This window comes from Coffea arabica, chromosome 4e, assembly GCF_036785885.1.
Source record: "Coffea arabica cultivar ET-39 chromosome 4e, Coffea Arabica ET-39 HiFi, whole genome shotgun sequence".
Lineage (NCBI taxonomy): Eukaryota > Viridiplantae > Streptophyta > Magnoliopsida > Gentianales > Rubiaceae > Coffea > Coffea arabica.
Window position 1 is genome coordinate 4,480,398 of NC_092317.1, and position 67,597 is coordinate 4,547,994.

Consider the following 67,597-nt stretch of genomic DNA (forward strand, 5'->3'; position numbering starts at 1 on the left):
ATTTAATGAAAGTGCTTTGGAACTTCCAAAGCCTGAATTTCTAAATTTGCTAAACTTTGCTAAACTTCCAAAGTCTGAAATGCAAATTTAAATTTCTAAATTTTTAATAGGAACTTCCAAACTCTGAAGTTTTGTTAATGCAAATTTAATGGAGCATTTTTCTAAATTTAATATATACCAGCCATTTGTTTTTTGTAACCAAAGGTAGGATCAACTTTATTGCTAAACATCAAAGTTTAATAAGTAATGCCGTTGGAACATCCATTATGAAAGCTTCAATTGTTGTTTACAACAGTAGGAACTTGCTAAACATTAAATTTGCAGTGCTTTGGAAGCATTTTTCTAACCAGAACTTTTTTCCATTAAGAACATAAATACAACAAATGCCGTGCATTGCGTTGAAGCAGAATCAGCGTAAATCAGATGTGCCATCAAATGGAAAATGCAAACTGCCATAGAAACAACTTCTCTATTCCTTTGCGGTCTTGGATTGTGGAATAAAAAGCAATATCTGGCCATTTTTTAGATCATGATCAATAACAAAACGGTTCCAGTTTTGATCAAAACATCTGCCGGTCATACCAACATGAAAATATTTATGACTATTTGTAAGAGTTATAGTCGTCGTACTATCTTCATTTAGCCTTAGATTCGCAAATTCTGGCAGATCCTATAAATGTATGAAAAAAAATTGTGATAAGTAAATACACATATGTACAAAAGAAAGAGAGTTAATAAGGTTAGAGAATGCAAAACTATACCAGCTTGTACTTGTACTTTGATAGATAAAATTGATAGAAGCAATTGAATGTAGTCCAGTCATGTTTTAGGAATGGATTCATAGATGAGACAATACGATGGAGAACTGATTCTGAGGTTTCATGATTTGTTTATAAAGTAACAAAAGAAACCATATCAGCCATAATAAATACCGTCTAAGCAAAAAATATATATATAATGGTAGTAATAAATACCGGATTCTAGGACCTCATGAATTGTCCTTAGTCCTTGTAAGGAAGTAATGGTAGTAAAACAATCATTTCATCATGGCTGTTGCTCGTCTTCTCAGCGAATTTTCGTCTTTGGAGGCCAGAGAAGCTTGAAATACACAAAGTGAAATTCAATAAGACACTTCACACTAAAAATGACATTACTTGTTTTGTATATAAGAATGACATTAATTGTTTTGTATATAAGAAGTCATTTTGTTTTAGACACATTAACAATTATGATATACCCAATATTTTTATAGGTTATTATACAAACGTCATAAAAAGAAAACCAAGACCTAAATTGTGGAACTGATTATAAATTAATTACTGTGGAAAGTATATTTAAACTATTAATCTAATCTAGGATGAACACAAAAAAATGAAAAAGTAATGTGCAAAAAAAAGGTGGTCAAAGAATTGAACTTATTTCAGAAATAATGAACCAAATAAAGAATCAATCTTAGGAAAGCTGTATGGTCTCGTCTTACATTAATTTCAACTTTGTTCTCTATATGATTTCTTGATTCTTTACCCCAAAGTCTTTTTCTCCCATCAAGAATGCTTCAGAAATTATATGATCAATACATACCTAGCTATTACAGAATGGCAACAAACTGAAATGGCAACAACCTAGCTATTACAAAATTTCTGTGCTTGAGTCCTCTAACAACTATAACTACATAATACACATTAACTAAAAAACATCCAATGAAACTGCACTCATAATCAAACGACAATGCCTAACATAGGACAGCAGATTCCTTCCTCTTTACTGCTTAGCCACATGAGCAGTCAGTTCAGCATTCTGCAGCAAAAAATCAGAAGCATTCAAAATCATTCAAAATAACCAATGAATTCCTAGTCTGCACACACTATTTATTCAGTCAAAAGCATTCAAAATCATTCAAGAAGAATAAGTGTAATCATTCAAAACAGCACTCACACAAGTAACTTATGAAGATGCCTTTATACACAACGCACCGAAGCAAAAGTAACATCTCGCAGAAAGAACCAAACACAGAAGAACATCATTTACAGGATATAAAACAGCATTTGTCAAAGTCTGAAACAAAAAAGAAATCTCTAATACAATTCATCTTGCTTTAGCATTCCAATTGATCACTTTCAGAAAAATGAGCTAAAGTAATAAATTTCCACGAACAATAGAATAAGTTAGTATAACAAAGAAATCATAATCTCAAATTCAGAGGCAAAAAACAAAAAAAAAAAAAAGAACCCTTGTTTTGACAAATATAACAAGTATGATAAAAAACTGACAAATGTCGTCATGGAGCGGAAGACATTTCAAATTCAGTTAAGGAAAAATAACTGATACAGCCTTTTTTTATTGTTTCCATCCCACACATCAACATAACCATCACAACCTCAAGTAGCAAATGTACCATAGCTACAAATCAAAATCAGTTTTGAGACAGATTTTGGCAAAAAGCTCAAGGTATTCAATCAATAGATAATTGTAATAGATCCAACTCAATCACTCAATATATCTAGAGTTGATAAATCAAGCACATAGGCTTATAAATCATTCATAGATACATTGACATTATAAATCATTCTCTTTTGTTTGTTCCATTCCAACTCAATCATTGACATAGCTACCTTAAGAATACATGGATCGGCTCCACTTATCAAGTTCAAAAAAACAGATGTTTCCTAAAGACGCATAGTTATGATGAGAAGCTTGAAGGTCATGATTGCCTGGGGAATATCTAGAGTTGAAAATTGGAAATCAGGAAAGATAAATTCAGGTTCGATCGCTTATTCGTAAGCTGTTAAAGTTTTGAACTGTCCCCATAATTGATTGTTTTTGCCTTGTTTCTGCAATTATCTCTCATATTTGTTTACAGTAAGCACCATCACATCAAGTAAAGAACACTTCTCTTGCACCCTATATCAATCTGACATGATTCCATCTGGTACTGAGACTACCAAAACCCAAGCTCGTAGCCCAAAGAACCTACAACACTTTGTTCACCATAGCTGAAGACATACTTGGAACAACTAAGGTACCATATACTTTCTTTTTTTTTTCAGTGCATAGGCAGACACAAACATATAGAGTTATAATAAATCACACACACCTCAAACAAAAGAGAAATGAATTCTTTCATATCTTGATAAACACTTCAAATGTATACTAATCCTATGTACAACCAAGTAAAATGACATTGATATGGTATGAAGAGACATAAACATCAGCTTGCATGTACACTTCAGAACCAAGATTGATCAATGTCCTCAGACTGGTTACACTATTTTTCTCCAATGTCTCTATATTTCTTTTCCAATCAGAGCTACAAGAAGTTAAGAGAAAAAAAAAGTAAAGAAGCATTGCAGGTCAAAGGGAACTTGTGCAAAGAAGTAGGAGTCAGAGCAATAAAGGTGAGTAGTATCAATACCCAAATGCAAGAAAACTTAAAAGGATACAAAACTTTCTGTTGTTCAAATACCTCGTTCCTGCAAAAGAGATACCCAGAATATTAGAAATTTGGCATATAACAGAAATTCCGTCTCCAAATTCGCAACTTAATAGTGAAATATTAAACAGAAAGTAGGTAAGTACTCCAACTCATATAATCCCACTGCTGATGGTAATAAGCTCAATAAAGTGGTAACAGGGGATGGTTCTCCAAATAACAACTGTAAGCGGGTGAGTTCAGTATGAGGCAACCAACGGATTCCCACCCACACCTCCCCGCCTCAAGAAAATAGAAAAAGGAAAAAAGGGCGAAAAAAAACAGAAGGAAAAGAAAAAAGAAAGAAAAGGAAATGAATATTGGCAATATGGGAGTCAAATGAAGCAAAGTCTAATCTATTTATACACAAAAAAGGATCACTCTCTTCCAGTTTCAGATCGTTAGTTTTCACTACTACAGGAAGTTCAGCTACCGCCCGCTAGAAGCTAAAAAAAAAAAAAATTTAAAGACATCGAGTGAGAGAATTGGGCTCCAAAACACCCTTCCGTACAATGATACAAAGATGGAAAAAGGACAAAAGAAAATGAAGAAAGTTACAGGTAATAACCAGAAATTAGCTAATTCAAAGTCCTCCCAAACTGTTCAATATATTTCTTATCTGCATTGGCTAGGCGATCTTGAAACTGCACCCACTCACTTCTGCACCTCTCTCTTACCTACCAAATTAGATAGAAAAGAATTCAAGCTAGTTACTTGATGTTTGGACAAATCTAATGAAATTCAGTTCAATGCAAAATCATGCAATTCAAACAGAGTGCAGATATAAGACCTATGAATCCTAATTTAAACATGATTGTTAGAATGTAGGTGATATAGAATAACTCAGATTACCATAAAATTGGATGAAGAAGCTTTCAGAGTTGACTTTTGCAAAAAAAACGAAGGACAAAGAAAAGGCCTCAATAAAAAAATATACAGAAAGGTTGAAATGGAAACCGAACAAGTAACAGCTTACATACCCCTTGCCAAGGAGCTTTTCCATTTTCAGATTGACCCTGGAATCAACGAAGCTGAAGCTGTTAGCATCATTATCAACAAAACAAATCTAAATGAGGGGAAACCAGATCAAGGGACAAGTAGGATAACTGACGTGGAAGAAAAAAATGTAAATAAGGGGGTTGCTGCTAAAAAGTTGCTTATATTATAAATGAAGAACCATTTGCTCAAAAATGGAAATTAAAGTTGAACAGAACAACATTTGCAAACAACTAAACTTCATTATTTTAATCACCTCTAGGAAAAGGAAAAACAAGTCCCGATGGTTGTAATAAAGTAGTTAACTGACCTGACTTCCCAGAGAAGGAATAACTTGATGAACTATCCACTGAGAGTCAACCACATCAATTTTCTCATGTGCAGGCTGCACAGGCAAAATACACTTACAATGAAACTGATAATACGCAGACATCCATTTGAAATAAATACATGTTTTCCAATTTTATCTGTTTTACATGCCACTGTCCCGCAGATCTCTCCTTCCAACAGGAATATGAAAAGCAGGTAGACAAGCCTTCTTTTCTAAATCTTTCAAATAATACAGTGATAAGAAACAAATAAAACCACTGACCTCCACACATCTCCTTAGCGCAAAATCCAATCCCCAACCATGCACCAAATCATTCTAGAAATGTTATTGAAAGTAAAAAATCAGTGTGAGCTCTAAGCTGGAAAGAACCAAGGCTAATGAGAGCAGCTAAAAGCAAAAATAGTTGGAGGTACAACAAGGCTTAAAACATACGTATACAAATGACAAAGTTAGAGAAGGGAACCTGAATCATATGCCAAACACATCGCCAAGCATCCCGCGAGAAAACAGGAGCCACAATTTCCACAAAGCTGAATTCAAAAAGGAAAAACACAAGGGAAAATTAGTTGAAGGTAAATGTTGAAGCCACCCCAATCCTTTATACTTTTCTTAACTATATATCTCCATTTTAAGGGCCTGAGCATAAATCATGGGTCATAACTCAACCTACAAACACTACCATAAAATCAAATTTTTCAACAATAAGACGTGATATTGCTATGAGATGTCTTGTGGCTAAGCTCTTCTATTTGGCAATGGTCAACCTGATGAAGAAATATGACCATCAGAGAAAGTGAGCTTCTTGTTTCTGACAATTTCAACTTCCAAGCCATGTAAATAAACAATAGTTTCCCAAGACAACATTTTTGTTGTTTTTCAGTTTAATATTATTATTTTCTTGGGTTAAAGAGATTGACCTTCGGAAAACCAAACAATCAATCTCTGGAAAATTTAAATCTTTGGAAAACCAAACAATCACTCGGAAGAGAAAAAACAAATCCTTTTCAGGTTTGGATTATAAGAAAATAAAAACAAGAAAAACAAACTGCATGGCTCCCAAATTGCCACTCAGTCAATCAAAAGAACAATGTATCAGTTCAAAACTACAAAATTCAATCTATTATGATAAGTGAACCCTGCTCAATTACAATACAATCTCATCTCATACTACCTGGGGTCAGTAACTTGCTATCATCTTCTTTCCCGCAGGTGTCTCTAATATCAGAAAATAATGTTTCTTCCATTTATCTCCTTTTTGAATGCGAAGAATTAGCATAAAAGTCCTTAAAAAGTTATTCATAAAGAGGTTAACATATTTAGTTAACTCTACACTCATGACTGTAAGCGTTGGTAGATTTATTAGTTTCAGATACTAAATGATCCTCAGATATCCATTAAATATAGAAGAGATAACAATTCAGACAAAGCCAGCAATTCTAAAACCCAAACTGCTAGCCGAAAAATCGTGGAATTTTACACAAATTATACCAAAACCTCCAATTCTCTTAGCTAAATATAATAAATTACCAAAATTTACGAAACCCACAATGGGTATTAGGGCAAAATAATTCCCAAGGTCGGTTTTTTTCTTGAAGTGGTTCGATTATTAAAGAGGGGAAACAACGAAAGAGAACAAGATTTCCTAATGTTGTGCACCAATTAAGGACGATATACTACTACTCCGTTGAAATGTAGATAGAAATTCAGATTAATTGAAACAAAAGAAAAAAGAGCGCGAAAGAGAGAGATTGAGATATTGAGAGAAGGAAGAAAGTTGAAGAAAGTATACCTCCGGTTGCAAGGTTATTCTCGGTCTGAAGAACCGCGATACTCTGCATCTTGGACGCCGTCGTACTCGTACCTTCTCTTCTGTCTATCTCCCTGAGATTAGCTTTCCTTTTTCAGTTCAAAAACTTCTACTGCGGATTCCGTCTGTAAGTAGTAGAGAGCTACATTAGAAGATGTGGCTGGAATTTGATGATGGGGAGGAGAGGGAAAGACAAGTAAAGAGGGGCAGCCAAACAAACGGCTTCGAGAGTCCAAATCCCAGCTACCAAAGAAATCACAAACCAGTCTCCTAAAAGCAATGAAAAAAATGCTTGCACAACAAAACACAAGAACCATTAGCATCAAACAAGTTTTTACAGAGAAGGAGAAAAACATGAATACAGAGCAACCTGAAGAGAAGACCCGACCTCACTGGAGAGAAAGAAGAAAGCACAAGATCTGCAACCAACAGTGAAGATGGCACGTCCTTGGGCGGTAACAAGCCCGTGGATGAGAAAAAAAAGCAGAAAACTGCACGTCAGTGGACAAGGGACAAAAGAAATACGAACTTTAGCAAAAAAAAAAAAAGAGGGGCAGAGCAGAGGCAACCTGAAGAGAAGATCTGACCTCACCGGAGATGAAGAAGAAAGCCTATTACAACAAAGGAGGAGGTCAACAAAATTTTGTACCAGGTTCCAGAGGATGCGGATAAGTGATAGAGCAACATTATCCCAAAAAAAAAACCAAAAAAAGAAAGAAAGAGAATGTAGTGGGAGAGAGAATGCAGCGGGAAGAGAGCAAATGCAGCAGAAGATCAGAAAGACGGAAGCACGGGCACATGGGACACTGGCAGGCGAGGCCAGATGGGAAAACTAACGCGCGATGCGCGAACAACATGATGATTCCAATCCACATGCCGGGCACGTGAGAGGACGACGAAAATTCTGGCTGAATGGAGTTGCCATGTTATCTACTTATGTTGAAAAACCGAACAACTTTCCACTAACGTCAAAGACAAATGCCGTCACTTGCCAACCCAATCCCCTCTCGCCACACTCTCACTCCGTCAGTTTTGCGCCGTTAAGCTGCCTTTATTAATTGTCCCCTTCAGACAGTGTCTCACCAACCGGCTACACCCAGTCAAAAAGCCCTGCCCGACCGGCTATTCCCGGTTCCAACCACGGGTTACAATTTGACCGCGGTTGAAATAATTGCTCTACCCATATTTTTGACTCCACTGCTTATCCAAAGGTCCCCCATCACCATACCTCTCCTCTTCTCTGTCCTTCTCTCTCACATCACTTACATGAAACTTTGCTCTCTCATTTCTATCCTCCTCTCTCTCCTCATTTTTTTCTCTCTATTATTTAGCTAAATTTCTTATAATTTTCACGGGTCTCTCACTACTGTGAAGTTCTGAGATTCTTGGAGCTGCTTCTGAGGTGAATTCTTTGGAACTCTTGGTAGCTGGTGAATTAAGGGAGAAAAACTTAAAAAGAACTTTGTGGGCTCTTGGAGAATTTTCGTGAGTTTGTTGACGAATTTTTGTGGGTTTATGAGTTTGAGTTGAGTGACAGCGTTTTGGTGCTTTGAGTGGATATTTTTTTGTTGGCTTTTGCAGTTTTTGCTCGTGTTTTGAGTGCTTTCTTGGTGGGGGGTTTTGGGATGAGAGATCTATGTTAACAAGTAGGGTGTAGAAATGGCTGCTTCAGAGGTGTCGATCAAGGGATATACTGAGCCAAGTGATGGCCCAAGAGGGCTACCGGAAGTGGCTAAAAGTGTTTCCGGTGCCGGAAAAGGTATTTTATGAAGTTTTGCTCTCATTTCTGGCGTTCTAAGTCATTTTCGTGTCTGATTCTTGTGGATTATGATTTTGAGCTGCTTTACTATGTCAGTTGATGCTGAGACGGCTCTGTATACGGAGCTTTGGCGGGCATGTGCTGGGCCGTTGGTGACAGTGCCTCGTGAGAAAGAGCTTGTGTATTATTTTCCTCAAGGCCACATAGAACAGGTTTTTTTAATTACTTTTTTTTGTTCAAATGCTTTATCGTTAATGTTCATTTGCAGATTCATGCAATTTTCTCATGGGTTTCTTCATTTTTTTTTGTCTTCGTGCATTTACATTTATCTGTCTAAATGCTTTATCAGCAGTTTTTGTTTTCAGATTCATGCAAGTTTATCCTGGGTTTCTTCATTTTTGTGTCCTATCTTCCTTCATTTACAAGCCTTACCATGCTTCACTGATTTGTAACATAGAAATTCTGTGTTAATTTTTTGGTCTCTTTTTACGTATCATACTTGGTGTCCCCTCAAAGGGGGGAATATTTCGGTAACTTTATTGTCCTTTTTGTTTTGTTTTTTTTTTTATTGGGTGAATGTACTGCTGTATATGGAGGCTGACTTGTCAAGGGTTTTGTTCCTCTCTTTAGGTTGAAGCGTCAACTAATCAGGTTGCAGACCAGGCGATGCCTGTCAATTTTTTGATATGGTCAATGGCAGCAAGATGAGAATGCTGTGAAGAAAGAGCCAGTGCCACCCCCTCCACCGAGGTTCCATGTGCATTCTTTTTGTAAGACTCTTACTGCATCTGATACAAGCACTCATGGTGGATTTTCAGTGCTGAGACGACATGCTGATGAATGTCTTCCACAACTGGTGAGTGTTTTTACAAGGCTTGAATTTTTTTTATTGTTTTTTAGTACTTTTCTGGGAATGGGGGGTTGAAATGTGCATATCTATTTGGTTGTCTATGACAGGACATGTCTCGACAGCCTCCAACGCAAGAACTGGTAGCCAAAGATTTGCATGGAAATGAGTGGCGGTTTAGACATATCTTTCGTGGTATAATTCAGAAACTTGGCACATTTTGGACTGTAAACCATTTTACCGTGTTGTATTACATCGGATTAGAAAAGCATTTTTTTGTTAATCTCCAGGTCAACCACGGAGACACCTCCTTCAGAGTGGTTGGAGCGTTTTTGTTAGTTCAAAAAGGCTTGTTGCAGGGGATGCCTTCATATTTCTCAGGTTTGGTACCATCCCAAAAGTCTTATTGTCCTCTGCACTGGAATTTTTTTTTCAAATTGTTTAATATTGCATATTTAGAGGTGAAAATGGGGAGCTTCGTGTTGGGGTGAGACGAGCCATGAGACAGCAAGGAAATGCTCCATCATCAGTCATATCCAGTCACAGCATGCATCTTGGCGTGCTTGCAACAGCTTGGCATGCCATTCAAACCAATACATTTTTCACAGTTTATTATAAACCTAGGTATGTTACTTTTATCACTCTGTTGCAAGTTGTCTGCTTAAAAAGCCAAAGATTAGACACAATGTGCAACTTTATATGTTAAGCAACATGATTGATGAATGGTTTTGGATGCTAGTGGAATTGGATTTGCTCGAGAATCTGACTGGTTTTCCTTCTCTATTTGTCGTCTACAGGACAAGCCCCTCTGAGTTTATTGTTCCTTTTGACCAGTATATGGAGTCTGTGAAAAACAGCTACTCCATTGGAATGAGGTTTAAAATGCGATTTGAAGGTGAAGAGGCTCCAGAGCAGAGATTTACTGGAACTATCGTTGGTACTGAAGAAGCTGATCCAAAAAGGTGGCCAGAATCAAAGTGGAGGTGCCTGAAGGTAGTATCTTTGAACTTCATTTTGTCTTCTTTTGCATTTTGTGATGGATCTGAAAAGGTAACCTTTTCTTTAAGGTGAGATGGGATGAAACTTCAACTATTCCTCGGCCTGATAGGGTTTCACCCTGGAAAATTGAACCTGCGCTTACTCCTCCTGCACTTAATCCTCTTCCGGTGCCTAGGCCAAAAAGGCCTCGGCCAAACATTTTGCCATCATCTCCTGATTCTTCTGTGCTTACCAGGGAAGGTAGGTTTTCGCTTTTATTTTATTATTTCTTTCCTGATTATGATTTTGGGTTCTAGTTTGATGTAGCCAAATTATTTTGTTGATTCTCGCATTTGTGCTGCCATGCAGGTTCGTCTAAGATAACCATAGACCCTTCACCAGCTAGTGGGTTGTCGAGGGTCTTGCAAGGTCAAGAACCATCGACCCTGAGAGGCACTCTTGGAGAAAGTAACGAGTCAGATTCTCTAGAGAAGCCTGTCATATGGCCACCGTCTCTGGATGATGACAAGTTAGATGTTTGTGCTTCTTCACGCAGATATGCTTCAGACAAGTGGTTGCCTTTCGGGAGGCCTGAATCATCATTTACAGATCTCTTAGCAGGTTTTGGGAGTCAAATTAATTCCCCAAATGAGTTCTCCACAACTTCTGCTGATCAAACTGTTGTTTCTGCTAACTCAAAGAAACGGCAATTGCAAGAACATGAAGGAAAATTGAATTACCTTGGAAGCCCATGGTCGTTAATGTCCTCTGGTCTTTCACTTAATTTGATGGAGCCTAGTGTAAAAACTCGTGGGCAAGGCACTGACATTTCATATCAGACTCGAGGGGATGCCAGATATGGTAGTTTTAACGAGTATCCCCTGCTTCCCAGTAATAGACTTGACAATCAACAAGCTAATTGGTTAATGCCTCCGCCAATGACCTCTTATATTCAGATGCCTCCCAACTCCAGGGAGATGGTTCATAAACCTATGTTGGTACCGCCGCATGAGGTCGTCAAACCTAAAGAGGGGAACTGTAAGCTTTTTGGTATCCCCCTTATAAGCAACCCTATGCCATTAGAGCCAGCATCATCTCACAAAAATAGAACAATCGAGTCAGTAGGCCAACTACTTCCAGGAATGCATACTCATCGGTCCTCTGTGTCTGAATCTGATCAGAGGTCTGAACAACCAAAGGGCGGAAAGGTGGCTGATAATGTGGTTGCTAGTAATGAGCAGGATAAGCAATGCCAAACATTTAATCAAGTTACAAGAGATAGGGAAGGAAAAGTCTCTGGAGGTTCAACAAGGAGCTGCACTAAGGTTCTGCATATGTTTTTATTGATGTTTTCTTTGCAGTAACATTTGATTTGTCAACATTAGCTCGTGTGAATAGGATGCTCTCATTTCAGGTCCATAAACAGGGGATTGCCCTCGGTAGGTCTGTGGATCTAACAAAGTTTAACAACTATGATGAATTGATCGCTGAACTGGATCGGTTGTTTGAATTCAACGGTGAATTGAAGTATCGCACTAAGCATTGGTTGGTTGTATATACTGATGATGAGGGTGACATGATGCTCGTTGGAGATGATCCATGGCAGTAAGTCTTCAATTCCTTGACCTCACAATGTAAACGTCAAAACATGTATTGATCTATAGTGTTTGATGATTTGTGCCACTTGATAGATTGTGAACGCGTCATTGTTGTGATTTCTGGTTAATAATTTTCATTAATTGGTTGTTTTTATCAGAGAATTCTGTGGCATGGTTCGTAAGATCTTTATTTATACTAGAGAAGAGGTGCAACGGATGAATCCAGGGACACTCAATTCCAGAGGCGAGGAGCAATCATCAGTTGCACAAGGCTTGGATGCCAAAGAAGTGAAGAATCTGCTACAGCCTTCAGCATCAAGCCCTGATGACTGCTAGAATTTGATCCTTTCATTTAGGTATTCTCTTTTGTTGCTCTGGTAGAGATGTCTGTCAAAGAAAACGTATCTTGTTTTCTGTATGCCTTGTGCATTTCCTATCATGGTTTTGCTTATCTGGAAAAAGATGAAATGACGAGTGTTATGAAAACTGAAAAGATAATTAATTCCTACTCTTGCATGCCCTTAAAGGGGAAATAACTGTGGAAAGAGGGTTTTGTATTGCATTTTTGTTTGAAGAAGTGTTTTTTCAGGGTCCAATGGTATTTTGTGGCAATGATAATTTGCTAACCTTTTGGTTCTGTGTAGGATTTTGTGCAGAAGAGTGGCAGTAGACTGTTTGCCTCAACCCTGTTGAGTTTTGGACATTCAGGCGTAGTGATGCATATATATAGCCTTTTACTACCTGATGGCAGGGTCTCTATATGTAGCTGAAGCATTTCCTATTGGCAATTTTGCACCCTTCTTTGGAGCTTATATATGGCTTCCTACTTTATACGTACTATACATACCCCATATTATCTTTTTATCAGCAAGGCATGGGTACCTTGCTTCAAGGCATCCCCCCTTTGTACATAGCCAACTCACGATTTAACAGCTTTGGATAGTATGTCTATACATTGTCAAATCTACTAGCCTTGGGCGCATGTTTCTGTAGTATTGACCTCTAAAATGTGTAATGATCAAATGTTTTATATTCACCCAAATTGTAGTTGCAATCACTTAAATGTGAGTTTCTTGGGTTTTGATTGGATGTATTCATAATGTTGGTGTAGCTCGGTAATGCAAATAAAGATTGCCATGCCTAGGTGTCGGGCCACTGACATGTTGCTTCCTTTCGGGAGAGCTATACTCAGAATGACTTCAGGGGTAGATGTCATGTCAGCTGCCAAACTTGCTGATTTTGTACATCTTTATACCCGAGCCCCTGTTAAAGTCGTGCTTGTGGAATAACTAGTCTCTTTAATCTGGATGGGAAGAAACTGGGAAGCTCTCAGCTTTGGAGGAACGGCACGATTACCAGGTATGGTGCTTGATATTGCATCGACCTAGAAGGCAAGAAAGCGTCAAAAGTCTATTACGTTCTGAAGCTTGCATCCCCAGTTGGGCACGACTCTTATGAAGGAACTTACAGAAACGCAAACGACTCTTAGCATGGGTGTTTTGAGCTGGCATACCTGTCTAAGCAGCAGTAGCTTTGTCATTTTCAGGCAGGAGAAAGTAAGTGTTACGGGGAAAGGTAATAGGGCCTGTTAGCCAGCAGCTAGTTCCGTTTAAGGATTTCTAACTTCTCCCACCAAAAAATGGTTTCCCATATAAGCATTTCATGTTTAGTTTGTCAAGAACATACAACAGTTTCTTCTCCTGCACCAATGTCCGGCAAGCTACCAACAGTGGGAAAAAGCTATCATTCGATCCTTTTGTTTTTCCCGTCACAAAACTTGATTACTCGTATAGTGGTACATGGGAAAAAGCTATCAGGTGCAACAATGTACAACCCTGATAATCTTCACGTCATGGCCAAAGTTCGCGAAGAAGACGGATGAGTTTTTGACAAATGAACCCATGTTTAAGCATGGGCTCTTTTGTTTTCTTTCATTGTTACTGGCCTGTTGGACTGGTTGAGTCGTCGTCTGGCTTTCCAGTCCAAACAACCCCCAAACCCCAATAGGGTTAAAAAATCGATCATTTTGAGCAAAATCGCAGAAATCGTCCGGTTTAACCGTTTGACACGTTGAATTGAAACGGTTTTGAGAGACCAACCGATTCAGTGCCTTCCTTTAATTAAATCAAAAAATTGTGAAGTTGGTCATTTAATGTCATTAATTAACATTCTAAATTCAAACCTTACCAATTACGGATGCGTAATTATCTTCAATTAATTAGACATGTAAGGGAATTTGATCCCTTGACCTACACCTAGATAGAGTTTTAAAGCTCTCTTGGTAGTTAACTATTCTAGGAGTAGTTGATTTTGTGGGACGCTTTTCAGATAAGGGAAATGTCCTGTTCTCATTGAACTATGAATTTCCTAATGCCATGCCGCTTGTCATTGAGCTGGATACCGAAAACAGTCTCCAACGTAAAAAGTTAAAGAGGGATAGAGTCAACTACCAACAACCAAAGACGGATGAGTTTTTGACAAATGAATCCATGTTTATAGCTTGGGCTCTTTGTTTTCTTTCATTGTTTTACAACCCAGTCTGGACTGGCCAGTTGGACTGGTTGAGTCGTCGTCTGCTTTCCAGTCCAAACAACCCCCAAAACCCAATTGTGTTAAAAAATCAGTCATTTTGAGTGAAATCGCAGAAATCATCCGGTTTAACCGTTTAACACACTGACACGTTGAATTTAAACAGTTTTGAGAGACCAACGGATTCAATGCCTTCCTTTAATTAAATCCAAAAATTTTGAAGTTGGTCAATTAATGTCATTAATTAATAGTCTAAGTTCAAACCTTACCAATTACAGATGCATAATTATCTTCAATTAATCAGACATGCACGGGAATTGGATCCCTTGACGTACACCCATGGTTCAAAGTTGCGGTCGCGGCTCGAACCGTTTCACATCGGTCTCGGCATATTGGTCGCGGTATCGATGAGACGCGAATTTTTGAAATATTTAATATTCTAAAAATTGTAAAAAATATGATAAACAAAAATAATTAAAAAATTAGTAAAAATAATAAAAATTCGAGTTGATTTGGGATGACTCGGAGTGATTCGGTGTGACTCGACCGTTTCAACCCTTCATGATGACGTTTCAGCGAGTCAAGCATCTCGGAATCGTATCGTTCCGGTATCGTATCGGGAGGACCCGCGACGGTGACAATTCAGCCGAGTCTTTGAACCATGTGTACACCTAAATAGAATTTTAAAGCTTTCTTAGTAGCTAACTCCTCTAGGAGTAGTTGGTTATTTGGGACACTTTTCAGATAAGGGAAACGTCCTGTTCTAATTGAACCATGAATTTCCTAATGCCATGCTGCTTTCTGTTGAGTCGGCTTTCTGTTGAGCTGGATACAGGAAACAGTCTCCAACGTAAAAAAGTTAAAAGGGGGATGGAGTCAACTACCAACAACCAAAGAAACGCTAATTTGTTGTTGAGATAGTTCCTTTAGTAAGGAATACGCTCACAACTTGCAAGACCGAGTTGTCCTGCTGCAACAACTAGACATTCATCAATGGCTTGGCTACTATAATTCAAAAAACTAATTTGATTTAAGTAAATTAAATTGCTACAAGAAGAAAGCTACTTCAACAAAAGACAATCTTGACATCGAAATACAGACAACAAATGTTTAATGCTTTAAAGCATACAAGTTTTTTGCAAAATAAGGAACTGTAGAGCGGCTTAAATGTAAATGCGATCTAAAACAAAGAAAGTCTGTTGAATAGACAGACGAATTAGCCATTGGATGACTGATCTGCAAAAGGGAAACAGCGTTCACAATCTTGAGCAGTAGAAAATTAGACAATCCCCTGGAAGCCAGCTGAATCCAAGAGAACTGCTTTGATGTGTTCTGGAGGGATTTCTTGGCCTTCATTGCATTGCTGTAATTGGCATAACAACGTTTGAAACAGCCATAAGTTTTCAATCCGCAGCTTTCATATATTTTGACAAATAAAACGAGGTTCATAATCAAAAGCACTTGGGCTCCTCCAAATAACCATGAGTTTGTGAGTCTAACATGCCCATCATGTTCCAGAGAGATTAAGTTTTGAGCTTGTGATCTGTTGTTTCTTTCAGAATTAATTTCTCATGGGAGGATAGGAGGAGTGTTCTAAGTTAACTTCTATATTTTTGGAACTTTATCAAAACCAACAATGCTTTTTAGGTTCTGATTAAAAAAAATTAGATAAAGAACCCTGCTGCAACGTCATATATGAGTGAAAGTTAATTACCTCAGCTCTGAAGATATCCAAGGCAAATCCATTGAAGCAGCTAATCACAGCCTGTTGGATGTCTAGTCCAAGGCTGTCCAAAGCCCTCATGGTTGAGAGCAAGAGTCCAGGTCTGCGACCGCAGAACATGTGGATATTTACAGCTCTTCCTTCTCTTAACCTTACTTCAATCTACAAATATAAACACGCAGAGGATCATATTTAGGACGGTTTTCACATTAGTTCAAAATCATCAGAAACAAGTAGATATTGGTATTCACGAAATGCTTGCGATTAAAAGAAAGACAAACCCTTGCAGGTTGTCCAGTTGGGCTTGACAATGGACTTGCAAAGGCACTTGGACAGAGTTCTTCCTTGATACGGCAGGGCAGGGCGGAGGCAGTAGGAGTCAAAGGATAGAAGGGTGTGGTGGGAGTTAATGCGGAGGCAGCAGGGGTCGACTCCAATTCATTTTGTAGATCGTTGATCTTCTGCAACAGTTCCTTCAAGTACTCAATTGCATCGCCCAAAATTGAGGCCCTGTCCATCTACGAGCATAAAAAACAGTCATCTGTACTATATCATCACAAAAACCCCAGCAAAGTTCTTGCACCATAAAACCATCTCTTAACCTCTACAGTGATCTAGCAACATAGCCAGCCCACTTCAATAATCTTGTCATGATGCAATTGGGGAGACAAAATTAGCAACACAACCAAAATTGGAAATATTTTTTCAAAAGTCATCTTAAATTTATGTTCAAGTCATAAGCATTGTAGTCTTAAGTCTCTATAACCCTCTCCTCCCTGCACAGCTGCGCTGCGCGTTTCTTATTACAAGTCCTAAGCTGCAAAAAGATGTTTTATGTAATCATATTTCAACAAATGTGTAGATTGAGAGGTGAGCATTGCAAAAGCTGGAATGAGAAGCAATTAATACTCATTGGACCACCAAACTAAACTAATTAAAATTTAAATATGAAGTGAAGAAGTGGGACTTAGAGATTGTGAAGGTAAATCAGCAACCAGGAGAACCAAGAAGATTAGGAGATAAACGTATTTATTGCCAAGATATTAAGTTTAAAAATGAGTCTCTTAAAGTGAGCGTGCAAGTGAGCAAGACAACTCTCAGAAGGGTTCACTGTCAAACTAGTATAATATCAAATAATGGTGGGATTCCATGTTTCCGCCAGTGGTCCTGGCTCTCAAGGTGTCTTTCACTCGAAATCAATTCATGGAGTCCATGTGAATGAATTAAATGCTGCCCCATTTGCTTTAACTTCCAGCCTTTTGAACAATAATACAAAGACAAAATCCTATGCATTCATCAAACGCAACCCAATTCAAGTTTTCAGTTCAATTAAAACCAAAAAAAAAAAAAAAAAAAACGATAAGAAAGGAACACTAATGGAAAAAGGAAAAGAAAGAAGACATTATTGCCTAAGACATTATTGCCTAAAACATGTTGAAAATCAAATAACAAATTCACGAGAATTTGCTGTATAGAATTTCTTACCTTGCTAATTTTTGGCACAACGGACCTCAGCATGTAAAGCCTATCATTGAGCTTCTTCCGACGACGGCGTTCGGCCATCAAATTCTTTGCTGGAAGTCCCTTTTTCTTCCCTTTCTGATCCTCACCACCGGTGACAGTGCTATTAGCATTCGAGCTATTTCCGCCATTCTTAACACCCTCTCCCACCACCTTACTGTGATTCTCCAACAAATCATCAGAATCATAATTCAGGTTGGACCCATCAATGCTAACATCCTCAAGATCATCGAAATCGCTACCCTTCCTTTTTAGTCCACTGGCTTCACCAACTTCTTTCTTCTTATCATAGCTTTCACTGTTACCAGAACTCTGCCCAATTTCACCCCCCAAAACTCCCAAATTACTACTGCTACATGCCAGATTCTTCCTCAAAGCAGCCCTTTTTTGAAATAAAGTGGGCTGTGCCCCGGTTGAAGTAAAATTATCAAGTGGCTGAAGTAACTTAGACCTATTAAGAAACAAAGAGTTCACATTCCCTGAACATTCTCCAAACCCCAGTGGACCAAAACCACCATTATTTTGGGGCATTTGAAGCAAATTGGCTGTTGAAAATTGACTCCCTGAGTTCAAATTAGGACTTCCCAACTGGGTTTGAGAACTCAAATCATTAAATCCAACACCCAAAACCCCAACTCCACCTCTGGTGCTAAAACCACCCAAACCTTGATGACTTTCAAGAAAGCCACTTTCGCAGCCCAAGTCAAAGCTACCATTGTCTAACTGGGTAGTGGACAACGTATTAAGGCCAGAAAGAAGATTGCTTCTTGGTGGGGGCTGCAAAAAGTAATGTTGTACCTGAGAAGGGTCGAGATTGTTGAAAACTGAGGCAGGTGATGGTGAACATGAAGCAGAGGAGTCCACAGCTTGCAAGATTAGATTTTGATGATCAGCCTCAGCGAAGTTAGCTGAGAAAGTTATGTCCCTCATGTCAAGATGGCTGCTTTGCATGGTGCCAGCATTGTTGTTGTTAGGATTGTTGGTCTCAGCATGATTAGTAGTGGTCAAGTACCAGTCTTCATCTTCAACGCCAAGCATGGATTTGAATGTTGGAATTGAGCCCATTTCCATATCTTCTCTGTTCTCCAGAACCCCATTTTGCTCATTGTTACTGTTGTTGTTCATGGTTGATGGATGATGATCCCACGAAGCCGTTTCTTGATCCTTATCATCCATCCAAACCATGCTATTAACTCTTGACAACATATTTCTTTCCAATTCTTTTTTTTTTCCTTGGCAGATGAAACTAAAGAAAGAAAGACAATATATGGTTTTGGTATTGAATAGAAGAGGACAAAAAAGAGACAGAAAGATGGCGGTGTATGGTGGGGGTTAAAGGGCGGAGGAAGGGAAATGAGGAAGGAGATGTGTAACTGAGAAAAAAGGGAAATGGCTTTTTCCAGAGGGAGACGTCTTTTATTTGGAGAAGACTGACACTTGTAGCTTGGGACGTTACATTCATACAGCTGAATTGCTGATCCATCATTTACTACGACCATTACTTATAGATTTGGCATCTACACTCTACTAAATCTCAAACAACGGAAAATTCTAGTACAATTACTGTACTATTTTACTGTGGCTTGGAAACAAATTACACCCGTCTTTGCATGGCCTATATCGCCTCTATTATGTGCTTCGCTTAAAGCTTTCATTTCAAGTGAGCTCTTTGAATTTAATCTCTTTCGATGGATGACTTGGTTGTGAGGGTTTTAGGGAGAAAGAAGCCAAATGTCACCCTTCTAATTTGTGTAGATATCGAAATATTTGTACCCGGGATACCTTTAAACGTCATAACTGGAATTGTTTCTAGCATCGAAATTATCGCAATTGTATGATGTGAAATGCCAAATTAGAGAAAAACAACTTGAAAGACTCGATTAACGCTTTTGCATATCAAAAAGGGCTTAGTCATTTGTATTGCAAGTCTCAAATTTGGTATGGAAAATATTCATAAAGATTGCCTTGGCTGTATCCCCAGTAGTAGTGTGATTTTCATAGCTGTTTTCCTATTCCCCCTGGAAGCAGTAGTATGTAGATGATTTTCATAGCTGTTTTCCTATTTCCAAAGGGTGACAGCACCAGCATGAACGTATGAAACTTTGTGCAGTAGATTCTGGCTTTATATGGAAAGCCAATCTATCATAAACAAAGCACACACTTATTCCGAGCTTCTCTTTTGTTGTCATCTGAGGTGAGCAGGAAAACTCATCATTAGCAAAAAGTTTAAAGAGCAGAAGCAAAGCCAAGGAAAAGATGACGAAATTTCGCATATCTTTAGCTGAGGCTCCAGGGTTGTTAAAAAGGGGACCTCAATTTACGACTAAAGGAATAACTAAATTTAGGATGATGCGGTCTTAGCAGCTTTGGAAATGTTCCTTCCTTTTTTATTTTTTTAGAATGTTTGCTTGTACTTGGATTTAAAATGATGGGCTGCATCCAATTCCAAATATGTTCTATGTAACGTTTTCGTTTTGTTTCATAGTAGGAACTAGGCATTCTTTTTCCCCTAGTGTTGGCGGGGTTTTCTTGTTTCAAAGATTGGAATGTAAACTCAATGATTTAGGAAATTTTGATAAAGCAAAAAATTCTCCCAAAAGTACTAGGTTGGTCATTTATCATATTACTAGGCTCGTGTTTGGTGACTGTGATTAAAGAGAATTTTTCATTGAATAAATAATAGTATATTTTGAAAAACAAAGTTATCAGATATGATAAAACTAATAATAATATGTTCTAATTGTAGCATACACTTGTACACTTTATTTTATCAATACTTTTACAATTTTACCATTCTCAAAAGATCTCTACAGATGCCAGTTGAAAATCGACCAAAAGTAGACATAAGTTGTTTCAGATAAAGAAATATCCTTTAATGGTTAGTTATAACAAAGTGCTAATATGTCGTTGTGTTAATTGCAAAGCAAAAACCACATTTCAATTAAATGTATCTATAACATTATTTCAGTAATTACATCAACACATAAACTTATATGAGTTGTACTCGATGCAAAAATGGCTACAAAATAATTTCATATTTCAGAAATATCCAAATGTCTCCATAAATCAAGGGATAATTTCAGAAACCTCTCTCAAGGTTTCAGAAATACCCAAATGTCTCCATTTGGACAGGAGATTATTTGAAAATTTATTTGCTTACATCATCATTACAATTTACAACGCACATTTTTATCTTCCCAATTATCTTTTTATCTCACATACATCACATCACAAAAAGTGCTACAGTAAAAATATTTCAAATAACTTACAATCCAAACACACTAATATCACTCATCTCCCCTGAAATTTTTAAAATCTCACTTACCTTTGTTGAATTGACATTTCTTGTAACATTTTAATCCCTTTAAAGGAAATAAAAGAAAGAAAATTTTTTTGTTCCAATACTACCCTTATATTATCTTACTTATGAAATTTATAACAACAATAAAAAATAAAATAAAGTTAAATTATTATAAGGTGTAAATTTCTTGATGTAAATTATTTATTTTAATTGTATTGGAACAAAAACAAAATTTACACCTTGAAAAATTCACACATATGAAGAGATTATTTTAATTTTCAATACGACTTAAATAACATCATGAATTAAAACAGATTTCTCCAAAAAAATATTTGACTTCCTTAATTGTAATTGTGCACGAAATTTTTTAATGTGTTAATTACTCTCTAAAATCCTCCTAAATGGTTGATCTTGATTAGATTTAATTTATTCATATCTTTTGCTATTCCACCATGACTTCAATTTAAAGAAATATTGACCGTTATTAGCTAGCAATTTATTTTTTAATTTACATTTTTTGCTTTTAAAATTTTAGTTTGTTTTGATTTTTTTGGTTAAATGGTTATTAAAAGCAATGGTAATGTTGTTAATTTGTGGCCTTTAATAGAAATATTTAATCTTGTCAAGTTGACAAGGGAGGTAAGTGAGATTTTAAAAACTTAATGGGAGTTGAGTGATATTATAACAAATCTCATGGGAGGTTTCTGAAATTAATCCATAAATCAAAGTTTTAAACATACCAAAATGAGGGCATTTGAGTAAATATACCTAAACACATACTGCCCTCAGTTATACCAAAAGTTTTATAAAAACTACACAATATTCCATATTTCCAAAAATCCCTATCTAGGCGATGGAAATTCAAACCCCTTTGATCACAACTAATTCTTATATAATATAAGGATAAGTCTACAATTATAAGCATAAATTGATGCCTAATGTTCTTTTTATTACGCATTAGATACTCCAATCGTTTGTTGTTGGCATGCATTGGAGGGCGTCGTGAAACTACATCTTATATTTTGTTTGATGATCAACTCATCTAGATCGAGTTAATTATTATTCTTTTTGTTAATTGCATTACATATTTTGATCTCAATGTCCGATAAAATTGCAAAATTAAAGATGAAAGTCCTTAGCACTTACTCTCTAAACTAATTCAAAAAAAAAAAAAGAAGGCAAAACTCGAAAATTTGAATTAATGTAGAGGATAATTCTCAAATTTCTATCAGCTCCATCATCCTTCGGGAACCCTCTAGGTAGGGTAGGATTTGGAGCCTGGAGTTGGTTTTGTTTGATTTGAACAGGATAACCTGGCCAAGAGGAAATTTCATTTTTGCAGTCTTTGACTTTTCAATTGTCTGTCGCCACATTGGAAGATGGCGAGACGGGATTCTCGTGAGGGGTTCTCCATACACCGCAACTTCATATCCAATCAGAAACCTTAATTCTCTGGGCCCACCCACCCCAGCAGCCCCTAGATTAGCTTGCTACAACCGCTGCTACTCTCGCTATTCTTTTATCTTTCCGCTACGAATCAATCAAATTGAATTCAATCGATTTGATGATAAAAGTTCTTTGAATTCGGTTTGCCAGTCAGTTAAATCAAATTTAAATAGCATTTTATGTTTAATAATTTGTAATTTTGATAAAAAAAAAAACTAGTCTAAATTCGATTTAACAAATAATTGAATAAAATTTTAAATCCGTTACAATAATCAAACAAATTTGAACACTTAAACATTCGATTTAATAGCCTGCTACCACCCAAGTCCAAAGGGATTAGGATAAATAGTACTTAATAACAACTTGTTTTTAAACTAATCTTAATAATTATATGATACTTAATAATCTACTTGTATTCCCTGCTTGATTAGCCACAATTTACAACTATTATCAATCACACTGGCTGACCACATATTTCATATATGTATGTATTATCCCTTTTCCTCTCCTTTTCAAATTGGCTCCATATGTTGATATTTTTTTTTTTTTGCTCCTTCAAGTTGGCATATAGCAGGACAGGCATCAATCAATATCTGAGGAGTTCACGAGGTAGGAAGGACTTACAATTAAAGGTTGCCCCCGGCACAGATTTACGGCAGAAGAAACGTATCTGAGCCTGATTGGATCTTGAACAGTTACTTTCTTTTCCTCTTCCAATTGTTTATTGATGTAGAATTTATTCCTCATAGGAAATGAATGTGTTCCGAAATTTTTAAATTTGAATTGTGCCCGGCTACACAACAATTTCAGCTACTACAACTATAATATAATTGGTCCAGAAGCAATACATACATATATATATATTTTTGGGGAATCAAGATAGTTAATAATAAGGGTTAGTAGGTTTACCTGGGATTAAGGGTTAGTAATTTAATTCTGATTTCTTCTGTTGAAAGAAAAAAAAAAGTATGGAGAGGTTTCTGAGTGTCATGGGAGTTAGTACACCTTTAGTAACAGTGGCCTTACTGGCCTTTCCAAAAATCCCACATTGATCATTTGGGGGGGGGGGGGTTTGGGGTTAGATTATTAGTTCTCTGGTGGCCTCAAGTGTTGCCGGCTTTTGAGGTTTATCTGGGATTAAGGGTTAGTGATTTAATCTTCTGTTGAAAGGTAGTTAATAATAATAAGGGCATTATTAGCTAGGTGACTTTCAAAAAGGTGGAACTTTGCATTTGATTTGAGTAACCTGTTGGCAAAATCTGATAGCTGAGTGAAACTAATAATGGGCTGCCTATTTGTCTCGTTTTGCTCTCTCATGGGCTTCTTCATTTACTATTACATGCCCATCCCACCCCATAGGAAGCTGTTCAGCTACAAGTAAATTCCCATCCCACCTGACATCGAGTCAATGCTCAAAGATTAAACTTAGTGGGCTGTCTACAAGGAAAAGCCCCTGCAGATTCTCTGTGGGCCAAGAGTTAACTATGGTCCTAAACTTCCTAGTCAAAGTGGACATAATAATGATATTGGACCACACATGTTGTCCACTGCTTTTAGCTTGGTGGAATCTCTAATCCGAGGCTTGAATTCGTTGTCATCTCGGTAGAAAAGGGCTCTTCTTAATCCTTGATGAAACTTTTAATGCAGAAAAATGATTATCTTTTTTTTTTTTCTTGATAAGTAGGAGGTCTATATCTCTTATTTACAATCTCTCTCATCTCACCATCCAACCCAACTCTCTCCCAAAAAATAATTATCTTGTTATCTGCAAAACAGAAAAGAAAAATATATATATCTCTAAAGTCGGTGAGTAATAGCAATAGAGAGATTCTCAATTTATGAAATAACATTTCCATTTTGTGAATCGACAAAATTTACACAAACAAGAAAAAACAAAAGTAAATAGTGTCTAGCTTATATATATATATATATATATATTGAAATCGTTTGTAAAAAATAATCCAACTTTAGGAATTCCCACAAAAGAATTTGTCCTTCTATTTCCAGCGGTGTGCATTGAATTCAAAATTGATAATTTGGAAGTCTGAATTCAAAAAAATCGTTAAATTGAATCTGATAAATTTTGACATATTTCATTTTCGAATTCAAAAGTTTTGAATTCAATTTAGAATTAGGTATTCTATCGAATTCATATTAAAAAAAAAGGTTTGGAATTTATTGAAAAAAATAACCTATATTAGATGGTTAGAGGTACTATACTATTATTATAATATAATATAATGCCTTACATATATTATATATTATTATATATACGAAATTGAAATAGAATTAGATAGCCGAATTTTGATTTCAATCTGTGAATTTGAAATCGAAATTTCCACTTTTAAGAAGAATGGCCCCTTTTGAACCAATTTTGCCACTTTCGAACACAAAAACTCCAAATTTCTTTCCATTATCTGAATTTTTTATTTCACATTTCTGAATTCAATCATTTAATTGGAATTTTTTGGATTTCCACACCCCTGTCTACTTCGGCTGTATGCTTTCTTGTCCTCCGGACTGTCTCAGTCCTAACCACTGGGCCAATGGCTCATGGCCACCAGGGAGGGGCTTAAGTCTCTCCTTGGGCTGTAGATGAGGGTTCTAACTTTATCTACAGCGAAAACAATCTAAGAGTTGTGACAGAGCACTCCCTTGATCTAGTTAGATTTGTATATCCACTAGCCCCCTATCACAAGATTTTGGCCTGGCTTTTGTTCTTATTTAGTGTTTATACCCAACTTTTCTTTGTTCTACCCAAATGTGAGGCCCTACCTACTTCCTCCAAGTTTCCTTTTTACCCAAAAGAAGAATAAATAAAACAAAAACCTCCACTAAATACCTTGACAAAAAAAAAAAAAAATCTCATAGATTGTCTCGTGTACGACAACGGTCTACAACTTCTAGTAGAAATCAGCCAATCAGAAAATATCTGACAAGGGCACAATTGGCAGATAAAGATCATCAACGAAACCCATCACCAGCCGCCACAGCAGCCTGTGGGGCCTGAATAGTTTAATGGATCAATTAGATCGGACGGTCGTAAAACGTCTGTGACTCACATAATGCTATTAAGCCGGTGATAATAGGAGAAATTGTGAGATTTTTTCGGGTGTATGTGACGGTGCATTGTGGTCAATGGAGTGGCAATATTGAAACACCACATAGTATATGATCTAGTGAAAGAGAACGGCCATTATCATTTTTATCCTTCCCCCTTTCCCACGCCTACCCCATTCTCTATCTCTCTCTGAAGTTCTTTTAGGAGGACTAGGATAGTAAGTTAATAAGGTAAAAATCTTTGATTGCCTCAATTTTGTTGTTGCATATTTCGGGAAATTGAATTAGGGTTTTTGTTTAGATGAGCTTATTTGATTGTCTGACTGCTTGAACTTTTGTTTTTGTCTTGCTGGGTTGCTGAACTTATGGTCGAAAACAGGGCCTCGTTGTGTATGTATATATGGAAGTGTTCGTATTTATGTATGTGTATTTATAATCCTGTATTTATGCGGATATATATATATATATATGTATGTATAGGTACCTTGCTGAGTAATAAAGCTGGAGGATTAAAGATTTACTGGTTTTTAGTCGAATGAGTCGAATAGTTATGGTTTGTGGATAAGATTGTGGTTAATTATACAGTTTTGAAGTTATTTTGCTGTTTGGAAGGATATTCCTTGCTCTTTCTGTTGATTTTAATCGGCTTTAAGTTTGCCAATTGTTGGGTTTATTGTTTTTCTTCATAATTGGATGTGGTTGATTGTTATTTGAGGTTTTTAACTTTTCTATGAATTTGAGTAAGCTTATTGGGGCCTGAGCTGAAGCATTTTAGATACCATTGTCGGCTTGTTTGCTGATGTTTTTGTTGGGATTTGGCTACGATGTTTAAGTTGATTGAGGGCTGGGGCTACGTTGCACTTTTTATCAGAGTTGATTAATCAGAGGGTAGTTTAGCTGGAGATATATGTAGATTTTGTTGACTTAATTTACTTTTTATGTTTCTGATTTCATTTGTTTTTATCTGGGATTCTTATTTTGACCGATGAGCTGTTTGGAAAACACATAAAAATATGGAGAATTAAGAGATTTGTTATCCTGTTCGGGATTTATGGTGTTTATATACTGACTGACATGAAACAGATGTTCTTTGGGTTTATCCAGTGGTGTAATATAGTGATTAACTTTATTTGAGTGACCTTTGGAGTGATATGTTGGTCTTCATTTAGGTAACAGTTTATGTTATGTTTCTGTCATGTTTCATTACTGGCATTTTGCTGAGCAAAAATGGCAACCTTTTCTTTATATATTGTAGAAAACATTTTAGATTGTCTTGTAATTCAAGAGAGGGGCTTCCATTGATTTCTGTTCCCTATTTTTTAATTGTAATAGTTGGTTGGGATTTTAGAAAAAAGAAAAATGAATAGAGAATGTTGCTACTCAGGGCTTTATCATTCGGCTACTAATTCTTTTGTACCTGTTTTTTTTTAAAACTGTTTCCTAAATTCCAAGTGTCCGAATGTGAACTTACTATTTAATAAAGTCATAGAACCTTCTAATTTAACTTTTAGCTCCTTTTGTCGGCATTATAAATGTTGATTGTTCGTATTCTTTATGGTGCAGACCAAAATATCTTTTCCAGTTATGGCTAGAGCAATAGTGCAGTCTACTAATGTGTCATCTTTGGTTGCTCCTGGAAGATATGGCCAGTTTAAAGGTTCCGGTAAAAACAAAAGAGCAGTTATGATGCTCTGCAGTTTACATGTTGCACCTCTTAGGATGAGGGGTTTCTCAGGATTGCGGACATCCAATGCTTTGGATATGATGGTTAAAACTGGGCAGAGCTTACATTCAAAAGTGGCCATTGCTACGTCTAGTAGGCGAGGAAGGGGTAGCCGGATGGCACCAAGGGCAATGTTTGAGCGGTTCACCGAGAAAGCAATTAAAGTGATAATGCTTGCGCAAGAGGAGGCCAGACGGTTAGGCCATAATTTTGTAGGCACTGAGCAGATTTTATTGGGTCTTATTGGTGAGGGTACGGGTATTGCTGCAAAGGTCCTAAAATCGATGGGCATTAATTTAAAAGATGCACGTGTGGAAGTTGAAAAGATAATTGGAAGGGGTAGTGGATTCGTGGCTGTGGAGATCCCCTTTACTCCGCGTGCAAAGCGAGTGTTGGAGCTCTCACTGGAGGAGGCCCGCCAACTTGGTAAGACCTTGTTCTCTTCCATCTTCTCCGTCTTAGCTGCATATTTCCTGGTTTGACCGTGCGATCTTGTTCAAAAGCCGTCCTGTTTATTAGTTGCTGCTCAAGTGTTGGATACTTGTTTTTATAAATTAATGTCCTTATGATTTATTAAGCAACATTTAATCCTATGTTGATCAATCTTCCCTTGGTTTTAGGCCATAACTATATTGGGTCTGAGCACCTATTGCTGGGTTTGCTGCGTGAGGGTGAAGGTGTAGCAGCACGTGTTCTCGAGAACTTGGGTGCTGACCCAAGTAACATTCGCACACAGGTAAAAGCTAGAATATTTTTCTGATTTATCTGCCAAAAGTTTTATGAATTTTATTGTTGTGATTCTGAGCTGTGATTTTGCTCGCTATTGGGAATTAAGTAGGTCATTAGAATGGTGGGTGAGAGTGCAGAAGCTGTTGCTGCTGGTCTTGGAGGTGGGAGTTCCAGCAACAAAATGCCTACTCTTGAGGAGTATGGGACAAATTTGACAAAGATGGCTGAGGAGGTATTTTTAGTCTCTAGATGTTCTACATGATTGATTGCTTTTATTATATGATATTTAACTGTAGATGTATGTTTTAGGGCAAACTGGATCCTGTTGTTGGAAGGCAGGAGCAAATTGAACGTGTTACTCAAATTTTGGGTCGAAGGACAAAGAATAACCCCTGCCTTATTGGAGAGCCTGGTGTGGGGAAAACAGCTATTGCAGAGGGCCTTGCTCAACGGATTGCAAATGGTGATGTACCTGAGACAATAGAAGGGAAGAAGGTAAATTTTCCACAGAAATCATGTAATTTTGTCTTTGTACTAACAAGAACCATACTTGTAGCTTTTCATATGATTCTGTAGAGATAGAACTTTCTTAGTATTCCCGCTTTTCTTATTGCCTTGAACTGTTGAGGCCCAATTTTGTTATTTTGAACTTTTGAATGTAGGCTGCCGTTGTTTCTATGTCTCTGGAAATTACATTTATCTGTCCTTTTTTTTTAAATTAAACTGACATAATTCGCAGGTGTTCTCCTGTATGCATTGCGTAATGCACAATTTAACTCACTTATTGGTATTATTCAGGTTATCACTTTGGACATGGGACTCCTAGTGGCTGGAACAAAATATCGAGGAGAGTTTGAGGAAAGGCTGAAGAAATTGATGGAGGAGATTAAACAAAGTGATGAAATCATACTTTTCATTGATGAAGTGCACACACTCATTGGAGCTGGAGCAGCAGAGGGGGCAATTGATGCTGCAAACATTTTAAAACCTGCTCTAGCTCGTGGTGAACTACAGGTCTGTTTAATGCCTAGTTAAGAGCTGAAAGTTATTGTTTTGGTTATTGCCTGCGAGAGTGAATCTGTATTGTGCATGATATATAGGGGCCATATTGGATGTTTATAATTTATTAAAAGGTCAAGAGTTTACTCCAAGAGAGTGGTTACAAGCATGGTTTTGGAAAGTGCCTCTTCATTTTCCCCCTTTAATGGTTTATGGAAGGGTTGGTTCTTTGCTCAAAGAGGAAATTGAGATCTTAGACCATATGGAAGTTTGAGAGAGTTTTGTCTTTAAATTGGAAAACTGGATATTGCTTTTTCTTATAGTAATTTTGTATTTTTCATAATCACCCTTTTCTGTTTCTGTTGTTTTACAATGTTCATCATTCTTGGATTTTCGTTGATGAGAGTAACATATAACATGAGCGTTGGTGAATGCAGTGTATTGGAGCTACAACACTTGATGAATACAGAAAACACATTGAGAAAGATCCTGCATTGGAGAGGCGTTTCCAACCAGTCAAGGTACCTGAACCCACAGTGGATGAAACTATTCAGATTTTGAAGGGGCTTAGGGAGCGATATGAGATCCATCACAAGCTTCGTTACACTGATGAGGCCTTAGTTTCGGCAGCCCAGCTTTCATACCAATATATAAGGTTTGTGTTCTACTTTTTCTTATTTTTCTGGTTTTCTTCAACTCTTCCCCCAAATCCCCTTCCCGTTTTTCTTTTTGGGTTTTTTAAAAGGGGGGGGGGGGTGGTGTTTGCTTATCAGTTGTTATAAAGTAGTAGGCTGGGTGTTGTTTGGAAAATTATGCCCATTTTCTCAGAAAATCTGGTGTTATTTCTACCTTAACACACACAATTAACATCTTTCAAATTTAGGGTCCCAAGTAGTTTTTTGTTTTTTAGGGACCCAAGTTGTTGTTTGTATATATAAATCACTATTCCTTGTTGAACACCCTCGTGTGGGAAAAAAAACCTGCTGGGTTGCTGTTGTAGTATACATAATGGCCAAATACCTTTCTATCCTTCTTTAGAGTTCTAGTTTTTATATTTTAGTAGCTGTGGTATATGGATTTTGCTTCAATGAACTTCAAGATGTACACTTGTATGTCCCTTTTGACATTAAGGTTTGTGTCTGAATAACCCTTTATTATGTGATTTAGTGACCGCTTTTTGCCTGATAAAGCGATTGACTTGGTCGATGAGGCGGGTTCTCGTGTTCGACTTCGTCATGCTCAGGTCTGGACTTCTTACTAGTGGAGTTCAGTTTCGTTCAACTTTTTGTTACTATTGAGTTAACACTTTTTTTTTCTTGCAGCTTCCTGAGGAAGCTAGAGAGCTTGAGAAAGAACTTAGACAGATTACGAAGGAGAAGAATGAGGCTGTCCGCGGTCAGGACTTTGAGAAGGTATATATCTATTCTTGAAGAGGTGGCTGTTGTATACTGGCTTGTGCTCTCTAGTTCTAGAAGCGATGCTGTTAAAATTTATCTGTATGTGGAGGTTATCAAGAAAAAATAACAAGTCCTTGAAGCCATGGTGTTAAAATTTATCTGTTCTTGAAGAGTTGATTGTTGTATACTGGGTTGTGCTCTCTAGTTCTTGAAGCCATGCTGTTAATATTTATCTGTCATGTGGAGATTATCAAGAAAAAAATAATGAGTTCAAAATAAGTCTTAAGGAATTGTTTGACAGATTTTTTTTCCTTTAGGGCATCTTTTCAATGTAGCTTAAGCTTATGGTATTTAAATCCTGGTGCAGGCTGGTGAGTTACGTGACAGAGAAATGGATCTTAAGGCTCAGATTTCGGCTCTCGTAGACAAAAGTAAGGAGATGAGCAAGGCAGAGACTGAGGCAGGGGATGGTGGTCCTCTTGTGACAGAAGTGGACATTCAGCACATTGTCTCTTCATGGACTGGAATACCTGTCGAGAAGGTGTCAACTGATGAGTCAGATCGCCTCCTCAAGATGGAAGAGACACTACACACACGGGTCATTGGTCAAGACGAAGCTGTTAAAGCCATTAGCCGTGCCATTCGTCGTGCTCGTGTTGGACTCAAGAATCCCAACCGACCAATTGCTAGTTTCATCTTTTCTGGTCCTACTGGGGTGGGGAAGTCAGAACTAGCAAAAGCCCTGGCTGCTTACTACTTTGGTTCTGAGGACGCTATGATCAGGCTTGATATGAGTGAGTTCATGGAGAGACACACAGTTTCCAAGCTTATTGGTTCACCTCCTGGATATGTTGGTTACACTGAAGGTGGTCAGCTGACTGAGGCTGTGCGGCGTCGCCCATATACTGTTGTGTTGTTTGATGAAATTGAGAAGGCTCATCCTGATGTTTTCAACATGATGCTTCAAATTCTTGAAGATGGAAGGTTGACAGACAGTAAAGGCAGAACTGTTGACTTTAAGAACACCCTTCTGATTATGACATCCAATGTTGGAAGTAGTGTGATTGAGAAGGGTGGCCGACGTATAGGTTTTGATTTAGATTATGATGAGAAAGATAGTAGTTACAACAGAATTAAAAGCTTGGTAACGGAGGAATTAAAACAATATTTCAGGCCAGAATTTCTGAATAGATTGGATGAGATGATAGTTTTCCGGCAGCTTACTAAGCTGGAAGTGAAGGACATAGCCGACATTATGTTAAAGGAGGTCTTTGACAGGTTGAAGAAAAAGGAAATAGAGCTTCAGGTTACAGAGAGGTTTAGAGATAGAGTTGTCGAGGAAGGTTACAACCCAAGCTATGGAGCAAGGCCACTAAGAAGGGCAATCATGAGACTCTTGGAGGATAGCCTAGCTGAGAAGATGCTTGCGCGTGAGATTAAAGAAGGAGATTCAGTTATTGTCGATGTGGATTCAGATGGCAATGTTACCGTTCTCAATGGCACCAGTGGTGCTCCACCAGAGTCATTGCCAGAGCCAATTGCTGTGTAGATGGAAGCTTGCTGGTTGACTTCTATGAATATTGTTGTTTGTACCGCTGCTTTGAAATTGAATTGGGTTCAAATATATCCCGGTTTAGGAAAGTGATTGGCGGTAGTACTCTTGCTGGTTCGTCGACTAATGGTTAAATATCATCTAGGGTTGGGTCACAATGTTGCATTTTCTTGGCCAGCAAAGATTCAAAGAAAATGTGTTCCGACTGTTCCAAGTAATATGAGAAATACAGTGCTAGGGGAGTTGAATCTTCTGATACTAGTAATGAAAGTAAGGTAGATACTCGCCTTTGAATGGCTTTCCTCTTGTTTTTAGGATCTTGAAACGTGTGGATCATACGATATTAGCATTTTCTTGTTTTTGGCCTTGTTTTTATTCCTTTCCGGACTTCTCTTCCTATGATGCCTATTTTCTGTGCTTTTCGAACTCTGGAGTCCATTCAGGTTGCAGTTTTATAATGTCCGCATGCTTGTTAATTTATCTTCCAAGTGCAACAGCCGTGTTTTATTGAGACAGCAAATGGCAGTAATTCCTGGCACCTGTTTCGAATATTTTTTTTCCAAATTAACTCAACAATATGCTGTGTTGCTCTTGTTCTCCTGCCTGGTACGTCAAGTGGGAACTCATCTAGTAACCCGAAGTGTTGTAGTTGTAATCTCGGAGGGACCATAAAATTACAGTTCAATTGTTAAGCGGGTAGAGCATGGCTGCTAATAAAAAGCACCGGATTTAAATTTGAAAAAAGGAGTTGTACGTTTCTCATCGCCTTTCTCGAAGCGAAATTACTATTAAACTCGTGTTCTGTAAGAAGGCAAAATGAAGAATGCTGGAAGAGCACCCTATGGTCTACCAATTACTTAAAAGCTATTCATGCTCTGTTGAAAAAATTTGTTGATCATTTGACCAAGAAACTCAGTAACATAGACGAAGCCTGAGGACTAATATCACTTCTTACTGAATTTTACAGGGTAACTTCTTCGATTGGAGTACTTCAGAACACCATTACTGGCGATTAGGCAGTTTTGCCCGTGAAACATACACTAAAAATGATCTACATACAGAAGCATATGTTTCCGTTTCCGTCCACCTAAACCCAAAAAAAAAAAGACCTTTCCCTTCCTCCTTTGAAAACGTCATCTAAGCTGATCTAATACTTGCAATCCACCCTACCTCTATAGTCAATAATCCCTCAAGCCCAATCATACAATGTCAGTGCTCCAACTCATCTATCATAGACCGCGATTGCCTTTCTGTGGGGCTGACGCTTCCACCTCGACTAATCTTCAGTGCATCCAGTGCTTTCAGTATTTCCATTGTCATGGCACTGTCTACACTCCCAGATGAAAGTTTCTTGTGTGACTTCTGCAAATGAAGCTTCAGTGAGCTACTGCTCAAGCCAGCGTTCTTGCCGCATATGGGGCAAACCTTCATTGTTGGTTTTCGTTGTTGCCATTCCATTGAAACTTTACCATGCAGTTTCAAATCTAGGTCCAGAAGAACCTTTGCAAATCCATCATTAGGTTGGGCTCGACGGTGCACTCGTTTCAAGGCATTCCAAGCTTCCAGTAAAGTGTAGTTTCTGCAACCAAATGCAAATGAAAATTCCTTTTCAAATCAATACTATTCAACCTCCCAAGTCAAACATTAATTGTAAAATACTGACCAGTAATATTTGCTCAATTGTTTTCAAAGATAGTTACTGCAACCCAGTAATCTGACTGTTCACTTCCTATAAAGCAAGGGAAAGAAACAAATCTCTTGGTTGCACTAAATAAGAAAAAGGGGTATATTGCTCAGAAATGAGCAGCTTGCTGGTGCATATCTCAGTTTCGACAAGGGCATGCTTACCATTTTACTGAAAAAGACATATAACCACCTTCAAAAGGAGACTAGCTGACATTAGGTTAGATTTAGATTAAAGATTTCATCAAGGTACGTTTTGTCAAAAATTATCTAGTGTACCATTCAGGTGTGACAATTTTTAAATGATGGCCTAAGAACTTACTTCCTGAGCATAAGGTAAGCAAGAACTAGAGTAGCACTCCTGCTTTTGCCTTCAAAGCAATGAACCAAAACCTTTCCACCCGTTTGTTCAACATGATCAATAAAATCATGTGCTTCTTTGAAGATATCACTGATCAGTGTATCTTCATTGTCGCAGACCTGCCAGTGGATAGCCAATCAACATTATGAAGCATTTTGCTCCCTAGCTTCTTCAACAGCTCACAAGTAAAAACAGAAAGGCTTGCTCTAAAAAACCAAAACAAGAACAAAATAACACTTGGAATGTCTAAAAGTATCATTAAGCAAACAGTTTACAAAATATTAATAAATTTATACATAAACAAACAGTTTGAAAAAAATTTCCAGATAGACTAGCAAACATCAATAATTGCACAATCTCACAAATAAACATAAAAGATTGGCAACAGAATAACTTTTAAATAGAAATACAGGAGAAACTATATTTTGTAAAAACAATAAGATAATTTCCTATATATATAATATAATGGCAACCCAAAGAAATTTCTAGTCAACCAAAAGTATTGGACTGTTTTTATATCTAATTCATGGTGGCCAAATGTCTGATATCAGAAACTCAGGACCCAAGAAGTGAGAAAAGATAGGTGTATTAAGCAAATGAAGGTGACTGAATTTAAGCTGCGGGTATCCTTACTACAAGAAGTGAGTGGAAGGCAGAGAATGATGCCATTCATCCTTGCAATAAAATAAGATTCAACCACACTTACAGAAAAATTCTTGTACTCAAATAACTCAGGGAACTGAGAATCTGACTGTCCAATTTCATTAGCACACAAGCACAAGATGTGTGTAATTCCTAAATGCTGCAGAGTGTACAACGATCTTGCAGCAAGGGCCCCACCTATGTACAGGCTGCCTGAAATTGGAGATGGTTTTTCTGTGTTTGCAGCATCTGATATCAATGATATCCTCTCAAGAATGTGTTCAAGCCTGACCTGTAATTTTGTAAGAGTATGAAAGTCATATCAACCATTAATGCATAAGGTCCTAATGAGACACATAAGCATCACAGGAAACAAACTAAAGTCTTATGGCTACCATGATAGCAATAAAAATGAGGATCCTAAAATAATACAAAATTACCTTCAGCTCATACGCATCAACAACACAGTTAGTATCACTACCCTCAAAGAATCCTGTATTAAAATTGTTCTCCTGGCACAATTTTATGGTGTCATTTCTTAGCATTTCATTCCACTGTTCTAATTCCTTGTTTAATTCCACATCGACCTGAAACAGGAAAAGCAAAGAATCTGTTATGTAAAAATAATAGTGTTCCCAGCCTTAAGGATTTTCTGATTCATACAAAAGCACAAAAATTTATCAGATATCAGGTATCACACCCTAAAATAGAATCCCCACAGGAATATCCACACTTACATTCTCATTTGTTAAAACAATGGATAAGGAGTTCAGATACAACATACTCATTAGGTTCCATCATCAGGTCATGTTCAATCATAGATGAACAGAGGCAAACAAACAATAGTCAATAATAACATGGGCAAGATAGAAGCATATCTGTTGAGCAAAAGTTTAGCAAAAATGAATGACAAAACTGATGCAGCCCTAAAAGAATGAGATTGACTTTAATAAGAAAAAAATAAAAAATTTGTGCCTAGATGTGTAATTAAGTACAAGAACAAGTACCTTAACGAATAAATTTCAGTAACTTAATCCGATATTCCATTGCAATACGAGGATTTTCAAGAATAATCGAAGTGTTTCTGTGAAAAAATATGAACAAGCACAATACTACACTAAGATAATCTGACAAAACATCATGGCACAGCAGAGAAGCACTAAATATGGCCATCTGCACTCACTATGGTAGAATTCATCATGTATTCTGTTAACAAACTGTTAGACTCTTTAATGAAAACTTCAATTTTATTCGGTAGATATCAGACCTTAGCAAATTTGTGAAAGTCACGGAGCTTTGACGTCAAACGCAGGCTGTGTATGGGTTCCCCACCCCCTTTGCTGGACTTTCCATGCCAACCATCACGTGAGTGTGGAGAGGCAGAATCTGGGCTATCTCTACATCCTGAAGATTTAGAAGCTGTGCTGTGTGATTCATACTCATTTAGATCAGAATTGCTCTCACTTACACTTCGTTCCTTGCTTGATGGAGAACGCAAATGAAAGCCAACTCCACCAGCCTGTGATGGTGATTGAGGAACCATAAAATCTTCTTGGTCCAAATCCCCAGAAGCTTTATTTGTGATATTAATGAATGTTCGCAACAGAGTATCTAGTTTTTGGTGAAGGGTGAGTAGGAAAATATGAAATCCTTGCAAGTCTCTCAAAGCTGCACGGAACCCACTCCTGAATGCATGAATAACTGAAGTCGTGTCAGTCAAACTTGAACCAGTCATTGCATCAGAATCTTCCTGCGGACAACCAATCCTCCCAGCACTTAATTCATATAAGAGATTTGAGGCATATTCAGGACTGTTGATGAGGAGCTCAACCAACTTAGGATAATTTTCTTGATCATTTGCACGTTTTCCAGCAGGGGGCCTACGAGGAACCCCAGAGTCTATGGCCACAATATGAAAATGGGGACCAGTTATTTCAGTTGATGTTTGAATTTTGATACTGACATTGCTAGATATTGGAGATTCAGTGATATCAGAAATATCAGAACTCTGCGACACCAGTACTGAACTAGGAGGAGTCAACCTACTATCCACTGAAGTTGCCCTTCTTTCTTTCTGAAGTGCTCGGATGACTTTTGGACGATATCTATTAATTGCAGAATCAAATGCGACCTCCAGCGCATCCATGTTTGCAGTAGCTATTTTATCAGCCAACAATAAGTTTGCAGAATTTCCACGCCACCGAAGACTACGACAAGGAAGTCGGTCTTCATTTCTTATGACAAGGTCCAACATCAAAACCCTGCCAAGGGCTGCTGCTATTTTTTCTGCAGCCTCTCGTGACTCAAAAGCATTAGAGCTTTCTAACAGAGGAGAACCATGTATGTAACTGCAGATATTTAAAACATTAATGAGGGGATAAAAAACAAGTGAATGTGGAAATCAGATTTCATGTTCATGGATTTAAAATGAAAATGATTTACCAAAACTTGTGAATTCTGATATATTTGATCATCATATAGGTTAACTAGGTAGGCAAGCATTTGGCCATTTCATTAACAGATATATACTTCTCTAAATGCTACCTATATGGTCCTCCAACTAAAACATTCTCCAGATCAGGCGCTCACACATGGTAATTCATATATCAAAAAGAAATCCTAATTTCCTATTAAAGTAATAATTAGAGGATACAGATGCACCAGGCAGAGAGAGGATCAAGAATGCATTTCCATCTTTTGACACTGCTATCTATTCTCCATTTTAACCTTTTGTTCTTTTTCCTGTACAAGCTTCACTGTAAAACACTGCAGTATTACTCCTATGCTACACTGAACCTGTAAATTTTTTGATTTTCCATTTACAATTAAAGATTGGATATGTCTCCATGGGAGCCTAAGAGCCAAGTTATCCTTTCCCGTGCAAATCCAACAAATGCGTCAACACTTGGGCTGAAATTGAATACCTCATTTAACTTCAGGGGATGAAATATTTTGATTGAGCAATGTGCCAAAAGATTCATAACTTAGGCTGCAAAAATACAATTACTTTCTTCTATGCCATACTTTCTTGATTTGGTAGCCCATATCTATGAGAACACTACTTACACATATCTACAATCCAAAGAAAGCATGAACTCTCCTTGACTCCACTTTCACTTTCCCTATTAAGTGGTCCACAATAGCAGTATTCTGAAACTAAATCTTTCATGTCCATCTTAGCAAGCACAGACAGGCCACTAAGACTATAATAAAAAAGAAATGATTGTGCAACTATCAGACATGAAAGGATGAAAATCTTCCAAGTTAGCAATTTCAATGTGTAGAAATGGGTTATAATTTATGAAACAAAATGTTGTCATTTTGTGAGTATTAATGTAATATAACAAGTCAGGTCCTTCTACATACTTCATTAGCAAAAGGCATCGACTGAGTTCAAGAGCTTCTAGTAGCTCTGAACACATAATTTCACCAGCTTCATCTCCTTCGGAAATTGCAGCATCTTTTGCTTTTTCTGCAGCTTCCTTGATCTGTAGCCACTCAGAACTACAATGGTGAATAACTCTGGCCTGCGATTTTTAATTTTGCAAAAACATCAAACTTCTGACAAAGAAACTAGTTACAAAATAATTACTCTAGTAAGAAGGTACAACTTGTGGAATTCGAACACCTAGCCACTTTGCAAATTCATAGCCAAGGCGTTCCGATTGAGTGGCCATCCTAGAAGATGCTATCTTTATAACAGCTGCAGCCTCTTTGAAAGAAGATTCATCATTTTCAGGTTGGTTGAACAGTGCAAAAAAGACTACTCCCCCAGAATTTACAGTGACCTACAACATGAAAACCGATGAGACAAAAATATGAAAAAGGTAATAGCATAGACTTCCATTTGCCACACTGAAGTAGAGCAGGAGGAGAGAAGATTTAGAAAAGAAACAAACAACACAAGAAAGAAAGGATTATCAAGAACACCTATGTTTTCATGAATGCATGTCTAAATAGTTTGGTGAAAATCTAAAATTTACATATCATCACTAGAAACACCTCTAAGATAGAAGAATATAGATGAAAGGAAAATGGTAAAGAGGCACTGCCAGGAATGCACCAGGTACATGTCCAGTGCCCTCTACACATTACCAACGTTTAGTTAGCATTAAGTAAGAGAACCAAAATTTTGCAGAAGGTTTTCCAGCACAATTTTCTTGTGCAGATGTAGTTTTCAGTAAGAGAAAAGAAAGGGAAATTTGACCAACTACTGGGAAATTAGAAGCGTAATTGAGGAGAGAGACTTGGGCAGAGAAAGTACTTGTACAATTCATGACCACTACATACACAATCAGAGACTACAAGAAATTAGAAGGGTGATCATTACATACCTTTGCAGCTTCTTTTTCTTCTACTAGGGAAGTACAATAAACAAACATTGTGCCCTCCAGTCCCCCTTATTCGCCACTAAAAAATATCAACTGCCTTGTGTATGAGCCTATAGTCTGGGGAAGGGAGTGGAGGGTGTGTTCGATTTGGAAGCTTTAGACAAGACATAGGAACATTAAGTCTGAATATCTCCAATCAGTTTGTTTGGATAGTAAACTTATTCCAAATAATATTTTGCTTGCATCATAAACACATTTTCCAACCCACCTTTTTATCTCACATACATCACATTACAAAAAATGTTACAGTAATTATTTCAAATAATATTTCAAATAATACTCTATCCAAACAAACCCTTATCTCAGGCAACTGTTTATGTTACTATTCATACAAGTTCAAGTACTTAGACAACACCACCTCTGTGCATTGCTTCAATGAGAAATAAAAGACGGTAGATGATATTTTGATCCAGAAAAGGAATCACAACCAAAACAATACAACTCCTGATTTGGAAGTTATTCCAACTGGAGTCAAATTCCTGCTAAAACTTTGAAAAAAGAAGTACTGTATTTGAACTAATGCTTAACTTTTGCTCACCTCTACTGCTTTATTCATTTCATCCTCCGATTGTTCAGCAGTACCACTACTATGTTCAGTGTGATGAAGTGAAGAAAGCATGTTCCACGAAAAAGAGCTTGATTCAATATCCAACATGGCAGCCTTGCCAAGTCTTTCCCACAAACTTACTTCGGTAGCTTGCTCAGGAGGAGAACTTCTAACACCAGACTTTGACTCTTCCGAGCTGAATCAAGATTAGATATAACATATAAGACATCGGCTACAAATTTCTAATACCGGACACTCAACATTAAACACATTAAAAGCAGAATACAGGAGAAACTGGCGCACTGATGCATTCTAGAACAAATTCAGTAATCATCACTCATACATATTAGCACCAACTTGTTGCATAAGGCCAAACAATACAATCTAAGAAATCAAGACAGGATTCCAAAGTTCATTGAAGAGCAGTGGATATCAAATATCAACCTCAAGGGCATAATAGCTGCTCTGTGCTGTCTGTGTGGGAACCCTGAGGACCGGTACTTCCCGCTCCGCTTGCGAACAAGCTCAAGCCATTGCGCAAACCGGTATGCTGGCCCCGCTGTGATGTCCCCCAGCATATACAAGACCTGCAAATCTAGCACCAGCCTCACTAGAAACTCACCAAACAACTCGAATTTCTCGCAATAATCAATAAATATTAGCGAAAATAATTCAACAACTGACCCGAGAAGTGACAGTGAGGGGCAAAGGGGCCTCGGGCTCCTCAGATTCCAGATCAAGTTGCTTATCTTCTTCTTGCTTCTGCATATATCCTTGTATATACGAATGTGAGTAGTGGGTTTTATAACTCTATATCTATAAGATACAAGCAAAACCCAGATCTAATTCATCCTACCATAAAATTTTGACCAGCACATACTACTACTAAATTCCACAATGTAATGATACAATCACTTTCTGTGCACGTTACTACTCATATTTATATCCATTCTAATGAAAGAGAAAGAAAGCGGGGGGTAATGATTTAAAACTACTAAAAAGGTTTCTACTTTTTCTGTCGTAGGGGAGAGAGCGGAACACTTTACCTGAAAATGGTGAAGGTTTTCTATCTTCTCGCTGTCCATTTCTTTTTCTTGGACAATGATAAGTCTTGCTGGCCCTTTTTTCCCTTTGGTGGGGGACTTTTGGAAACGACCAGATCTCGTCTCCCTTTGTTGCCACTTTTCCCGCTTTTTTCTGGGGCTGGTTGACACTGAAGCATTTTTATAGCGAGAAAATGAAGAGCAGAAAAGGAAGGGGTAGCGGTTTCTTGGGAGTCGAAGATTGAATCATTGAAGTGAAAAAAGTGGAACCGCGGAAGTGAGAAATGGAAAGGCTCTCGCTAGTAGCAGGTGAGGAGTGAGGACGCGACCCCTCTCCGCTACAGTGAGTTGGTTTGGATGCTCTTAAAAGCGTGAGAAATGAAAAGAAAGCAAAGAAAATGGCAGGATTCTATCTCTCCCTCTCTCTCTAATACTAGCTTAGCTAGTTTGGGAGTTTAGGTTAAAAAAGAAAAGGAGAAAACCTACGAAAGAAAAGTAAAGAAGAGAAAAGAAAAAGAAGATAGGAGAAAGGACGAGGTTTGATTTTAATATTGTTCGAAAGTTCAGGAAAAAAATAAAATAGGATATATGTATGTCAATGAAATTTTATGTTTAATAGGTATTTATTGATAGAAGTGACATTTTAAAAATTGTTGTAGAGTGTCTCTTAACTTTCCATCCCTCACCACTCATATTTGGGCAGGAAAAATTTTTTAAATGTAGCTGCTAATTTGATCCATCTAATTTCTTTTCATTTCTTAGCTTCTCTGTCGCTCCAAAACTCACAAACATCAGAAAATAGCTACTTTCCCTCACCTTCGCTTCTTTTCCTGTCAAATCTAGGCCAAACCAAGTATAAAAGCTAAGGTGGGATGAAAAGGAGAAGGAAGGAAAAGTCAAAAACTCATACTGTAACCAATTATCATACTACCGGGTATGTCCTTCAAACAAAATTCAAAAAGATAAAATGAATGAGCACTATAATAAAAGATTGAATCATTGAACTGGAAAAAAAAAATGGCACTATGGATTGAGGAAAGGGAAACCACATAAACAATCCCTCACATATTATATGTATTTATCTCTTGTTAATTTCTCATTTTAAAAATGAAGAAAATTTGTCTCTCACATGTGCAAAATATCTTTGTACATCCTGACGGTACAGAATTGATTCAATTTTAAACTAGTTGATGGCATGCCGAAATAGGTCAGAGTTTGAGAAAACTGAACTGCTACTCTGGTGTGCAGGTTAAGAGATTTGATCCCTTGATCTACACTCAAAAAGTGTTTTAAACCTCTCCCAGGTGGCCAACTATTCTAGAAATAGTTGATTAGCATAGTTATTAGTTGTGAGAAAGTATCCACTCTTTTTTAAGTCATATTGGAGAAAGCCCATTCAGTTGGACGAAATACATTTTACTTCTAATGAACTTTCAATTGTATGATTTACATTATCTAAAAAATACATGTTTCCACTGTTTTAAATTTAAGTCGTGTACCTTAAGAGGGGGTTTCTGATAGGTCTAAGATGTGCACTATAGTGGCAGAAAAGAGATTTTTAATGACTCTTTATGTTCTATAAAGATAGTGCTTAGTTGAGAGGCCATTTTATAATTTTTGAATTGCATTAAGGCAAAGTATGACGAAAATCTTGGTCTGTTCTGAAGGACTGAAAATAATACTTCTGTCATTGCTATTTTATGTTATGAAGATTGGAATGCTTTAGATAGTTTATGGAACTGATGCTAATCACATCATTCTAATCTGATACAATTTCTGTAAAAGCAAATTAACAATGGTGCACATTTGCTTTTCTTATGACTAGTGAAGGATTTATTTGCATTTAACGCACGCAATACTAGCAGGTTAATATGCTTTAATCTTAGGTTACGAAAAACCTTTCCTTTGTTCTTGTATTGAGTTTTCTAGGCCCCCATCTCTCTGTGTTTGGAGTGTAAACTAGTTGTTCTTCAAATTTCTGGTTGTCCATTATCGGCCAGCTTCACTTGGAATTTGGCTGCTGTCCGGTTGACGGTTGATCTTCTCTAAATACTACTACTTCTCTCTGCAGAGTGTAGACTCAGAGGATGAAATATCTTGGACGCCATGGCAGCAGGTTGTCTACATTTCTCCAGGCCAATTGCTTTAGCCATTACGAGCTAGATGCTATTTATGCATCATGTTGGATGATTTAAGATCGGGTTTGCCGTTAGTCAAGTTTGTTTCCACGATTTACTGCATTTGTACATAACGCATGCATCCTGGTTCATATTATTGTAATTAGCCACCATAGATATATAGTTTTTACGTGGGGCTTTTCATCTGACCATGCCTCTGCAGTGTTCCAGTCATGGATAATATTTCAGTTCAGTCAGGTTCTCCATCCTCTTTTGCCTCCATGTCGATTAATAAACTTCTTCACAGTGGGGTTGAATCATGCTGGTTAACTGCTGGAAAGGCAGCCCAAGAATGGACTCGGGGCACGGACGGTTGCAGGTGCAACCGTCCCTGCCAATTTTAGTCATTATCAACTGCGCGTAACTTTCTTTGTACATCGTGTAACTTTTTTTTCACATGATGTATTTTCACAACAGATAGTGGTAGGCCCCACACTTGGCGCGGAAATCGAGTTACATGGTGTAATCTCAGTCGCACAAAATTTTGAGGGCCAATCTTGACCCTTAACTGTGCAGGGACGGTCATACTCCCTGCCCCAAATCCGCCCAAGAATACATTATCTGTCGTACAACCAACTGTACTTTCTAATGACAAAAGGTTGGCAATTGTCAGCTGTATCTGGAAAAACTAATAAGAGACATTATTATTGGAGATGACCTTCATTTTTCTCTGATTTTTTTCCGTCTTCTCTTCTTCCATTCTTTAGGCTTATTGCTGATTTGCTGCTGATATATGATTGAGGTATTTGCTCTAACATTTTTCTTTTCACTATGAGACTTAGCTATCTTTCAACTAAACGTAACTATTATACCTCTGAAATCTTCTAATAGATACTCCACAATTCTCCATTTTCTCTTCTTTATTCTAAGTTTAGCAGTGCAAATGGCTTGTGAAAGGATTATATATATGCAATGACTAATATCTCTATTATACTGCCATTATGTACAATCTATTAGCATTTTGTTTCAAACTTATTTATGCCAGTCAAAAGAAATTTTGCATGACATTGTTGTCTTAACTTGAGTTGTGCTGCTTTATCCGCTTTGAAAGTATTCTACTGAAAGAACTTAGATATATTTTTCCACCGTGCAAGCACGGTGCTGTTCCACTATCTAAAAAAAATGTGTTTTGATGGATGAGGAGGTCATTTACATTGTGCACCTGTTCGCAGGTTATCATTTGATAACATATCTACCTGATGCAAATATTGATCTGACAGTGCCCCACTTCCCTTCTCAAACAGATGCGGAATATTTGGCTAGCTCTCTGTTTGCAGTGTCCTTGAAGAGCAGATCTGTGATGGGTCTCAAATAATGGACCTTCAATTGGTTAAAGCATAGTAATGTTTCACTTGTTTCAGCTGTTGCTCAGATTCCTGTACGTGCAACATACATAAGCACACCTATTTCGTCATTTGCACACCTTTTAGAAGCTTCAAGGGTTTGCTTTAGCTCACAGTTCCATATTCAAGAAGAAGAAGAAGGAAAAAAGTATTCATGCTGCTATGTGCACTGTATATTGAACAGGCCGGCCTCTAACTTTCTGGGGCCTTTGCGCAGAGTTTGCACTTTATTTAGCTTTGATGAAGTTTGGGGTAAGCAGGAGCAGGGGTCTCACCTTTTTTGTGTCATATGGTAATTCATTTCCATTTCAGATTTGAGTTTCCTTGGGTTCAATCAAATCCACCATGGTCAGATTTTCTGTCAATTGTTCTTTTGATTGCTTACCTATTGTGTTTGTTGATTGGTGTTATCTGTTTTGTTTTGCGTTATTTAGTAATTGACATCAGGACTGCAGAAAAAATTTTGTTAACTAAAGCTGTTACAAGAGGTAAGCTGTCACGATTGGAAGACAATTGAGAGGATTTTTCTGAAGCCTTGTAGGTCAATGTGGTTGGTGACTCTGAGCTTGAAATAGTTGCTATTGCTTCCGAGAAGGAGCTTATGGGTGCAAAATGCTCGTATACATCACATCACAAAAAGCGTTTCAGTCATTATTTCAAATAATTCTCTATCTAAACAAAATTTTCATCTAGATAATAGCAGCATTAACATATAGTTAATTGTTATGATACTAGGAAAGTCCACGTGCAACGCACGTGTAATCTTGAAAAAAAAAAAACTTCTCTTTTTAATTATGTACCACTTATTTGGTTATTTTACCTTGCAAATTTATATGTTAAGAATTGTTACATAAAAAAGTTCGTCAATGCATAGAATTATTATTCAAATACAACCTTAAATGTGACAGAGATAAATAAAAATATATTTTATTTAAACAGATACGACACTTATAAAGATAAAATTCAATGGTTCTTCAAATATGAACTATCATCTTAATTATAACCTTACAAAACTAAATAGTTCATTCTTACTATCTAATTCTTTTGCTGCATTCAGCTTCACATTGATATATAATCCCTTTGCCTTTTGACTAAAAACTTATTTTGCCACATTCCCAAGCATTACGATGTAACCTCAAAAACTGATTTAGTTGTTCTTTGTGTAAAACCTTAAAAGTTTTAACTAATGAGTTGAGACTTAGCAAATAAAAAGAACTTCTCAGTTGAGACTTAGAAATTTTGAAAGGTATTAAAGCATATATTTTATTTTTTTTTTTGTAAATAAAGCATATGATGTTTATTTCTTCAATGCTATAAAAGAGACATGAAAATATCAGGAGAAAAATGATCATTTAGTGGAAAGAGTATTTCAAAGTAATGGATTTAAATATGTTAACTATCCAATGTCATGAAATCATTTATTTTTCCCCCTGCCATAATTGAGTGGTTAATCATACTTAATTATTACCATAAAAAAAACTAATAAAAATGATCCATGGATTAAAATTTTTGTTGAAAGGATTTTCACATGTACATTTGAATTAGTGAGTTTCATACACAACTGGTGCTACTATATACAACTGTGTGATACTATGACATCAACGAAGAAACTCCTAATATTTTATGTTCTGCTAAATTCCACCACCAAGTGTCTGTGTCCCTGTCCCCCCTATACTTCATTTATAGAATATTTTCTTCTTTCTCTTTATAGAATATCTAATCACATGATTGAGTTTAAGAAAGATATGCGCATGTATGAACCAAATCAAGGTTCTCGACAGAACCTTGATTTACCATGCACTGGTACCGGTTACCGATTCTGTTTTCCTCTCTTCATTGTTTACCATGTAGTAAATCTTAAGGCACCTTTTAAGTTCAGCCAAGAGTTCAAAAAAAAAAAAAAAAAAAGGAGAGAGAAATTAAGATTAGTGACAATTTGTTGCTTGATATTTTGTATTTTAATTTTCACATTTTCTTGGCTTTCTTTGGTGATTGATTGTAGACTTTTTCCTTTTGTTGAGAGAAACATGAGTGTTTTCCATACTAGTTTCTGTTAAGTTGAAAAGCATCAAAATCTATTATTTCATGATGACAACTTCTTGATTAGTTGCAAAATCACTGAAATGGATCTTAGAAGTTGCAATATAGATAATATATATATTAATATGCAAATTTACTGAAAAAATGATTTGAAAATCGTCCGTTTGGATTAGCTGTTTTTTGGGTTATTTTTTAAAAACAACACTGTAGCATTTCGTTTTTGAAATATAAGTCCGTTTGGATTAGTTGTTTTTTGAGTTGTTTTTCAAAAACTATATGAAAAACTTTTACTGTACATATTTTTTGGATTATTTTTATATGTATTTTTAAAACATATTTTTGAGTATTTTTATAATTTATAATTTTTATATTTTTATATTTATATACATTTATGCATTTATAATACATTTATAAATAAATATATTTATATATTTATATATAAATATATAAATGTATTATAAATGTATTATATTATATATAATACATAATATAAATATATTTATAAATGTATAAATGTATAAATTATAAATGAATATTACATAAATATATAAATTATAAATTTTATATTTTTATATAAATATGCATTTATGCATTTATAATACATTTATAAATATTTATAAATAAATATATTTATATAAAAATATATAAATGTATTATATTATATATATTACATAATATAAATATATTTATAAATGTATAAGTGTATATTATTATAAATGTATAAATTAATATTATATAAATATATAAATTAATATATTAGAAATATATATTAATATTATGTATAAATCTATTAATATAATTAATATAGAAGTATAACTGTATTAAAATTATGTAGAAATGTAAAATTAATTTTATGTATATTAATATAAATGTATTATATTATCTATAATACATAATATAAATGTATATTGTAAATATAAATAAATATATATATTATGTATAAATGTACATTTATATAAATGTATAATATATATAATATATAATATATATTATACTATATATAATTTATATAACATATAATATTTATATAAATATATTATAAATATATAAAAATATATTTTAGATAAAATAAAATATTTATAATATGAATAAATAAATATATAATATACATTAATATTAATTATTAATATTATAATATTATAAATATGGTGTTTATATAATATTTCAATTTGTAATATTTATTGTATATTTCATTATATAAATATTTATATAATATATAATATATAAATATATAATATAAAATTTTCAATTTGTATAATATACATAATATTGTATATATATAGTATAATATACATAATATAATATATTATACATAATATACATTTATACAAAATTAATATTATGTATATTATATATTATACATAACATTATTATACATTATTATACACAATAAGAAATTACATTCATAATGTATATATTATAATATAATGTACATATTATATTATGTATAAATATTTATACATTTATGTATACAATATTACATATTATGTATATTATATTATATTATGTATAATATTAATCTATATAATATTTATATAATATATAATATATAAATATATAATTTTCAATTTGTATATTTCAATTTATATTAATATAATATATATACATATAATATACATAATTGAAATATACATATTAAATATGTATATTTGGAGTTGTTTTTGATATAATGTTTGGATTGGAATTGTTTTTGAAATACATATTTAGCATTTGGAATGTGAAAAACAGTTTTTCAAAAACAGAAGCAAAAACAAGGAATCCAAACGGACCCTAGTTTTGAAGTAAAACCCGGGCATGATAATGCAGATGGTTCCTTGCCACATAAAATGATATAGCTCAAATGGTGCTACATTAATCTCCTTGCTTTTCCTCTATGGAAACCCGTTGCAAAACTGGTGTTTCTGTTCATTTGGTCAGATGTTCAAATCTTCTTTGCTAAACACAAATAAGTTCTCCTTGTTTCGCAGACAAATTCTCCCTGCTTCGCGTCTCCTGCTGTATATATTGAAAGATTGCAGTAACAACATCTCATTATTCTCCTATTGGGCTTTCTAGCACTTGAAGATGATTTCCTTTGAGAGTTAAAGTTAACACAATAAAAACTCAGAATCGTTAGTTTCTTTTCCTTCTGATCTTCTTGGAGTCTAAGAATGCTAGCTGTGAGGTCTTTTGTCCTTTCTCGCTTCATTACCACATAAGTTCCAAATAACGCCCGATGCAAGTTCAGGCAGCCTGCTTTGATTATATATAGGAGATGATTATCCGCTTTGATTATAGGAGATGATTATGTCCTCACATAGTATACACTTCCCATATATAGTTTCGGCACCACCATTCCATGCAAATTAAGAAGGAAACGTTTTTGTGGAGCCTTCCTTGACTGGATGGATAGGTTCAAAGAAAATCTTTTTGAGTTTTGGTTTATTGCACCTGTGGGAAAAAGAAAAAAATGCAGAGAAAATGATATTGGCAATCGTTTGATGCTGCCATGCCAACACATACGACTATATTCACGTTTAATTCTAAACAAGTTTCAATCTGGAATATTCTTCAAATTTGTTCGCCATTCGGTTAGCTTCTGCAACGATTTGTGGGCGACAAAGTTTGCCGCTGAAAGGGCTGTGAACCTTAAGAACCAGCTCACACTTCTCCCATTCCTTCCTGATAGCAGTATCGAAAGCGAACGACTGAAAATCTGTTGAAACATATAATTTTTTCTCATAAAACGAAATGAGTGTAGGTCTCCAGGCGACCCAAAATCCATTGCCGATCGGAATCCTGTCTCGCACTTTGTAGGAAAGGAGGGTCGACAAGACGACTCCCAAGTGCAATTACAAAGATCGTAAACCTCAAAGAAGGGCTCGTCGACGGACACAGAAAGGAGTTTATCTTCCACAAAGATGAACCTCTCACCAAAATTCACATACTTTGCTGCTTTGTTGAAGTACCTAACGGGCTTGAGGCGCAGCAATTCATCGTCATGCTCTGCTTCAGATGAAGTAACATAAACATTCTTTGGTGGAAAAGTAGTAGATGGCACTAAGCATGCGTAGAGATGCTTCGTCATGACAAAATCTTCATTACAATTCCCAGTTCATGGATGCATGATTTTCTTGTAACACACCTTTTGATTTATCCTTCTACAGTTGTACACACTATTGATTCATTTGCCTGGGTGGTTAGCAATAGTATACACGTAGTTGCTTATGAATTCCCCCCCCCCCCCCCCCCCCCCGACCAGGGTTTAATGCGCTTGGGCTTCAGGGTTTGGGCCTTTTGTTTTTACCTTGTACCGAGGTTTGAGTCGGTTTTTCGTGAAGATTTCCACGCCACGCTCCCAAGGAAGGAATCCGAATCAGAGTATTTTTGGTGTTAATAGGAAAATTCATTACTACTTCTTATACACTTAAAAAAATCTCGTTTACTCTTTTTTCATAGACCTAACTAGATCATAGACCTAACTAGATCAACGAGATGTTTTGACACCATTCTTGATTTTTTTTTGTTGCAGGTGAGATTTGAACCCCTACCTACAGCCTAAATTGGTTCATAGACCTAACTAGATCAACGAGATGTTTTGACACCATTCTTGATTTTTTTTGTTGCAGGTGAGATTTGAACCCCTACCTACAGCCTAAATTGGTGGCCACTGTACCAAGTTCAGTGGTTCAAAAAAGTTCAGTGGTTCAAAAAAAATCGTTTACTCGTTTGGTTAAAATTCATCAATCACTATTATTATTATCACTATCATTGACTAGTTAATAGTTATAATTTGTTTGTTAAAACTCATAGGCACCGTTTGGACCCCATCTCATTTAAAATGGTTAACCAAAGTTGTTAGTAATAATTCACCAAATCCATTAGGCTCATACACCAAATCCATTTCCTTTCCAAATTTTGCATATGGAGAGACAGGCAGTGGAGAGGCAGAATTGCCTGCAGAAGAACCAACCTAAACGGTGATGAAGTAAATAATTCCGCCTTTGGAAGGAGGGAGTTGTAAGCCCGAAATTCCTTCCACCGCAACCAACTGCTATATTTCACCTTTCTCTGGTTTCAAACCCACAAACAAAATTTCCTTTTCCTTTTCCTTTTACAGTTGAAGCACACAAAACATTATTAATTACAATCCTTTCCACCCTATTTACTTACTAGTGACAAATGCAGCAGCTCTTTAGAACACTTCTGGTAGAGGCCTGCCTTCCAGGAATGACTTGAATAGCACGAGCGATCTCTCTGGCTGTGAGAATGGAGCTTCATGAGAAGCACCTCTAATTGTTGCAAATGAGAGCAAATTTCCATAAACTTGAGTCCATCCACCAACCTGCGCGCGGTAGGAGAAGGCCATGTAACCAAATGTCGATTAGGAATTTGCATGCAGAAACGGTCTGCAATGACCATGATAAAGTTTGTGTTATTCACTTATACCTGCTGCCCTGCAAACCAAACTCGATAAGGTGTGGTTGCATTCAGTCTTAACTGTTTTGCCAATCCATGGACTAGGCTGCGGCTTCCAGTTAGTGGGATTACAGAATCCTGATCGCCACTGTTTGCAAAATTTCGTTTGAGAATGCTATTATAGGACATTCTGTTCTTAACCAACAGATGACAGAAAGTAAAACCATGAAACTTTATGCAAAACGTTTTTGAGATCATACGAATAAAGAAGCGTTGAATTTACCTGTACACCAATACTGTAATTCCTTCCTTGATAAGTGATCCTACAATTGAGATTGTAGGTATCTCTATGTCAAGCAGCTGATAATCCAGAATGCTGTGGCAGAAAGAGAAATTTCAATTTGTAGTAAAGGTAAGAATGAGAATCACTATGTTGGTAGGCTGATTTCTTGTTACGATGGTTGCAAGTTGAGATCAATTCTGCGTCTATCATTTTATTACTTTTTTTTGTTTCTATGGCAACTACTAAAATCTCTTCCCGTGCTAATGGTACATAATCTTTGAAATGCTATTAAGAAGTGAAGGAATTACTCGCTGCAAACAAGCCATCTCCGCACTCCTACAAGCCTGGCATGAAGCGCCTTCTGCACATCTTGGCGGTTCAAGTAATTGACAGTTTCATCTTCTATACAAACATCTATCCTCTCTGCGTTTTGCTGGTCAATAGTACAAAACCATTGTTAAGACCCGGGAGACATATCTGAGAATCTTAACAATCTGGATAACAGAATAAAGCTGAGATAATAACATCTGATCTGAAGGGCAACAACAAAAACGTACTTGTGGACTAATGATCCTGGACTGGGAGAGCACTGAAGAAATACAGACATCAAGTGTAACATCATATTTGTCCACAAACCTACTGGTTTCTCTACTAACTTGGCTCATGACCTTCGAGCAAATAGGAGAAACAGCATCTCTGTAGTATTCACTCACATATCGAGAATAGTTACAGAAGGAAGTGAATAATTTGTAAGTTGAATCTGATATCAGTCCATGTGACCAGAAGTACTCAGCTCTTGAGTTCAAGTCTGTGGCATATTCAAGAACTGGATTACCTAGCTGCAACAAAAATAAAGAAGAAAAGAAAGAGAATTATCAGTCTTCAGCAAAAGCAGCAAGAGAAAAGGGAATTCTCTTTTGATGTTTACTTCGCTCTCTCACTTTTCAACTTTATGGCTCCTTAACCTGTTAGAAAAAGTGGAATTCTGTTTCTTCTTGGGACCGTGGAAGAAAGATCATGAGTTTCTTCTTGTTATTTTGGCTGATCAATCATTCTGTTATCAATCCAGCATAATTCAGGAGACTTCTATAACTTTTATTTGGCATTACTATATTAATTAACTCTTACAGCAATTCCTTTCAAGTTGAACAGCTTTTCCTTTTTGTTGAATTGAATCATGAGCTCCGCAAGTTGAGGTACATAGTGACCTGGTGGCATCAACCCAAAAAGTTTCAAAAATAAAAGAAATAACCACCTTTAGGCATTCTAAGAAAAAAAGAACATGGCAACTTTAGGAAGATACCTGCATAACTTTCTCCAGTTATAAACAAATTTCTGTCCCTATACTGTGGGAATTGGAGGAACCAACGCTGCAAGAACACGAGATTGTCCCTAGCTGAAGAAAATCATGATAAATCCAACTTTAGAAGTAAGACAAGTATCCAATTTAGCTTCAGAAAGACCGATTTTACAAACGATTGTCTGAACTGCTAATATAATAGCATCGGATGACAAATATTTATAAACTAAAAAGCAAGTCTTTTTCGTAAAAGTTCACAATCTTTCTTAAAAAGAATATTCCACAGCCCCAGAACTTATGTTTCCTGAATCACACGTCCAGTCCAATTTTAGATGATTGATAGATTTATAAGCAGAAAATCATGATTGCTGAAGAGAAGAGACGTACCTGTTATAGCATCACTCACAGCATCGTAAGAGGAGGAATCATCCGCAAAAGAGAACCCCACCCCAACTGGTGTCTCCAAATATAGCACATTTGCCTCTGCAATATCATATCCAACCAATTATCATTTCTTTGCTTTTTTTTTTCTATGGAATTACTTGCAAAATTCGAACTTTATCAAAAAAATAAGATGTTTATGATGCTTTTCATGGTTGTAATTCTCACCTCTATTCCAGCTATGCTCATTCCTTACCAGACCCTGTCCATTGGGTCTAAAAGGTCCATTTTCAGAAAATGCACCGACGCCAAGAGAAGAGCAACCAGGTCCTACAAGAAAGCAAGCACTATTAAGCAAAATCTGGCCAAGTAATCTTGAGGGCAGTTGAATATGGAGGAAGAAGAACTGTTGCAGACCTCCATTCAACCACAGGACCAGAGGTTTTGAAGCACAATCTATTTCCGCCTCGACAAAGTAGTAAAAGAGAGCTTTTCCTTTCTTGTCATCAACAGTAACATAACCAGAGAACTGTTGGAATCCCACTTGTGGTTGTCCAGGTAGCTGAGTAATCATGTCAGGATGAGGCATTGGAGAAGATTTAACCGCTAGAAAACAACATAGAAGAAGCAACAAGATGGCCATTTCCTCGACTGTTGAAGCTTCTGATTTCATGATCTCAAGAATGTAACGATCAACCACACTCTAGTCAGCACTTATAGACCCAGTGAAATAGCGGAATGAGTGATAAATAGTAGTATTGCAAGCTAGTGGAGAGCATGGAGTCATGGCCTGCTCACGAGGCAGACTAAACAAATAGCATGCCTTTCTCAAAAAAAAAAGAAAAGAAAAGAAAATAGCATGCCTTGGTGATTTCTAGTTCTTTATCACCATAATCTTTGTTTATGAGCAGGCCTGAACTAACACACTAATGATCAGAAAGTGGTACTAAAAAGAAAGGCACTAAAATGAGTAGACGAGAAGTTATTCCATTCAAGTCTCAAGAGTCCGGGCTTGACTTGCTTACATGGGCTCATTCGTCGGCAAAAAGGACTGGGTGTTTTAAAAAGTGAAAAATGAAAAGTATCCTCAGGTGCTTTCAAAATTCAAAATTATTTATTTTCTCACAAACAGCAGATTTATTGCTTTAATTTGTTTGTTTATTTTAGTTTTGCCTTCCCAAAAATGATGAATGCAAAGTGAAAAATAGTTTTTTTACCGTGTCATGCTTTTAAGCTCAAGCCTTGACAAGGTAAGGGATGTTCCACAGAAAGTGGCTTTACAGTAGTACTGCTTTCACTACTGTGTCTCAGAAAATGTGGGACACTGACCACTATCATAATGTCTCCTAAGAACATCTCTGAAACTTCATTTTCAATGCACAATATGATAGGTATTGTAAGAATTTCTTTAGTATTTTGTTTGGTTTTGTCATGCAGAATCATATGAGCACTGCCAAGAACATGATGCAGAGTATCTTCGTGGATTTCCTGAATTGCTTGTTTGGTTGGATTCGGTTGATTTACAAGTACTACAAGAAATTTTTTTTTTAAAAAAAAAATTGATTTTCCTGGTTTGCTGGGAGATTTTCGTAATGTCTGCAGTTTGAAAGAAAACCACAGCTGAAGCAGATGTTGACTCTGGGCTTGTCCATGAATTTCTTCAAAATCTGCAATTTCATTTCCTTCAAAATCATCTTTACATTCTTGAGACTTCCAAGAGTATCATCTGACTCAACCAAAAACAAACATCTCATACAGCAATTTTCCAACAATACCTTGATTTATTTATTAATTATTATTGTAGTAATATGAATGAGAACACAAGGTCTAGAGCCTTGAGGGCTGCTTTTGAAGAAAGGAAGGAAAAAAAAAAAAAAGAGCCTTGAGAGCTGCTTGTCTCTGACCTCTGTGAATAAAGTGTTGTCTTGTAATGATGAGCTATCCACTAGCATAGGTCCATCATAGCTTGCAAAATAGGGGTCCCCCCACCAACCTTCTGAAGAACAAAAACTACTACCAGTAAGTAGAAGGTGCCCTCTGGCCTTTACCAGAGAGAGGTTGCATATACTCGAAATCTTCTCTGTTTCCCACTACCCTCCTATATAACTGCCAAAGACAGACAGACAGATAATTTGTACCAGCAAAAAAACACACATATTTCCAATTATTATTGCAGCTAGCCTCCCACTTGACCTGCAACAATCATGCAGGCATTGGCCAATTCTCCTCCTGCGCCTGAAGGAATAAATTATCAGACCTCGAGACTAATTTATGACTGGCCACCCCTGCAAGGGTCCAGGTAAAATAATATTTGTCTTCAATTGTTTATCTTTACTCATGGGGTGGCTGGCTGGGCTCCGTAACATGCAATGGATTAAGCCTGTCGTCCCCAGTTAGGCGCATAGGGGCGCACAAAAAACACTCAAATCAAGGTAATTTTGTCGCAGAAGTGTTCTGCTGATATGGAGGATGGCATCATTAGTGTAGGATTTATGAGTTGTTCAAGCTTACGTTAATGCAACTTTAGCTGAAAGCAATAATTGTAATGCTCTACAGGAGAAACTTGTATTTTACACAAAGGAAGGAACCTTGTAATGTTTGGATTTTATCTGTCTTTCTATGATAATTTTCATTCTAACAAAAGGGAATAACATGAAAAATTTTACGCACGTCCAAAATTTAGCAAAAGGAATGAAACAAAATATATGCACTTCCAACCTCCAGCACTTAAATGACTCCTGATTTGCTCTTTTTATAAAGCCAAGCTGGGAAACAACAATATACTGTTTGAAGATTCGTTAGTGAAGATTGTCGTTTGACTGGGCAAATTTGGACATCACTTTCCGGGTCGGTGGAATATGAAGATGCTAGCCAGTATTCGAGTGGAAATCTGGCTCCTCTTCCACGATGACCACTCAATGTTCTCCAGCTTCATATCTTGCTCCCAAGTATTGCCTCAGCTGGTATTAAAAGAAGGAAGATAGCCTCATTAATTTATTTTAGGACAAACTCTAATTTGAACCTTCAAGGAATCCAAACATGTCAACCCAGTCCATTAAAAGTTGATAGTTTCCATTTAGCCCATCAATCAAGCTTTTGCTTTTCCCATGTCAGTTTTTCAGAGGACTAGCAGCTAGTAGTAATTTGCAACTTCATTAAACGGATGATGACCATTTTTGGCATTTGCATCAAGACCCTTTCAATGTGCACTTGAATGGCCGGTAAAATGCGTGCCGCTTTTCTGGCACGCTGCAAAGTTTGGAGCTCTCTGTATCTGACTTTCTGTATTATGTTTATGGAACTTGATTGGTTGTCATGGATAAGGTTATCATTTGTCCCGTTCTTTCATTATTGATATTCTCCTTCACTCCCACTTTTATTACTACCACTCCTACTACTTTAGTACCTTTTTTAATCTTCTCCAATTCCCAAAGTAGCTTTTTACCGAAAAATCATGTAATTTCACGATAAACAATTGACATAAATGCTTCAGATTTTTAAATCATTTGCTTTGACTTTCTTTATTCAGTTTTATAATCCTAAGAATTTATAACAATTAATTAATCCCTTTAAGATATACTCCATTTGTCACTTTACCCCATAACTTTTTTCTTGTTTCACTTTATCCCCTATTATATAAAATTACCCCTCTATTATTCTAATTTCTTATTTTCTTTCTGTCCCCTTTTTCTCTCCTTTATTTTCTTTGCCTCTTTCTTCTTTCTTTACTTATTTCTCTTTCCCATAAGAAACTTCATCTCAATGATCGAAGTTAAAAGAAAAAAAAAAAAGAAATTGCAAAGATCTATTTTCACATCAAATGGTCATTAAATATTCAAAACCCTTCCCCAAAATAGCATTTTTTACACTTTTCAATTTTTTTGCTTTTTCTCTTCCTATCCCAATTTCTCATTTTATTCTAAAAAAAATCACAAGAAGAATTTGCGACTTGATTAATGATCATTAATTGCAATTTGCGGCATTGTCAAAAAATTGAATTAGCTTTTAATGCCTTTCCAAACTTCACCCATAAATCCAATTACAAACTCCAAATAAAGTTTTCTATTGAGATGATGCTTTTTTATTAGGAAGGATGGAAGAGAGAAGAAAAAAGAATGAGAAAAAGAAATAAAGTAGGAAAAATGAAAAATGAAAAGTCAAAATAATAATGAAAGGTAATTTTATCCTATAGGAGGGTTATGTGACCAAAATTAAAAATTAGGCGATAAGGTGAAAAATAGGATATACCGTAAGAAGATTAATTATAATTAACGCTTTTCCTAATTTGCTGTTGAAATTTTCTTTGGAGTAAATAAAAAGAATGATCAGAAGTTTCGTTTCAGAAATCAAAACCAGACACTTTGTTCCCCAAAAGTCCCTTTGCAAAAGTGCTGCAAAGCAACATATTAATCACTTCTTCTAAGAGCTCTTATAATAAAAGTGCTTTCTGCTACCCCATGTGTACTTGATGTAATACGAGTTTTTTCTGAATGATTTAGTAAACCCTCATCTCCTGCGTCATCAATTGCTGGTTTAGCGGTCATCAGCTTAAAGCAGACATTCCCAGCCCAATTCTGAAGTCGCATCCGACTTGGTTTCACGGTTAAATAAACCCCACTTGCCACCTGACCCCACACCAAGAACATTCCAAATTAAATTAAAAAGATATTAAAGAAATAGTAGTTTGAGCACTTGTTAAAAAGAGACTCAAGTGTTAATCTTTTTTTTTTTTTTTAAATTACAATTAATTCAACACGTATCACAATTCAGAGGTGCAACAAATGCTAGCGTACATACTTATACCATAATTTAGGTGTAATTTTTGTGTTTTAACGGGTGCCCATGAGAAAAATCCTTAAAAGCAAAGAAAGAAAGTCATAATGAGAGGCAACTCCCTGACTATAGCCGGAGGTTCCCACTAGATTTTCTCATGTTCTAACGAAGTTTCAAAGACGTCTGAGACAAGGTACATTACTTTGGAGCAATTCAAAACAACTTAACAATTACGATTATCCAATAAATAAGGCAAATATTAGACCCCATTAGCTACAAATATGTCGAAGCACACATGATACAACAAAAGATCTGGTACAACTAGTTTAAGTAAAAAGGTCGTGAATATTTAAGTTTGTACAGATATTCTGTGATGAAGTTCAATTCATACTGTACGAATCCCCAATGTACATATGACTGAAGGATCAATCAAAAAATGAATATCATTGAACTTGAATACAAGAACAATGCAAAATCTTTATATATTGGTCAATCTATTATACAAATGGCTGCCTTTTCTTCAAAAGCTAAGACTCGCTCTACTTCTCAAATGACAAATCAACAGGGCATATACGAAAGAGCCTCCCAACGAGAAAAATTGTAGCCGAGATCGGTCTAAAAGAAAACTACCACAAATTACCTATGAAGTGCAAGTGGATCATGAGGAATTGTCAGATTCGACACCTGGCATCAAAGTCGGAATAGATTGCTGTTCTAATTCCCTGCGAGAGGCTTCCCACAGCTGCTGTTCTATTCCCAATTTCCTCAGCTCTGTTAGGCCTCGTTCAACTGCAATAAAGCAGAAATTGCATGCAATTAGACCTGATAATTCTCAAACAAGCCCACAAGTGAGGTAGTCATGATCCTTGTTAGCAGGAAATAATAATGACTAAGAGTTGTTATGCCATATAAACTGAAATCCGTTAACACCAGCAGATGTTCACATGCAACAAGAATTGCAGGGCATTTCCATGCTACTTGGACATGGACTCGCGAGATTAATGTTACTCAGGTGTAGCCATTGTTGGCCTTAAATGCATCTATTTTTACAAGCAAGAATCTACAATAAGCAAATGAGGAAAAGAAAAGTACCATCAACGGCATCATGTGATGTTGGCGATTGTGCATTACGGCTTATCCAGAACTGAAGTCTCTCTTCAGCTATATCCTCTTCAACACCATGATCTTTGGCTCTTCTCCAAAAGTACGTAAGCCAAGCCTGAAATATTGAAAAGCATGTAAGCAAGCTGGTACGAAATCCCATTACTCCAAAAAAGAAAGCGTTATACACGAAAACAGCGGCAAAGAATATTAACAAAAAGATATACCTCCTTGAAGAGAACATCGTGCGACTCTTCTTGACTTAATTCTGCAAATATTGAAGCGAAATTACTGACATGCCTCTTTCTAATGGAAGGATACAAATGAAATGCTTAAACCAAGGAAACACTTCAATTATTTACTTTCATCATCCTCTAGTCTTATATTGTTTAACAATAACACAATTAGAAGAACTCAACATGTTCCTTACCAAACGGCTCCATATATTTCGTCTCAATAGTTGATTTAGGTTCTGCAATTCAAGGACAAAAAAGTATTAGATGATTCTAATGAAATTGAAAGTCAATTGCTCTATTTTTATGGCAGAGATTTGAGGAAAAATGTTAATGAACAACTTCAAACATGTTCTCCAACAATCTATATATGTCACAAACCCATTACTGAAAAAAAGAGCTACATTAAATATTTTCTGTAAACAACCCAAAAACAGACATTCACGATTGCAGAACTGCATGATAATTCTATTGAGCTAAAACAACAAAAAACATGCCAATTCAGTTGAAAGGAGGAGAAAAGTCTGTAAATAGATAGGAAAAGGTGCCACAAGGTGACAGTGTGTTAAACATTGCATGACTTAGAAATCATCCAGGTTAACCTGGAGGACAAAAACTACCTCCTTGTTTTGTGATAATCTATTCAGTCGTCGAAGCCTATGCCTTTTGCTCTATGCTAATAGCATCTCTGGGTCTAAAGAATATCTCTAGAATCATGAAAAGCACAAACATTAAATTCTTGAGCCTGTTTTAATGGTTACAAAACTCCAAAGGAACACAACGAGAAATCATATGCATGAAATGAAATGAAGTGGCTTGACTAGTTTGATGAAGTGAAGTAATTAAGATAGTAACAGGAACAGAAACTTTATCGCAGTCAGAATGGACATGCAGATGGGAATTCACGTGGTAGAATTACAGAATTACCCGTTCAGCTGAAAAACATGCCAACACACTAGGGGTGGAGCTGAGAACTCCCTACAACAAAGAACAAATTTGATATGCTACACTCTTCAAAAGTAGGAAAATGTTTTGTTGCTAACAGATTCTCAAAGACCAAACTTGAAAACTTGGTTTGTCAGAAAATGGGAAAGCCACAATAATCACCAATCATCCTGCAAATGAGACTAAGCATGCCGTATTAAGATATAAGAGGATGCTTACATATTTATTCAAATTTAATGAAATGATGATAAAGCCAGATGATTGACCATACCCAAGAAAGAATGACGAACCAAACTTGAACGTCGGTGTTGGGCAAGTGCTAAGACAACAGCATCCTCAACCTTGATGGCAGCAGAAATAAGAAAGTAATAATTCATAAGCAATGACTCACCTATAATCAGAAATTAAAGAAGGAACAATTACCAGAAAATATGTTACACTAGGGGGTCAAATGGGTTACCCAAATTAATTGGGTTTGGGTGGAAGTGGGTCCCAAAGTTTTTTAATTGCCTCTCTGCCAACTATCATTGCTTGATTACTAGTAGAGAAACAAGAAAATAACAATTCATAAGCAACAACTCACCTGTAATCCACAAGAAAAGAAGGGACATCAACCACAAAAATATGTTAAACTAGGAGGTCAAATGGTCATCCAAATTAATTGGGTTTGGGTCAAATGCGTCCTCAAGTTTTGGCAGCCACAATTCACTCCATTTACTGGGTTGGTATGGTCATCAATAACCCACTTATGGAATAATATCAGCTTCAGACAAACAAAAGAACTAATTCCAACATTTATTTCAGGTCACATCTGAAGGCTTAATAACCAAGTTTAGCTCTGAACATTTTGATAAAGAAAACATAATCATTCCAAAATCAGTTGAAACATCAATGCCACAAGAACAGAAAAGGAAAGTGAATAAATAGGTCAACATCGATAGCAAGCAGGACCTAAAACATTTGAACTCCATCCGTTTATAAAACATAGTTGAAGTAATCAAGAAACAAAATAACTGGGCAGAAAAACACAGTAGTCTTGAATGAACAACAACCTTCAAGGAAGCTAATTCCCTTAAGCCCATTTCAACTGAAAGCATGCTCTCAATATTTCCTTCCCCTGTTAAGTCACTTAAATTCCGTACATGTTTGTTCCTTCTTTCTGTATCATCTCCACCTGAATAATGTCAGAGATAATAATTGCTTAGTCATACTCACGCCCAGGACTGAAAATCTACTTAGCCATTTAACCAAAATCTAAAAAGCAATGGTAAAGAAGAGATACCATTCCAAGACTCTTCCCTCGCTTTTTGTCCAGCAGAAATGACAACTTCAAATGGAAGAGGTGCCAGAGATGACCAGTGTTCATGTTTCAAAGCTGCTACATCAGTACAAATACCTAGAAGACACAAAAGGTCAAGAACAATAGCTTCAGAAGAACTTTAATTAGAAAATAGCTGGTCATCAAAGCCAACGAAGAAGAGGAAACAAGGAATAAAAGACAGAAAACAACAAACTATCCATTTAAGTGAAGTTAGAAAATAACCATGAATTACAGATGCAAAGTAATTCCTAACAAACTAAATTCCTAGCAATAAGGCATATGGCACAAATTACATCAGTGTGACACCTACTTTACAAAGACAAAGTTGAAAGAGGAAAAGAGTTTCAGCATAGCTTGATACATCCAATTCCTCAAACAATTCCAAATGCAAAAATATGAATAGCAAGATGCAACCTGAATTGACACTTGGATTGGTATATAATGTCACAAGTGATTACCATAATGTACAGCTAAGCCCCAATAGCGAGCAAGCCAGCACCTCTTCAGAACAACCTCCTCCTAAATTGCCAAATCAACCCCCAAGTTGGAAAGAAAATGAAAGGGAAAACCGAAAAAGGGAAAGATATTCAGGAATCTGGTTAACATTTGTGTTGTATAAGCAGGTAATAAAGACATCAGATTTATAACACAACCATTTCTTCATGAGTCAAAATCATTCTTTGGGTCATAACACGTAGAGCTTTTGCTTCAGATTCAGCTTCTCGCAGCTGCTCCATGGTATTCACTGTCTCATCTTTTAAATTCTGAATCAAACCAATAAAAATGATGAGAATGTTGTTTGATATCCTGTCAAAATAGCATTGCACTAAGCAACATTTGCTAACCTCAATCTCAGCACGTAGAGATGAAATTTGTTCATCTCTCCCATCCTTCGTCTGCTGCGCAGCTTTAAGAGCTGCCTGAAGCAGAAAATTTGGAGCAAAAAGACAACAGTCACTACATTTATATCTAATTTTTCTTGAAGATGGCAAAATATTAGGAAAACAAAAAGGAAAGTAGACAAAACTAGCAAAAAGCAAAGCTATAGTAGTGGCCCCCTTTCCTACCCAACCCCCCACGTAGAGAGAGAGAGAGAGAGAGAGATCATAGTGTTAGCATGGCTCTACATAATATCTAGCTTGTTGTCTGCCAGCATTTCAAGCATCAATCAGTAGAAAACTTTTATTGCAAATTCCACCAATCACATAGCTGTTACATACCTCTCTTTGCCGAATTGCTGCTTCCTTCCTGCAAAGAGTCATAGCTAACATTAGGGGTGTGCATCGAAATCGAATTAGGTAATTGGGAACTTTGAATTCGGAATTTTTCGAAATTTGGACATCAGGAAATTTGATCGATTTCGATTCCGATTTCACACATTCCAATTTCAAATTTGTACCGAATTCAATTCGGAATTCGGTAATAATCAATTTCACCGAACTCAATTTGGAGTTTTGATTTGTATTTCTAATTTTTTTAATTATAATTACATATATGTTTTGCTAAACTAAATGCTAACTTTTGTATAATATATGTTTACAATTATAACATAAATATACAACTAAATAAGACTTATTATTGTACTGTTAAATAATATAATTGTTAGTTAGATGTATAACTATATAATATAAATTTTATATTACATATATAAAATATATATATAACGAATTCGATATTCGATTTCCGATTTGAAAAATATTCGATTTCCGATTTGAAAAACACCATTACCGAATTCAAACCAAATTCATATGTTTCAAATTCGGAAACCCCGATTTCCATCCCGATTTCCGATTTACCGATCTCGAAAATTCTGAATTCAAATTGAATTCGGTCAGTAAATCAAAATTTTTCGATTTTGCACACTCTTAGCTAACATTAAGCCAAGGATGTTAACAATGATGTAGAACAGGAGAAACAAAGTAGTACCTGCTCAATAGCTTAGCTTCTAGAGATACTCCGTCCCCCAGAGCAGCAACCTGTTAACGAAATAAGGAAGTTATGAAAAGAAATCAGGGATAAAAGTCTAAAATGGAAAGCCAGAAACTGAATGTGATGCCTACCTGTTTCTCCAACTCCCTGGCCCTAGCTTCGGCTTCTTCACGTTTTTCTTCTGCATGACGAAGCTGTAGGCAAAATGAGCTACCCAATCAAACTTAATGCACAAATAGCTGTCTTTATTTTTCCCCTCCAGGTGCTTAAGTATTTCTTTTAGGCCAGGAAAATTGAACTGTTGGGACTTTGGAGGAAGATCATTTTCCTGGGGTGTTAAAATAGAGAAAATAATAAAGGAATACAGAAAGCCACCTTGTCAAGAATAAGTTCATTTTCCTCTTGTATCATGTCAAGCTGCAGAATAATATTCAACTCATTAAAACATGTTAAGGATCCTGATTATCCCTTAGAAATACAAAATATATAAGATAAACTTAGATGAGATGCCCTTCTAGATCGTCATACACTCTAATCATTTATGCTGATGATTCATGTACACTAATAATGGAGTTCCTTACTTCATCTCGAAGTGCAGAAGCTTCATGTTCATTTCCTGAAGCTTTCAAGTCAACTAGTCCAACATCTGGTGTGAGCCTGAATCAATAACAACAGTGACACGCTATGACACCTTCTGATAAAACTCATTATTTTCCTTCACAGCTAAAAAGGTAATGACTGGATACATCATCTCCCATGTGATACCAGTAAAATTATACCTTAGATTAAGCAGTTGAACTACTAACATAAATGTGAAATTTTCAGGAGATCATGTATGTTTCATGAAAGGCATGCCAAAGATTCTGCCACATACCAGCAGTCAAGGCAGACCTTAACCACTTACAGAAATGCTATATACCTAGTAATTAGCATTTGGCTCTATTTAGCTATCAGAAAGTACACTGGTGTCAGACATCAGAGCACAAAAGTTTTCACCAAGGATTTTATATGCCTTTGATCAATTCCTCTTTCAAATTTAATGAAGTTGAGAACGATATATTGCCAACAGATCTTTTGTTTCAATTGGATAATGAATTTAGTAAAAAACAGTGATGACTCATGTATTATGCAACGGCATGTGGCTTAAAAGTACTAATCTGAAAATAGTTCAGATTATGATTAGCATTAGATTATTATTTACCAAAAAAGACGGATGATCGCTCATATCAGGTTTCAGGGCCTAGCAAACATGTCTTCCATTGCTCATATGTATAAGATTTTCTGGATCTAGCAAACATGTCTCGCATCCTCTAACTCTATTTGGGTTACCTTAACCCAAATGCAGGACAGATGCCTCTCTAGTGCATTCTAAGGAGCATATCCTTCCAAAACTACATTCCCCAGACCTGCACCCCCACCAACTTAACCCTTATACACATACACAAAGAAAACAAAATAATTAAAATTAGGTTAAAGAATGACACATGACAAAGGTTTATAAATGAAAATAAAAAGTCAGCCACACAGCTAAAGAGAACCATGACTGTAAGAAACACAGAAAGCCACCGAGCTTTAAAGAACAGCTAAACAAAGTACATCACCTCTTTTCTCGTAATCTGCCACTTGGAGGTTCTATTGGTGGGATGGCAACTGGAGTTCTCAGTGTTGGTTTATTCTGGGGCAAAACAGTAGTGGTGGTTGAACGAACAGACATTGAAGGCCTTCCAGCAGAAGTGGAACGTACTGAAGGCGTGTGATCCATAAAGTTCCGACCTAACTAAACATGATTACATCCAGTTAGCCATTAAAATCACATATAATCTTCATGCAGAAAGTTAGGAGTCTCAATTTTCAAAATTTGTATTTTGCACATCATTATTTGGTTTCAGACAGCAAAATAACTAAACCTCCCTAGAATTTCAGACAGCAAATCACCAAATAATCTTATTTGCACAAATTATCTTACAGCTCTCTTTGTTTCACTTCTTTACACCTTCCACAGAATCTTACTAGAAAATGAAAAATCAAATGAATTTCTTCAAAAAAATAATTTCGCATAATTTCAAATCCTATCATTTCATAAAATATTTTAATCACTGTTTCTACAAAAAGATGACATGGTCAGCAAAACATGTACACAGGTAAACTCTAACTGGTCCAAGATCATTGCATGAACAGTAATAACCAATGTGCACCTATACTAATAGCCAAAAAATTGCATGATGATGGGCAAAATTTAGATAATTAGAATATCTTCAGAAAATTATGATATCATTCCAAAAAGTCTCAGAGGACTCAAGACCATATTTTGCAATAAGAAATGCTACCACCTTCTAAGCATTTTGCTCGATAGTATAGCTAACAATGTTCATAAAATAGTTCCTTCACAAAGCCTTTTTTATCTTTTTGCTTTTAAGTTCTTTACTCTGGCATAATTTTTGGCACTCCAGAGAAATTTCAATTTCAATATATATTCCAAATTCAAACAATCTTATTTTACTTGTTGAATTAATGGCATATAGCACTGACTCCTCCAAAATGCCGAATCAAAGCATGCTTTTTTCCAGCATACCAATTGACTTTTAAGCTCTTCACCTCATATCTTAGAGTCCATTGCTTCCAGTAAATATCTAGTGAGTAAAACTTATTTGAAATTTAACTGAAGAATTATCGACGGACAGTCCAGTTCCTCAGCTCAAAGCACCTAAATTACACCCAAAAAGAGAAACAAAAAGTAATTCAAAAAAGTTCAGCCTGATTACCGCAGGTGATGGAGATCTATTCGGTTTAGCAAGCGAAGCAGCCGGGAATCCACTGTGACTGTTCCTATCAACTCTGCTACTATTCACATTACTAGAAAAACCGCTGGCAGGCGGCGGAGGAGCACCAGCAAACCGAAATCCAAGATCATCATCATCGTCATCGTCATCGGCGGTGGCCTGCGAAGCCATGACCTGGGCCAGTCGCTGCGCGGCGGCCTTGGCAGCAACGTTCTGAGTCCTTTTAATAGTAGACATCCCCCCTGTGGCCGGCGGTAGCCTCGATCGTGGATGCGCCGGTGATCCTGCAGGCGACGATGAGCCTGTACTGCTTGATCCCCCACTCCACTGCCGCGCATAGACCAGACTTTCCGTGGTCCTCCGATCCATTTCTCCGACTTCAAAAATATACAGAAATATGTGTGTGTGTACTACTATATGAATATATACGTATAGAGTTGTGTATGTATAGGTTTGGGAGCTAGATTTTTGGGAGGGGAAATTGAGCTAGATTTCCTCTCGGACGAGACTTGGATGGGAATTGGAAAAGCGTTGAATTTGGGAGGTGAAAACGCATGTCCAGGTAGAGATATTTCTGAAACGGGGAGAAAAAGAAAAAGAATTGTCGTTAAAAGACTTTAAAGTCACTCTTTCTAGCAAGGTAAGCGGTGATGACCGGCATAGATTTGGGATTTGGGAGAGGCGACTGGTGCGTAGGCGGGCGTATGCTACGACGTCGTTAGATTGTATAATAGGGACGAGGATTTAAAATTAAAATGAAGAAAAATTAATATTTACACTCCAGCATTTGTAAATTTAGTTTCTTTCCACGCATTTCCACGGGTCATTTTGCAGTTAATAGTTAGTATAACTAGAAACTACAACACAAATTTTGAAAATCTAAATGTTCATTTGATAGATAACTACTTTTTCATTCGGCATTCAAAAAGAGTTTGAAAATGAAAAGATTAAACTTTATCTCCACGCTGAGCTGATGAAATTGAATAAATGGCATTGATTATAAATTATTTGAGATATTTTTACTGTAACATTTTCTATGATGTGATGTATGTGAGATAAAAAATGTATTGAAAATTATAATGATGATGTAAGCAAATATATTTAAATAAATAATCTCCGGTCCAAACACCTAATGAAAAAGAGAGTCAAACTCCAACGTGTTAAGCAAAAAAATATGTACATGTGTGTGTGTGGCCAAACTCAATAATAAGACGAATGAAAAAACACTGATAGGAGTAATGGTACAAAAGGGGAGGGATAAAAAAAACGAACTTAAGATAGAGAAATAACAAATGAAACACAATAAATTTCCTAATGGCCTTGCCATCAATAATGGGCATAATGAGATTGAATTAATAATCAAGTCAAACAATAGGAGTAGAAAAATAGAAAAAATGTGACTAGTTGTAGATTTTCCTACTCATAGATAAAAGAAAAGGATATTGTGATTAAAAGGAGAATTAAAACCATGAACTGATTGATTGATTGGCTCATTGATTAAATAAGAGGAAAGGTATGATTAGTAGAAACATATAAAAGTTGATTGGAATTTAGAGAACGTAAAGTTACGTAATGGTATAATTGATGTGTTGTATATCTAATTATAATATTATATATATTATTTATGTATATAAGATTAACTATAGTTTTAAATAAAAAAAGTGGTAATAAATGATTGGAATGATAGGAAAAACGATAGCTAGTCCAAATTTTGATAATGGTTGTAAATGATCAAGTAAATAATGTGAAAAGAGAATTAAAAAGAAAAGCTATGAGTTGACCTGAAAAAAAAAAATAGTACTAGTAATTAATACAAAATGAAGATAAGGTACGAAATTGATAATTGATCGAAATTTACTATAAATAAATAATGAAGTGAAAAGAATTGCAAATTAATTGCGAAAAAAAAAGAAGAAAGAATGGAATCCGCCAAAAAACATGCGAACAAACACGAAAGTTTTGATTCGTACCCAAAATTTGAACAAACTACGGATGTTCAAAGTTCAAATTCCACAGAGATTGGAGAATACACGAATCCAATCTTCTCGTTGGTAAGTAACTTCAATCCAACAGTCTCAGGCTGCTTGTCGCCCAATTTAATTTGCCCCTCAGTGCATTCCTGTCAGGCGAGCTGGGCTGGCTGAATGACAAAAGATGCTTT

At 36.3% G+C, this 67,597-nt stretch overlaps 6 protein-coding genes and 1 long non-coding RNA gene across 25 annotated transcripts; 2 read left to right on the forward strand and 5 right to left on the reverse strand.

Moving 5' to 3' along the window:
• Window positions 1-317: 317 nt before the first annotated feature.
• LOC140005935 (uncharacterized) lies at window positions 318-7,519 on the reverse strand. 16 transcript variants are annotated; one of them, XR_011813479.1, is made up of 11 exons: window positions 6,586-7,166; window positions 5,260-5,326; window positions 5,058-5,111; window positions 4,776-4,850; window positions 4,450-4,485; window positions 4,038-4,146; window positions 3,413-3,470; window positions 1,481-1,797; window positions 975-1,098; window positions 762-871; window positions 318-670 (listed from the first exon to the last, which is right to left on the reverse strand). It is a non-coding gene; the product is annotated as an uncharacterized lncRNA (long non-coding RNA). The 16 variants fall into 16 exon arrangements; XR_011813480.1 differs by lacking the exon at window positions 762-871; XR_011813483.1 differs by lacking the exons at window positions 318-670; window positions 762-871; window positions 975-1,098 and adding an exon at window positions 7,173-7,519 and having other exon boundaries at window positions 1,453-1,797; window positions 6,586-6,728; window positions 6,974-7,050.
• A 278-nt stretch (window positions 7,520-7,797) lies between these two features.
• LOC113742702 (auxin response factor 2A) lies at window positions 7,798-12,827 on the forward strand. Its single transcript, XM_072047289.1, is given in 13 exon segments — window positions 7,798-8,362; window positions 8,459-8,574; window positions 8,993-9,045; window positions 9,047-9,218; window positions 9,320-9,404; window positions 9,500-9,590; window positions 9,669-9,833; window positions 10,007-10,202; window positions 10,277-10,448; window positions 10,557-11,512; window positions 11,602-11,792; window positions 11,944-12,141; window positions 12,430-12,827. Coding segments are annotated over 12 exon segments (2,475 nt in total). The 5' UTR covers window positions 7,798-8,262; the 3' UTR covers window positions 12,122-12,141; window positions 12,430-12,827.
• Window positions 12,828-15,379: 2,552 nt separating this feature from the next.
• LOC113742703 (transcription factor ICE1-like) lies at window positions 15,380-19,050 on the reverse strand. Its single transcript, XM_027270619.2, has 4 exons — window positions 17,523-19,050; window positions 16,319-16,555; window positions 16,029-16,199; window positions 15,380-15,677 (listed from the first exon to the last, which is right to left on the reverse strand). Exons 1-4 carry the CDS (start codon window positions 18,762-18,764, stop codon window positions 15,594-15,596), a joined length of 1,734 nt encoding a protein of 577 aa, XP_027126420.1. The 5' UTR covers window positions 18,765-19,050; the 3' UTR covers window positions 15,380-15,593.
• A 6,389-nt stretch (window positions 19,051-25,439) lies between these two features.
• LOC113742968 (ATP-dependent Clp protease ATP-binding subunit ClpA homolog CD4B, chloroplastic) lies at window positions 25,440-32,191 on the forward strand. The gene is made up of 10 exons (XM_027271000.2): window positions 25,440-25,596; window positions 26,929-27,514; window positions 27,709-27,824; window positions 27,927-28,049; window positions 28,127-28,312; window positions 28,616-28,831; window positions 29,254-29,471; window positions 29,984-30,059; window positions 30,139-30,228; window positions 30,581-32,191. The coding sequence occupies exons 2-10, from the start codon at window positions 26,950-26,952 to the stop codon at window positions 31,760-31,762; spliced, it is 2,772 nt and encodes a 923-aa protein (XP_027126801.1). The 5' UTR covers window positions 25,440-25,596; window positions 26,929-26,949; the 3' UTR covers window positions 31,763-32,191.
• Window positions 32,192-32,686: 495 nt separating this feature from the next.
• On the reverse strand, window positions 32,687-40,899 carry LOC113742026 (dual specificity protein phosphatase PHS1-like). Of its 2 annotated transcripts, none has more exons than XM_027269706.2 (11): window positions 40,436-40,899; window positions 40,074-40,151; window positions 39,834-39,976; window positions 39,381-39,585; window positions 38,063-38,239; window positions 37,818-37,978; window positions 35,719-36,799; window positions 34,892-35,038; window positions 34,516-34,743; window positions 33,771-33,928; window positions 32,687-33,344 (listed from the first exon to the last, which is right to left on the reverse strand). In XM_027269706.2, the coding sequence occupies exons 1-11, from the start codon at window positions 40,472-40,474 to the stop codon at window positions 32,975-32,977; spliced, it is 2,787 nt and encodes a 928-aa protein (XP_027125507.1). In that variant the 5' UTR covers window positions 40,475-40,899; the 3' UTR covers window positions 32,687-32,974. The 2 variants fall into 2 exon arrangements, with proteins under 2 accessions (XP_027125507.1, XP_027125508.1); XM_027269707.2 differs by having other exon boundaries at window positions 40,074-40,162.
• Window positions 40,900-49,861: 8,962 nt separating this feature from the next.
• On the reverse strand, window positions 49,862-53,294 carry LOC113742520 (serine carboxypeptidase-like 45). The gene is made up of 10 exons (XM_027270349.2): window positions 52,772-53,294; window positions 52,583-52,684; window positions 52,361-52,456; window positions 51,977-52,069; window positions 51,802-51,881; window positions 51,231-51,512; window positions 50,982-51,106; window positions 50,674-50,766; window positions 50,421-50,538; window positions 49,862-50,316 (listed from the first exon to the last, which is right to left on the reverse strand). Exons 1-10 carry the CDS (start codon window positions 53,025-53,027, stop codon window positions 50,167-50,169), a joined length of 1,395 nt encoding a protein of 464 aa, XP_027126150.1. The 5' UTR covers window positions 53,028-53,294; the 3' UTR covers window positions 49,862-50,166.
• A 3,335-nt stretch (window positions 53,295-56,629) lies between these two features.
• Window positions 56,630-66,093, reverse strand: LOC113742269 (coiled-coil domain-containing protein SCD2). 3 transcript variants are annotated; one of them, XM_027270073.2, is made up of 18 exons: window positions 65,419-66,093; window positions 64,258-64,433; window positions 63,238-63,313; window positions 63,032-63,073; window positions 62,788-62,850; window positions 62,654-62,703; window positions 61,948-61,975; window positions 61,573-61,647; window positions 61,381-61,491; window positions 61,186-61,246; window positions 60,689-60,802; window positions 60,459-60,580; window positions 59,678-59,747; window positions 58,659-58,700; window positions 58,456-58,496; window positions 58,220-58,346; window positions 57,768-57,916; window positions 56,630-56,979 (listed from the first exon to the last, which is right to left on the reverse strand). In XM_027270073.2, exons 1-17 carry the CDS (start codon window positions 65,803-65,805, stop codon window positions 57,786-57,788), a joined length of 1,716 nt encoding a protein of 571 aa, XP_027125874.1. In that variant the 5' UTR covers window positions 65,806-66,093; the 3' UTR covers window positions 56,630-56,979; window positions 57,768-57,785. The 3 variants fall into 3 exon arrangements, with proteins under 3 accessions (XP_027125874.1, XP_027125873.1, XP_027125875.1); XM_027270072.2 differs by lacking the exon at window positions 56,630-56,979 and having other exon boundaries at window positions 57,427-57,916; window positions 65,419-66,092; XM_027270074.2 differs by lacking the exon at window positions 56,630-56,979 and having other exon boundaries at window positions 57,427-57,916; window positions 64,258-64,429; window positions 65,419-65,558.
• Between the last annotated feature and the right edge of the window lie 1,504 nt (window positions 66,094-67,597).

Coding starts and splice junctions, on each gene's coding strand:
- LOC113742703 (XM_027270619.2), bottom strand. CDS start 18,764: ATGTTGTCAAGAGTTAATAGCATGGTTTGGATGGATGATAAGGATCAA. Junction 16,556..17,522: donor TTGTGCCAAAAATTAGCAAG/GTAAGAAATTCT, acceptor TTATGCTCGTAG/ATGGACAGGGCCTCAATTTT. Junction 16,200..16,318: donor CAACTGGACAACCTGCAAGG/GTTTGTCTTTCT, acceptor TTATATTTGTAG/ATTGAAGTAAGGTTAAGAGA.
- LOC113742968 (XM_027271000.2), top strand. CDS start 26,950: ATGGCTAGAGCAATAGTGCAGTCTACTAATGTGTCATCTTTGGTTGCT. Junction 28,313..28,615: donor AGACAATAGAAGGGAAGAAG/GTAAATTTTCCA, acceptor GGTATTATTCAG/GTTATCACTTTGGACATGGG. Junction 28,832..29,253: donor TAGCTCGTGGTGAACTACAG/GTCTGTTTAATG, acceptor TGGTGAATGCAG/TGTATTGGAGCTACAACACT.
- LOC113742026 (XM_027269706.2), bottom strand. CDS start 40,474: ATGGACAGCGAGAAGATAGAAAACCTTCACCATTTTCAG. Junction 40,152..40,435: donor AAAACCTTCACCATTTTCAG/GTAAAGTGTTCC, acceptor GGATATATGCAG/AAGCAAGAAGAAGATAAGCA. Junction 39,977..40,073: donor CCCTCACTGTCACTTCTCGG/GTCAGTTGTTGA, acceptor CTAGATTTGCAG/GTCTTGTATATGCTGGGGGA.
- LOC113742520 (XM_027270349.2), bottom strand. CDS start 53,027: ATGAAATCAGAAGCTTCAACAGTCGAGGAAATGGCCATCTTGTTGCTT. Junction 51,513..51,801: donor TCAACTTGAAAGGAATTGCT/GTAAGAGTTAAT, acceptor TTTTTGTTGCAG/CTAGGTAATCCAGTTCTTGA. Junction 50,539..50,673: donor ATTACAGTATTGGTGTACAG/GTAAATTCAACG, acceptor TTTTGCAAACAG/TGGCGATCAGGATTCTGTAA.
- LOC113742269 (XM_027270073.2), bottom strand. CDS start 65,805: ATGGATCGGAGGACCACGGAAAGTCTGGTCTATGCGCGGCAGTGGAGT. Junction 61,492..61,572: donor CTCTACGTGCTGAGATTGAG/GTTAGCAAATGT, acceptor GGTTTGATTCAG/AATTTAAAAGATGAGACAGT. Junction 58,347..58,455: donor ACGATGTTCTCTTCAAGGAG/GTATATCTTTTT, acceptor TCAATATTTCAG/GCTTGGCTTACGTACTTTTG.